The sequence below is a fragment of the Lygodium microphyllum genome, chromosome 6 (assembly GCF_053477565.2).
Source record: "Lygodium microphyllum isolate KBCC chromosome 6, Lygodium_microphyllum_v1.1.10, whole genome shotgun sequence".
Classification (NCBI taxonomy): domain Eukaryota; kingdom Viridiplantae; phylum Streptophyta; class Polypodiopsida; order Schizaeales; family Lygodiaceae; genus Lygodium; species Lygodium microphyllum.
Window position 1 is genome coordinate 63,550,344 of NC_141140.1, and position 72,089 is coordinate 63,622,432.

Sequence of the window (72,089 nt, forward strand, 5' to 3'; positions counted from 1 at the left end):
CTCTTCTGTCATGCCAAAAATTTATGAAAATTCTCCGACTGCCGTCTAGTGGATCTTTTAAGCACTTTTCAGGCATTGCCGCTTAAAATCGTACTGATTGCCATCGCCGTCTTTGATGAAGTCTATTTTTCCCCTGAAATTCGTAATTTTTGGCTATTTTTAAGCACTTCTCGACATTAAAAGTCATCTATCATTGGCGACCACAGGATAGGGTGACTCAGCCCGTCGAATCCCACGAATAGATCTACACATAAACAACAAAAAGGAGGATCAAGCTAATACAAAAAATACACAACACAACACAACACATCACAGCTCATATCCTACCCCCTGACAAAACCAAGGCATGAAATCCATGAGGAGTAGGCCCAGCATAATCTGATAGAAGGCCCAAAGGTAGTCACTAACCGATTGCTCCAACACGACCAAACTAAAAAGAACTATCAAAGAGGTCGCCCTAAGTGGTGGTCAGACCTACCTTCTTGACTAAGGACAACTCAACCAGGAGCTCCTACTAGGCGAGGACTCCTATAACCTGATCAAGAAATATTTTCTTTTGGCACAGGTTTTCTTCTTTTAGGCTTTCATTTTTCCATACTCGAGCATGTAAAAAGGAGGGAGCTGAGCATAGTGGCCAAGGAGAACAGGGCATCCGCCTCGGGTCCTATCTCGGTACCCAAAAACCTACCAAACCCTCGCGAGGTGACACTTAATCCTTTTCTAACGCTCACTTTTATTTTCGCTGCAACATTCTTTTATTTCTTTTTTTAATGGCAAGATGTCACCCCAAGGAAGGGTAAGGCATCGGCCCTGGGTCTAACTCGTCCCTAGGAACCTACCAGGCCTTTGCAAGGCAAAAAACAATAGCTCAAGAATTTTTCTTTCTTTCCTTTTCTATTTTTATAGGGGTTAAAACCCCTTTTTACACACCTTTGTATATATATACTTTCTTTGAGATGTTCAGGGATTTTCTTCTTTTTTCATCATCATTTTTCTCTAGCAAGCTTCTCTAACTGCCTCACAACTAAGCAAGAACTCCTAGAATGGCCGCCTAGCAGGTCAGTAGAACAGGGTCACTAGAACTCCCCTCTAAAATATGTCTTTCAATGCCTGACAATGCCTTGCAGGAGGCAAGGACTACTCAAACCTCCCCCAGACATACAAAACCTAAACCTGGGACTTCATGCCTAAAGTGTCGGTCCCCAATAAACAAAAGAAAGTAACCCTCACCCACACATATATCATTAATTTCTTAAGGGAAGAACTCGAAAAGGGGACGAAACCACGTGGAATGGCCACAAGAAGCTCCTTTGCAGTAACGCCTCCCTCCAGCGACTTTGTCAACTTGTATGGTGCAATCACTAAAACAACAAAGCATTAAACGTACCTGCACCAAATAGAGATAGGGCCCTCTTGGCCTAAAGAAATAGCACATTTCACTGCAAACTAACTGGCCCTCTTGGCCTAAAGAGATAGATTATTAAAACTTGAAAACAACTGGCCCTCTTAGCCTAAAGAAATCAAACATTAACTAGTTAAAGCTATTGGCCCTCTTGGCCTAATGAAACAAACAAACCAGCTCATAGAGATCCCTCCTTGGAAGAAGTCAAATATACGCAAATACGCTCCATTCCAAGGGGAAAAATAGGGCTCTTTGCCCTAGACTAAATGCATCAAAGTATGGCCCACACCTCTCGCATATGTAGCAAGAGGAGTACACATAACATGTCGGCAGATCAACCTATGGGTCCAAGATAGCAATGGTAGATGGGTCTCAGCTACTCTTTGCAGTACCCATAACAACCATCGCCTGCCATATAACACGTGGTGTCTGATAGCATCCCCCACAAGCGAGCAGGTCATGTCTCATCATCAATAACAACATTCGGACTAGTACCACAGTTGAAAAAGAGATCATCTTCATAAGCAAAATTAGCTAAGGAATCCGCAAATTGATTCTAATAATGTAGAATCAGCTGAAGAGATATGCTCTCAAATTCATGAAGTAGGGTTATAACAGTTCGACGATACATATGAAGGAGAGGATTCCGGACTGTATATGTCCCATTGAGTTGATTTAAAATTAGCTGGGAATCCCCTTTTATTAACAGCCGCCTAATACCACCTCTCTTAGCAATATTCAATCCCATAATTAGGGCTTTATACTCGGCCATGTTGTTAGTGAATCCTACCCCGAGGTAAGCAGCTAATTTCATTGTAACTCTACGTCGTGGATCTCAGATAACTACTCCAACACTTCCTTTTCTATTAGGGCCCCTGGACGCTCCATCAAAGTATAATGTATACGTCCATTTTGGGTTTACACAGCCAACCATCAAGAACTCCCTTATTCGTAATTATGATAGTCAAAGTTCAACATATTTAGAGGATGAAGTGATGGCTCTATTGCACCTTCTTCATTAAACTCAACAGGGATGCTTGTCAAGATTTGTAAACAGTGATGGCATAAAACTTTAATTTCCCACACAAAGGTACCGTCTTCTTGCTCAATCACTTTATATCCCTTGCTCCACCAGATAAGCCTCCCCTGATGATATCTTTGCTCGAGATATGGGTTCTCCAAATAAGGGATTAACCGCTCCATCAACCAATTTAAGCACTCTTGCAGGCCTCCAATTAGCCCTAGCATGGACCTGCAATGCATTTTTCCGCATTAGCATACTTAGAAATAATAAGATTTAATCTTATCAATATTAACCTTATTCTTAAATTCCACTCCTTGTAGATGAGCTAATAGAACTGTGGACTTATTTTTACCTATCCGAACTATCTTGTAAGGGCCATCCCATCAAGGTTCCAACTTTCCTGGAAATAGCTCCCTATGCGCATCATAATATAAAACTAACTGTCCCTTTTTAAAAGTATATTTCTTCGCTTTCAGATCATGCGACAGTTTCATCTGACGTTTAGCTACCTCCTGGTGCAACAAACTCTGGAATTTGAGCTCATCTAAGTGGGCTATAGTCGTAAACCACTCAAATAGAGCATCTTCATCACCCAAAGAATGATTGATTGTGAATCTTATGGTCAGCAACTCAATTTCTAAGGGTAAAACACACTCCTCCCCATAAACTATTTTGAATGGGGTGTGGCTAGTGGCTTGTTTAAACGTCATATTATATGCCCAAACCGCCACATATAATTTTGTATCCTAGTCCCGCTTCTTTTCGGAGACTATCTTGGATAGGATACCCACAAGCTACTTATTGGTACTTTCAACTTATCCATTTGCTTGCAGATTATAGGGGGTCATCTTGTTATGCTTGATTTTTCAAGCTTCGGTTAGACTTTTAATCACTTTATTTAAAAAGTGAGTTCCACGGTCCGATACTATTTCTTTTGGTGGACCAAATTGGCAGATGATTTTCTCAAGTAGGAAACTGGCAGTCTCTTTTCATTGCCCTACCTCGTCGCCCGTGCTTCTGACCATTTTGTAAAATAATCAATTGCTACTATAATGTATCTTTTCTAAGTAGTAGACGATGGGGTAATCAGTCCCACAAAATTGATGCCCCATTTCTCAAACGGAAGGGTAGCCATAATCGACGTAAGTGGACACTTCCTATTCTCTCGACTATCATGTCTTTGACATGTATCACATCTCTTGACATAGTCAAATGAATCCTAGAAGATGGACGGCCACCAATATCCAACTCTTAAAGCTTTCTATGCTGTTAACCGCCCAGCAAAGTGCCCTCTACAAGCAAAGTCATGGCACTCTTCCAAAATAAAGGGAACCTTGTTAGGCATCACACATCGGCGATAAATATCATCAACACCCTACCGATATAATGTTCCTGCGATCAAGGCAAATTTTAATGCCTGCAGTTTAATTTTCCTCTTCTCCGATTTTGATAAAGTAGCGCCAATCTCTCCCGTAGAAAGATAGTGCGTTATAGCAGCATATTAGGAGGGAATAGATGTCGTATCAATCTTGAACAAAGTCTCCATGTTACTTCCTTCAGCCACGACCTCTTTTGGTTCTCCAAAATCCACAAGACACTCTACAATGCCCTAAATCTTTGGCGGCTTGCTCTTAATCTCATAATCAAATTCCTACAAAGTGATTAACCACTTTGCTAAACGGTTAGGCGTCTGTAACTTATTCAACAACAATCGAAGCCCTTCCGCCTTCATATAAAAAACCACCCTCTCATAAAGAATGTAGTGCCTGAACTTTTTGGTCACAAATACCATTGCAAGGCACAACTTCTCCATATAGGTGTAGTTAATTTTCGATATGCCCAACTTTCGACTGGCAAAATCTATCGGATGGTACCACTTTTCCTCCCAAATTTGGGCCAAACAACACCTGATACTATACATAGTTGCTGCTGAAAATATATAGAATATTTCACCCCTTTTTGGTGCTTTTAAAACAGGTGCTTTGGCAAGCTCCTGCTTCACATTGTCAAAAGATACTTTGCAAGCATCACTCCATGAAAATTGACAATTAAAGGACAATAGGTTTGTTTGCGGCAACGTTCTTTCTGTGAAGGCATTGATAAACCTCTGATAATACCCTACTGATGACAGAAAGCTATGCACTACCTTTGGAGTATGTGGCAGACTCATGGCGACTATGACCTTGATCTTTTCAGGATCAGTCTCGCAATCCCTACGGAACTGACCACATGGCCTAACAAGAGCCCACAAGGGACTCCGAAGATGCACTTCCGTGGGTTAAGAGCTATGCAAAATTGTCTGCAATGCTCAAAACACTTGTGCAAAATGATCAACTGTCTATCCCTTACGGTGGCTACCCCCAGATCGTCAATGAATACTTTTAGCTCCTCTGAGGAGATGTCACCAAAGGTCTTGTCGGCTGTTCTTTGCCACAAAATAGGTGCATTACACAACCCAAATGTCATCACATGGTACGCAAAGGTACCAAAGACTATAATAAATGCCATTTTTAGCTTGTCTTGCTCAACAATCGCCATTTGGTTATACCCTGCAAAGTAGTCCATGAACGAATATATTTCCCTACACACTAGTTGATCCAAAATTTGGTCAATAAACGGCAGTGGGTAGTTATCTTTAACAGTCTACTTATTCAGCTCTGTAAAATCTACACAAAGACGGATTTGATTATTATTCTTCTTCCTGATCACAACTGGTGAGCACCATTCAGTATGTTGAATAGGGAAGATCAAACTTGCTTTCCGCAAACTCCTGTAGTTCCTCGTATAACCCGTCCCTTAATTCAAAAGGCATACACCTTACTTTTTGACGTACAGGGCGGGTACCTTCCTTTACAGGAATAGTATGCACAGCTAGACTGGAAAGAATACCCCAAAGTTCGTCATAGCTCCAAGCAAAGATATCGCGAAACTCTCGAATTAAGGACACATAATCCTCTCTTTCTTCCAAACTGAGCATGGACCCTAATTTAATTGGTCGCAAATAATTTAGCGTACCAAGATCTAGCTCAATAATGTTTGCATCTCTTATTCGATCATGAGGCTCTATCGGCTCATTCAAGGTTATCTAATAAATATCCTCTGTAATGGACCCTTCCTTAGATCCATCGCTCGATGACGTCTCACTACCAAATGGATCATCTACTGTTTCTAGTTCATTGGAGGATAGTGGAGCTCTCTCACTTTGAGAAGATTCAGAGTAAGCATCCACTATTACACGATGGGCACCTCGACCTAGAATCGCTCGACTAGCAGATATATCGACTTGATAGTCTGTCCGTAGAATCCATGGCCTGCCTAGCAAAATTTGATAGCTAGGACATCCTGCAAACCTTATCACCCTAAAGTCCAGATAGCATTCCATGCTCGCAACTGTAACATGGACCTTAGTAATGCAACCTTATGGTTGTCTTAGACTATCATCAGCCATCCTAAGAAGTGTGGAACCGTCTTTTTGGATCTCTAGACCTAACCTATCCATCAAGTCTGAACTTATGATATTGATAGAGGATCCAGTGTCCATGATAGCATGCTCCACTAATAATCCATCCACATATGCTGGAACCCTAGGGCAATTCTTTTTAGCATGATCAAGCCAATCTTCCCCCACTCTAACTATACCCAATGGTTCTATTATATACCTAATTTTCTTGAATTCCTTGCATACTCCTAGAGAAAGTTTAATCAATTGCAGGAGATTCACGTCTAGTTTGACTTCACAAAGGGAACTTGCTAGGTCAAAGTCGTGGTAATTAGCCAAAGTTCTCTTCTCGTGCCAAACCATTCTCTCCTTTGGTCTTTCAATCGGCTTTGGTGCCTCTTTTCTAGCCTTTACCTTCTTTCTTGGAAATCCTTTATCCTCCTCGGGATCTACCAACAGGTCTTAACGGTCCACCTTCCATATCAGGATTCAAGACTTGCTTTTCCCTAGCATCTTGTTTAGGGCTTCCCTCGACAAGTTTTACAATTCCCTTGTCACCCTCTTTAATATTTTGACCTCTTGTTACGACTCGTAGATTAGAAGTTTCAGCATCATTGACATGTACAACCTCAATAAGGCTGACTCCACTGCCATGAGGTAACTCCTCTACAACAGCCTTTCCTCTTTGCAGTATTTGCCTTAGTCCATCGTCTTACTGGAGATTATTCCCTTGTGTGTGATGGTTAACTGGACGTGGTTGTTTACTCCCTTGTTGGAGAGAACTAATCTTACTCCAAAAGGTAGCAGCTAAGTGGCCAGACTTCTCGCAAATATCACATTTGACATTCAGGCAATTCCTAGGGAAATGTTGGCCCCCACACCACTTACAACTAAATCTTGAGGGACCACCCTCTTCAGGGCGTTGGCTCCCTATCAAATTCTATTGCTTCTTAAGAAAATTGACATCCACAGCTATTTGTCGATACTATTCAGAGATCATATCGGTGTAGTGCTTTATCATGTCCTTAACTTCACCAAGGACATTAGAAGCACTCGACTCATAGCCGCTATCGTCAGTCTGTCATCCCATGGGCCTAACCACTTGATTAGGAATTGGCCGCTGACCAATTGGAACAACATTAAGATTCATTGTTTGGTTTCCACCACTGTTTAGCGAGGCCGCCTGACTAGCCATAGGCATAGTCATGCTAGGAGGAGCTGGTAACATAGGCAAATTCGACATAATACTCCCTCTGCCACTCGTATTTAACATGGGGTCCCCTTGACTCCCATTGGTCAAGGCCAAATTATTACCATTCCAATTTATCCTTGCTACATAAGCCGCTTGCAAGCGTGACTCTAGTCCTTCTGCTAGGGTAATGGTAGTGTCAGTATCAGCCAAAGCAGCACTACTCAGTTGCACCTGGATATTAAAATCCAATCCATGTAGGAAATATTGCAACTACACAGCCACCACTGGAATGGTAATATAAGCGTTAATTTTGCGAAGAACTTGCTTTAGTTTCTTGGCATATGCCTCGACATTCTCATTTGGCTCTTGGCATGTTACATTCAGAACATGCAACCAATATTGTCCACCCTTCTCAGGGGAAAACTCCCTACGGAAAGCCATAAAGAATTGGGCACTGCTAGTTATGGTTTCGGCTTCTAGACCGTGATACCACATTGCCGCTCCTCCTTTTAACGTCATGTTGAAGAACATCATTAGGTGTCCTTCGTCTTGGATTCGATAGTTGAACATGAGTGTTTAAAAATCCTTAATGTTTCTTCTTCTGCTAGCCCATGGAAAATGGGCAACGGTGCTCCTAATGCTGTTAAATCTGGTGTACCTACTAGAATTGCAATAGGTTGTGCCATGGCTACAACTGGATTGACAATAGGAGTTTGTGTAGGCAACACTACACCCCCACTTGTTGTGGGTTGATTAACTGGAAATAGGAAGTACCAAGACTTCCCCTTGCACTCAAAGAGCTACTCATAACACCTAGGTTACTAGAACCACTGTCAGTTATGCGTAATGGGTTGCTCCTTTGAGGAGAATACCATCTTACAATCTCCAACCGCTGACTAGCCCTCTCAGCACATTCTGCTTTTTATATTTCGGCTTGACGGTCCTTGTCAAAGGACATAAACCAACTATTTGGTCCCTAAAAACCCTAGATTGGAGAACCACCACTTGTTGGCGGCTCCTGGTAGATGCACCACTAATGGGACCTAAAATGGGTCGGCACTGGCTATGGCACTAGCTGGACCTCATGCATATGACAGACAACCCCACCACATGGCCTCGCGGGCTAGGAGCGTCTAAAACTCACTTTACACTAAATGATTATGACGATTTTGCATTTATATCGAATATGTAGTCCAATGTTCACCTTCCCTTCTCCTCAGAGGGAGATCCCATAACATATAGGCATAATGCCTCGTAATACACACATAGGGAAGCACCTCTCGGTTGATTGCCGGGGCTCCACTGTGACTCTCCTACACCTCTCAGGGATTGGTCCTAAAATGCGTTGCTAACACATATAACCTTCGCACAAACTCCACTCTTTTGTAATTCAGTGTTCTAGGAGATTTTGATTTGCCTCACAAAACTTTCCCCAACGGAAGCACCCATCTAATCGACGACTTAGGTTTCCTGTCCTCTCAGCGTTGATCAAAATTTATCAATCAATTGCAATTCATTCTAGGAGATACCACGTGACATGCTTAATGCAAGGTGTATGACGATTGTGCACAACCATTTTATGATTTAAAAAAACCAGCCATGTGAGTTGCGAAAAACAGCCCTTTCATAAATTTTAACTAAGCGTTATGTGTTGCGCTGCTTTAGGGACTAGCACTAGAACTTCCGTGCTACTAGTCGCCTATATTTAATTATGGAATGATCCCTAAATGCTATGCATAAAGAGGGAAATCAAAATTTGTATATTTTCAGTAATTAGATCGTCACACAAATTTCATCCCCCCCCTTACCGTTTAGGTGTTGCTACGTTGCATAGGTGTAAATGGTTGTTTTGTGTCATTTTCGTATGTAAAAAATAATAAACACGTACTATAACACAAAGAATGAGGCCAAAGTAAGGCTTGAACACATGCTTTAACCTCGCCAAACATTCACATGCATAAATCTTATTTTTTCATATTTTTTGAGCGCAAAAACCCCAATTTTCTCTATTTTTTAATATTTATTATTCATAAAAAATAAGTATTTTTTGATTTAATTGTATTGGCTTATTATTTGGACTGAAATTTAACATTTTCTCCGAGTTTATCCCACTTTCACTCCTTTTTCCCAACTCAAAATCAGAGAAAACCACTAATTTCCATTAAAAATGACATTTTGCGGGTTTTAAAGAGTTAATAACGGCTCTAACTCATTACCGGTTTTGCATTTTTGTAGTCACAGCACTCAAACATGATGCAAAAAAGATTCAAACAAACATTCATCACATATGAACAACATTTGGACCATGAAACAAAAAAAACAAGCCTATTTCTTCATAAAATTGGAGCATACCGTGTGTTTTACGTGTTGCATGTCTTTTAATAATTATTCCGGGTAGCCTACAGACTGATCAGCAACCATTTTTTAGGGCTGAACCTGTTTCCTCAGCCTCTTCTTCATCTTGAAGCAATCTGATCATAGCAAGACAAGCATCCTTCAGCCCCTCTTCTTCTTGATTTCTTGCATGCAAACCACCGCTTAGAGGAGAGAGATGGAGGAGAGAGATGGAGGAGAGAGAAAGACTAGATCTACATCTCCACAATCAGGCAGTCATTGGAGGAGTCGATTGGAGCAATGGAGAGCAAAGATAGGAAGAAGAACATGCCCAAGATTAGTTGGGGGGTTGTTCTTTGGCCCCATAATCCATCTCTCTCCCATTTCGATTCATGGCGCCCTCTTTCCTGCCTGTGTGAAAAAAAACCCTTTGGGCTCTCCTAAAGTCCTTTCCCACTTGGCATTTTGGCCTTTGGCCTTCTGGGCACTCCCTCTTCCATGTCTGGTAACGAAATCGTGGTCTGAAAAATCCTAGGCGTCCGTCTTTAAGTCCTCCACTGCTGGGCATCTCCCAGGGTCTCGTTTATCATGCCAAAAAATTTATGAAAATTCTCCAACCGCTGTCCAGTGGCTCTTTTAAGCACTTTTTGGGCATTTCCGCTTAAAATTGTACTGATTGCCACTTCCGCCTTCGACGAAGTCTATTTTTCCCTTGAAATTTGTAATTTTTGGCTATTGTTAAGCACTTCTCGACATCAAAAGTCATCTGTCATTAAAGGAACAACTGTAACAACTATTGGACAAAGAGTACATACGACCCAACAGTTCTCCTTGGGGAGTTCCAGTCTTGTTCCAAAAGAAGAAGGATGGTACACTTCGCCTTTGCATTGATTATAGAGGCGTGAACCAAGTAACCATCAATAATAAATACCTTATCCCAAGGATAGACGAGTTACTTGATCGATTACATGGAGCAAAAATCTTCTCCAAAATCGACTTGAGGTCAGCTACTACCAGATCTGCGTCAAAGAAGATATTTTTATTATTTCTTTGAAACTTTGATACATTTGATATTATAAGGCCTTTGGCCTTTAATTTTGAGTATTCCTACCCTTCACAAATGCATGCGCGTAACACTTTTGTGTATACCATTTATTTATGATGGTGGATGTGGATGTGGATGTGGCCCCCTCATATCTCTATCTCTTTTTGGTGATTTTGTAACAATGTACTTGAATCATTGCATCTCATCCATATCCTCACAATATCAAACTAGTTGATAGTGTATACTACATCAAAATTCGATAGCACATACTACATCAAAATTCTGATTATGCTCCCTTCCACTCTCTTCTAGCATGCTCATTGTTATGACGCTGCATGTCCAACACTCTGAACTAAGGGCGAAGTTTTTTTGCTAGGAATTTGAACTCATTAGTCAGTGTCATTAGGAATTTATTTTCCATTGTGTGTGTCTTTTTGTTTGCATTTTGCTAAGGTTGTTGCTGCATCTAGCCTAACTCTGAATAGGATTGATAAACATATTTACTATCATACGGATCTCAAGGCATCATAGTTATAATCCTAATGATTGTTTTTTGCACTAGCTATGCATAACTTTAAGAACCCGATGAACTAGTAGCTTGTGACATTAGCAAGACTTTAATGCAAGGTCAATTTGTGTACCATCGATGCATGTGTCATATAATCTTTCCCATGCATGCACCATCTATCTTTGCCAGCTGTAGGTAGGTGTAACAAACTAAATATAATAAGTGATAAGTCAATGGCCATGTGAGTATCATAATGACCACTAACGTGCTAAGTGTAGACGTGCGGACCCATCTAGCCAAGGGGTACATCATCAATGTCTGCACATGTTGAGCTTGCCATCTCAACAAAAGCAAGACGGATGCTTGTAGAAAGTAGGCTTTCTTGTTGGTGTCGTAGCTATTCACTAGGAAGATAAACACCCACACCAATGCTAAGGAGGTCCACCCTGCAAACCCGGGCCTTTGCCCAATAGGGAGTTACTCTTGAACCACTTTTGTCCCTTTCTCTCCCTTCTTTACCCAAGATTCCCCTTCCCTCTCCTCTATCTCTGATTCTCTCATTCACTGCCTCCCCCTCTCCTTCTCCTTCTCAAAATTTTGGTGAAAAAGGGGGGGAGGGGGGGGGGCAAAGAGGGATTAACTGTCTTCTGAAGGAAAAGGGGATGAAAACAAGTTATAATGGAGGGGGGGTGTTGGTTAAGGGAGGCAAAAGAGGAGGATTATACCCCTTATCAAGGGGGGGATTTTTGTAGGGAGGGGGAGGAGGGTATTACGGGGAGGGGTTGTGACACGATACCCCCTTCTTTTTCCTCCATTCAAATGGCCCGAATGGCCTTCCCACCATATAGTCGTTAGTTTAGTTTGGCTCCCTCCCTCATCTCGTAGTTCGACTTCTACTCCCCTCGTTGACATGTGCAATTGAACTCCCTCTCCCTCCGCCAGGCAGATAGCATCAATAGGGAGAGGTGACAGAATTTTTTTTGTTTTATTTTATTTAAAAAAATAAGGGCCTTTACGGCAATGGTGGCGAAAGATACGAGAAAGGGGTTGCCGTCATCACGGCGGCGGCGGCCTATTACATCCTTTCCCTCTTAACGAATCGAGATAAATTGGGGGTATTGTTGGTTGAGAATACTCTCATCAACCCATGTGGCATCTTCTTTTGGATAGTCCTTCCGCTGGATAAGGTACTCTTTAAGGGTTCTACACCTCAATCTCTTTTCCAAAATGTCTAGGATTCTATTTGGCTAGAGCTCAAGGACTCCTTGGCTTGGCATTACAACTTGTTGATCATTGAGTACATGGCTAGGATTGGATACATATTTCTTTAGCAGGCTAACATGGAATACATTGTGAACCTTTACATTCTTAGGGAGTTGGAGTTTGTAGACATTGGACCCTAGACACTTGAGGATCCTATAGGGTCTGCAATACCTTGGACTTAGTTTCTTGAACTCTCCCAGTGATAAGGAACCCTTCTTGGTTGGGTTGTATGCGAATAAAGACCATATCTCCTTCTTTGAAGAGTCACGCTTGTCTATTTAGATTCGCATAGGCTTTCTACCTATCCTTGGCAGCCTAATATCTTGTCTGATGACCTTGACCTGCTCATCCATCTCCTCAAGCATTTCTTTGGAAGCTTCTTCCCTCAAGGTAGGATCTAAAAAATTCAATGGAGTACGGCAATCATGCCCATACAATGCTTGAAAAGGTGTCATTCGAATGCTTTGTTGGTAAGAAGCATTATAGGCAAACTCTACCAATGGTAGATATTAGATCCATTTCTTGGGTTCACGATAGCAATATGCCCTAAGAATGTCTTCAATAGCTTGGTTGACTCTCTCCGTTTGGCCATCAATTTGAGGGTAATAGGATGTTGTACTGAAACACAGCTGAGTCCTAATGGCCTCGAATATCCCTCTCTAGAAATGAGATGTGAAGAGGGAATCACAATCATTAATGATCCTCCTAGGCAACCCATGGAGTCTGAATATCTCTTTAATGAATAATCTGACAATATCCAAAGCTTTATAGTTTGTCTTGACTGGAATGAGGTGTGCAACCTTCGTGAGCATGTATACTATGACCATAATTGAGTTGTATCCTCCTTGGATTGAAGATAATCCAACAACAAAGTCCATGCTGATAAATTCCCACTTCATTTGGGGAATGTCAAGAGGTTGCAACTTCCCAGGCATCTTGACATGTTCTGCTTTAATGCGCTGGCAAGACAAACATTCCGTGACATATTTGAGCACATCTCCCTTAAGCCTTTCCCAATGGTAGCTCTTGCTGACCGTGTTGAGGGTCTTGGCATATCCGGGATGGCCTAAAAAGGGGGAATCATATGCTTCCCAAAGTATTCTTTGTTTGAGTTTCCTACTTGAGGGTATGCACAATCTTGTCCTAAAGTAGACAATTCCCTCATTGATAGAAAATTCTTGATATTTGACCTTAAGTTTGGGGTTTTGGTCCTCTTTCAAAATCTCCTTCATCGTCTTCAGATTTCTAGGTCATGCCTAGCTTCCTCCTTTGCTAAATCAAGGATAGGGTTACTAGGCATTGATACCATAGTTTCCAATGAATCTGCCATCGAGGGTTCCTCCATAATAAGAGAGTTGAGGAATGCTTTGCGACTTAAGGCATTAGCGACTACATTCTCCTTGCCAGGTTGATACCTGATCTCAAAATCATATTCTTACAAAACCTCAATCCAATGTCGTTGCCTCATATTGAGGTCAGCTCTGGGTGAAGATCCATTTAAGGCTCTTGTGGTCCATGACCAGAGAGAATTTGTTGCCAAGAAGATAGTTTCACCAAAGCTTGAGAGCATGAATAACTGCTAATAGCTCCAGGTCATGGGTAGCATAATTCCTTTCATGGGTCTTTATCTTCCTCGAAGAATATGCTATAGGATGACCTCCTTGCATTAGTACATAGCCTAGTGCAAGTGAACTAGCATCCATGACAACTTAAAATTCCTTGCTCAAGTTAGGAAGCTTTAGAATCGGTGCTGTCTCTAGGCTATGCTTGAGCTGATCAAAACTTGATTGTTCATTGGGCGTCCATGCTATGGCAACCTGCTTCTTCAACAAATTTTTAAGGGGTGTTGCAATTAAGGTGTAGTCCTTAATGAAGATTTTGTACCAACTTGTTAATCCAAGAAAGCTACGTACTTCTTTAACAGAAGTTGGTGGAGGCCACTCTTGGACATCCTTGACCTTTCTAGGATCTACAGAGATTCCTTCATTTGACACAAAAAATCCAAGGTATTCAATCTACCTTTTGAGGAAGGCACACTTTTTCTTCTTAGCATAGAGCTTATGAGTTCTCATGGTCTCAAGGACGATGCGAACTTGGGATTCATGATCCTCCTCTTCCTTGGAATAAACCAAGGTTGTTAGAATATCAAGCTCGTTCATGTGTTGGTGCATAGATCGGATGCCGTATGCTTGCGTAGTGAATGCTGGAAGGTCCCCAAGAACAAAAGAACTCTACTTTTTGCACAAAACTCAAGGTAAAAAGCATGCACGACATGAACAAGAGACCAATTGGGTGCAATCTCCCCCCATGCCTTGTGTGAGCGCTCTATAAAGCATGTATTTTATGTATTAATCATCTTCAAGCTCAAATAATAGCCCAAATTACAAAATAGCAAGCTTTTGGCTTTTGAGTTTGCTTTAGCATAAAATAGAAATAAAGCTAATGGGCGGTGCCCAAAGAGTCAGGCGTACCCAATACAATGTCCAAGTACAAATAACATAATCGTGCGCCCATGCGCATACAAAATAATAAACAAATATCCAATGCCTCAATAAATAGACGCGACAAAATATAGACACCACACCTAAAGTATGCGCCCATCAAAATATAAGTGATAACTCGAATACTCGCTATCCTCGAATGCATCATCTTCAAGCTCAAATAATAGCCCAAATTACAAAATAGCAAGCTTTTGGCTTTTGAGTTTGCTTTAGCACAAAATAGAAATAAAGCTAATGGGCGGTGCCCAAAGAGTCAGGCGTACCCAATACAATGTCCAAGTACAAATAACATAATCGTGCGCCCATGCGCATACAAAATAATAAACAAATATCCAACACCTCAATAAACATGCGCGACAAAATATAGGCGACGTGCCTAAAGTATGCGCCCATCAAAATATAAGTGATAACTCAAATACTCACTATCCTCCAATGCTTTCCTCTGCTACTACTGTTATCTCTACACATCAACTGAAGCATTCACAATCGTTAGTAAAATAATACAATTAAACCGACAAAAGTGAATACCTAGCAGTCTTCAGCTACATAAATAAATCAACTGGTTAGAAATCAATCCTAACCTTAATTTATTACGAGTGCGCACTCTAAACTCATAAACGTTTATTAATTTAATATGCATTTTGCGGAATCACCTGCTATGGAATCACCCATGTACACACTAAGTTAATGAAACACCCGAAAAGGATAGGCGTTCCCATCAACTTCTCGCACAAAGAATCCACTTTGTGTATGAGCCTCGGTCATCAAAGTTTACGGAATCCACCGTAAAACCTCACGGAATCCACCGTGAAATATGCCTCCTGGCATCATGTATGTTTGACCGACATGAGATGGACATAGCTAGTCTGGCTAGATCAGTTAGGTACATTAAATAAGTCGGTTCTACTTCTAGTGTGAATGGTCTTTATGACCTTAGGTTGTATATGCACAAAGAGTGTGCTGAATGAATAATGAGAAGAATAGAGAGAGGAAGCATGTTGCTTCACTCCATGTTGCTCTCTTTCCTGCATCCATGAAATCTAACATGGTATCAGAGCCATGAATGGGCTCACTGGTGGAATGCACTCAAGAAGAAGACTTGAAGATTGACCTGAAGAGCTGGGAAAGGAAGAGGACTGACAGTCATTTTTCATCAATGGTCTCACAGAAGTATGTATTGTGGAGCATTGGAGTCTCATTGCTTGAAGCAGGAGCTGTGGCTTGCTGAGGAGTCTTCCAAGGATTGGTTGAGCACCAGTGAGTGCCTTATCATTATAATAATAAGCAAAATCTGTAGCAGCAAAGGTCAGGCTAGTCTGCGTGTTTGCGCTTGCTGTGGCTGAAGGCATATCCCACTGCAACACAAGGCATTTGCAGCTCCTCAGGTAATCTACAGCTTGCTTATACACCTTGGAAGGTGGTTGAAGGTCTTGGCATGCTATCACTTGGATGTATGCTCAGTTATGAGCTACAGATCTGATCTACAGATCTAACAGCAGTTCAGCTGCAAATAGTGGTAGGGCAGCTTGTATCTGAACTTAATTGGAGCTTGATGCTCTCTGATATGATTTATGGATCTCATTGGAGCCAAGGAGCACTCTGGAAGACATATGTATCAGTTCTCATGCCTTTGAGCTGAAATTTCTTGAAGGAAGTACTCAAATATGGAAGTGTAAACAGACTGGAAACCTGTCTCAAAATAGTGGGCAGCAAGCATTAGTTTCCATTGAAGCATTACATAACACTTGGCTGGCATTTATCATATGTATGACATGGGATATGTCTGCTGGAGGGTTATGGATTGGGTTGAGCATCAAGGGATCATGGAAGTTGAAGTCTAAGGCTGATGATTACTGTAGTGACATTGTCTCAGTGGTTGCAAGCAGTAAATGCAATCTATGAATTGGATTCATGAAGACAGGATGCCTATAGTTACCCGAATGCTCATGTATTGAACCTAACACTTCAAAGTGAATGTCTGACATGATTTGAGGCTGTTTTGGAGCTAGATTGACTTTGGTTTACTGAGAAGTTGCTAATTGCAATTTGTAAGCAGAAGGCTTGACACTTATACCTGCTATCTATGCACGGACTTGTGCCCCATTGGTTATGCTTGGATTGCTACATGTACTAGCAAATGTCTATGAAGGTTTGGGACATGTATGACATGTATATCACTCAGTTTTGGGCTTGAAATCACTGCTGGTCACTCACAAAATTACAATTTTCAGACTGCATATATGTACCCTTGCAGTGAGGTTGCAGAAGTTCAAACCAAAGTGAATATATAGTATTTGCACTGACTGCTTTACTCACAGGTTAAGCCACTTGGTTGTGAGCTGTTTTGGACTGTCCGTGGGCTGAAATACCCTGGTTTTTTTTATTGCAATTAATTGCAGAAAACTGTCATAAACAGTTCCGGGCTGAAGTTGAACTGTTAAGAAGATCTTGGTTTGCAGGTAGTCAGGCAAGGTCTACAACATGGCAAATGCTGATAGAACTGATAATCTAACCCAAATTGTGGGAGAAAAGCTTGATAGAAACAATTATGCAATATGGAAGTTCCGCATGGAGAACTTTTTGATAGGAAAAGGATATTGGGACTTAGTGACAAGTGTTGAGGCTGAACCTGAAGTTCCAGAAAGGAATCCTACAGCTGATCAAAGACGAGCGCATCGAGCTTGAACGGAAAGAGCTCGCAGGGTTTTACATTGGTTGTCATTATGTATCTCCAGCAGATGCATGGAATATATTGGTCAAATACTATGGCACAACTACAAGTGCAAGGAAGATACAACTGAAGCAGAAATTGAATAACATGGAGAGGAAGAACAGATCCATACAAGATTATGTCACAGAGGTTAAGACCATAGAAGATCAACTGGCATCTGTTGGTTCACAGGTTGAAGATGAGGATATGGTTGCAGTGACCTTAAATGGCTTGGGTCTGGAGTACAAGTCTTTTGACACTTCAGTGTCTGTGTAGGCTGAGATGCCTGACTTTAATGAGCTGGTTGCATTATTGATTCATGAAGAGGTGAAGCTTGGCTTAGCTACAGGATCAAGCAGTTCAAAGAATAAGGATGCAATTTTTTACTCGAATCAGCGTGGTCGTGGTAGGCATGGTAGAGGCTATGGATCTCGCAGAGGAGGCCAGCAGAATGCATCCTATAGTAATAGCAATCAGCAGTCATCATCAAATGCAAGAGGTGGTGGAAACTTTCGAGGCAGGGGGAGATCTAACTCCCGTAGCAGAGGCTCATGGCAGTAGCAGCATCAGTCAGACAATCCAAATAAAGATAAGGATTGTCACTACTGCGGAAAGTATGGGCATATTGTAAAGGACTGCTAGAAGAAGCAGGGAAACCAGAAGGGCAAGCAGCATGGACATTATGCTACGTCCAGTTAGGCAGATGACTCTGGTGATAGACTGTTTGCCATGCAGTATGTCAAAGATAAGGCTGCTAAAAAATCATCTGATGATGCAGTGTGGTACATTGACTCGGGGGTGTCGAATCACATGACCCCTCATGCTGATTGGTTCACGGATATGGTGGCTCAAAAGCATGGCTATGTATGCACAAGTGATGACATGTAGCATAGCATTGAGCATAAGAGCAAAGTGCCTCTTGTGGTCCATAATGGTAGAAAGAAAAATTTGCATGATGTATTGCATGTCCCTTCAATTACGAAGAACTTGTTATGTGTCAGTCAGATGACAGAGCAGAACTTGCAGGTTAGATTCAATAAGCATGGCTGCTTTATTGAAGAGTTTGGCAATGGCTGCAAGTTGATAGCTCGTGGTCACAGGAATGGCAGAATGTTTACTCTTGATGCTTCTTTGCCAGAGCTGAATTCAGCAATGTTTGCCCATGGTTCTGGCATTGTTAGGGATTTGGAAATATGGCACAAGAGAGTGGGGCATGTCAATTTGCAAAGGCTGCAAATTATGCAAAAGAAACAGCTGGTTACAGGTTTACCGAAGTTCCAATATTTAGATATTGGTCATGTATGCGAGGCTTGCCAGTTCGGTAAGCAGTCACAATTGCCATTTGTCAAGCATGTGTGACAGAGTACACGTCCATTGCAGTTAGTGCACTTTGATGTTTGGGGGCTAGCTCATAATGTATCTATGGGAGGTTCCAGATATTATGTATCCTTCATTGACGACTACAGTCGCTATACCTGGCTTTACATATTGAAAACAAAAGATGAGGTCTTTGCTGTTTTTCAGCAATTTAAAGCACAGGTTGAGAAGGAGTTTGAGTGCTACATCTCTTGCTTGAGATCTGATAGTGGTGGGGAGTATGTATCAAATGAATTTGATGATTTCTTGGCTGAAAATGGCATTCGTAGGCAGCTCACCTGCAGCTACACTCCGCAGCAAAACGGAGTAGCTGAAAGAAAGAATAGGGTTCTTATGGAAGCTGCTAGGGTTATGATGAATGAAAAGCATATGCCGCTTTAGTATTGGGCAGAGGCTGTTATGACAGCCGTATACATTTTGAATAGGACTCCCACTACATGTTTTCATGAGATGACATCGTTTGAGAAGTTGTATGGCTATAAGCCGGATGTAAGTCACATGAAAGTATTTGGCTGTCTTGCTTATGTGCATATTCCAGATGAGAAAAGGAAGAAGTTGGATGGATATTCGCAGGAGAAGAAGGCATACAAATGCTATGATCCCTCTACCAGGGAAACTTTGGTAAGCAGGGATGTTATCTTTGATGAGATGGGCTCTTGGTATGTATCACCAGTTGCAGTGCCAATGGAGATGCCTTCCACTCATGCCTCTACAATTGATTTACAGTAGAGCACTGCTATGACAGGACCTCGTAGTCAGACAGTATCCCCATGGATAGGGAGATTGAGGAGCTCGCCGTCCATTGACACCAGTATGTCAGTGAGGGGGAGACATGATGTCTTGGACAGCAAAGGAAAAGAGAAAGTTATTGAGGATGCATCTTGTATGATGACACCTAGCAGAATGACTTCTGGCTATGAGTCTGGTGATACTCTAGACAGCGAACTTGGTATTCCGACTGTCTATATGCCTGGCACAAGGTAGAGCAGGTATATTATGCATCATGAGAGAGGGGAATCGACTAGTGCACCACATCTTAGACGCTCACAGAGGGTCAGATACCCTGTTGACAGGTTGACATACAGTGGCTACTCTGCAAAGCATTATGCGTACATGACAAAAGTGATGGATGTCAAAGAACCAAGTACATATGCTGAAGCAGTGAAAGATGAGAATTGGTGTGTAGCCATGGATGAAGAAATGAATGCCTTGGGAAAAAATAAAACATGGGATCTAGTACCACTGCCTGAAGGGAAAAAGACCATTGGCTACAAATGGGTCTACAAAATCAAATGCAAGTCAGATGGCAGTGCGGAGAGATACAAAGCCAGGCTGGTCGCAAAGGGGTATGCCCAACAGTATGGACTTGATTATGAGGAAACATTCAGCCCTGTTGCCAAGATGGCAACCATATGCACTGTGATTGCCTTGGCTGCTGCTAAAGGCTGGAAATTGCAGCAGATGGACGTTAAGAATGCATTTCTTAACGGTGACCTAGCAGAGGATGTCTATATGGTTCAGTCGGAAGGGTATGTTCACCCTGATTTTCAGCATTATGTATGCAGGCTGAAAAAGGCATTGTACGGGCTGAAACAGTCTCCGAGAGCTTGGCATACTAGGATCAGTAACTACTTGCAGAGATTGGGTTTTGTTGTTGGCAGGGCTGATCATAGCCTATTTACAAAGAAGACTGACAGTGGTTTAGTAGTGCTGGTCATATATGTTGATGATTTGATAATCACTGGTGATGATGACTTGGGCATATAGCATGTAATGAAGATGCTGAAATCTGAATTTGACATGAAAGACTTGGGAGAACTGAAGTATTTCTTGGCATTGAGGTAGTTCCAGCTTATAATGGGTTATGGCTGATGCAGAAGCACTATGCCATAGAGATGCTAAAGAAGTATGGCATGGCTGAATGCAAACCACTGCATACACCTCTTGATCAGAATTCAAGCTAGATATGAACACTGGGGCTAAAGTAGAGGATGTGACTATGTACAGGCAGATGGTTGGCAGCTTGATTTACTTGACTATCACTAGGCCTGACTTGAGCTATGCTGTAGGGCTCATAAGCCAGTTTATGCAGAAGCCTAGAAAGCCGCACTTGGATGCAGCTAGACGCATTATGAGATATGTTAAATCTACTGTAGAGTATGGGCTGTTCTATGTCAGAGATAAGCCCTTGATATTAACTGGATACACGGATGCAGATTGGGCAGGTTGCTCATATGATCATAGATCTATGAGTGGATATGCATTTGGATTTGGTAGCGGCATGATTAGCTGGAGCAGCAAGAAGCAGCCTACAGTTTCTTTATCGAGTACTGAGGCAGAGTACAGGGGTGCTGCATTGGCAGCATGCGAGATTTCATGGCTGCTCAAGCTTATGGCTAATTTGGACATACAGGTAGATGCTCCAGTGAAGTTACTATTTGATAATCTGAGTAGTGTACTCATGGCTATGAATCCAGTCTATCATGCCAGGACGAAACACATAGAGGTACACTACCATTTCATCAGAGAGATGGTTCTTGCAGGACGAGTTGATCTTATGCATGTAAAGACAGATGAACAGGTAGCGGATATCTTTACCAAGTCCTTGGATCAAGATAAGTTCTGTGGTTTTAGACAGCTGCTTGGAGTACATATGTTGTCTTGAGCTTGAGGGGGAGTGTTAGAATATCAAGCTCATTCATGTGTGTTTGACAGGACATAGCTAGTCTGGCTAGATCAGTTAGGTACATTAAATAAGTCGGTTCTACTTCTAGTGTGAATGGTCTTTATGACCTTAGGTTGTATATGCACAAAGAGTGTGCTGAATGAATAATGAGAAGAATAGAGAGAGGAAGCATGTTGCTTCACTCCGTGTTGCTCTCTTTCCTGCATCCATGAAATCTAACAAAGGTATCATCAAAGAAGACAAGCGCAAAGTCGTCAAGATATGGTCTAAAAATGTATTGCATTAGCCTGTTAAAGGTGGCAGGGGCATTAGTCAATCCGAAAGTCATTATTGTGAATTCAAAATGACCATATCTTGTGTTGAATGCCGTCTTAGGAATATCTTGTTCTTTGACGTGGATCTAGTAGTAGCTGACCTTAAGTTGATTTTGGAGAAGATTTTTGCTCCCTATAATCAATCAAGTAACTTGTCTATCCTTGGGATAAGGTATTTATTCTTGATGGTTACTTGGTTCATGCCTCTATAATCAATGCAAAGGTGAAGTGTACCATCCTTCTTCTTTTGGAACAAGACTGGAACTCCCCAAGGAGAACTGTTGGGTCGTATGTACTCTTTGTCCAATAGTTGTTTGAGTTGTTCCTTTAACTCAATAGCTTCAAGAATGGACATCTTGTAGGGCCTTTTTGCGACTGGTGCAGCTCTTGGTGTTAGCTTAATCTCATGATCCACTACCCTAGGAGGTGGTAATTCTGTCGACTCTTCTGGTAACACATTCGCATACTCTTTTAGTCATGATGTTTCTTCATTGGTGTCCTCTACCTGTTCCGGTTTATTTAGCTTGATCAGGTAGATGGGTAATCCTTTTCTTATCCCATGAACTATTCACATCCTTAGGTAGCTAGATTTTTGGTTTACCTGATTCTCCCTGTGTTGTCACCTGCTCACCTTTAGAATTACGACAGGAGACTTATCCTTTTCCACAATGAATGTGAGCATCATTGGGGATTAGCCAATCCATCCCGAGTAGGCACTCATAGACTCCTAGACTCATTACCCTGAATTTAGCATATGTGGGCTCGTTTTCGAGTAGGATTTCCACCTTATCAGTTTGTCTAGTGCAAGTGATTTCTCACCCATTTGCTAGTTCAACAACCAGGGTAGGTGCAGCTACAATACCTTGGTAATTTGATGGTGTTTGGATTACTGAGAACTAGTGGTGTGGCCCCTTTTTGTGGAGAGCAGCATGAACAGATGCCCTCTCAATCTCATATTTCATGGACGGGTCTTCTTCTTCATTGATTCCCTTAGTGGAGATATTGGAAGTTTTTGCCCTTCCCATTGCTGCATGACCACGGCCATGGGTAGCTCTAACTTGGCCACTGAATTTTCCTTGGCGACGATCTCCACCAAGTTTGGGACATTCCCTTTTGAAGTGTCCAGGTTCATTACAATGGAAACATTGCATGCTTTGATTTCTTCTTTGAGTGGGAACAAAGTCACTGATTGTATTTGCCCTTGGCTTCTTCCGTTGGCCTTGACTTTGTCCTTGAGCCCTCTTGAATTGAGCTTTCAACATTCTTGGATTCTAGTCCTTATAAGACCATGGTCTATTATTCCCAGGACTTCTTGGGCAATAAGTCCCGCTCTTATCAATGTGTCTTGCAAATTCAAAGGATGCATTGATTCCAACCGAGTGTTCAATGGTGGGTTCAGCCCATCACAAAACTTTGAAACTTGTTGGGGAATGCTCATGGTCAGAGCATATTTTAGCAAGGAGACAAATCTTGAGTAGTACGCTTCCATTGAGAGGCCCAATTGTTTCAATTTTAAGAACTTGTTCATCTTCTAATTTCTATATGCAGGTGGCATGTATCTTCCCTGCACTACTTCCTTTAGCTTATCCCAAGTTATTGTGTTTTTAGAAACTACTTGGTCCTTACACCATTGCTTCCACTAGAGCCTAGCTTCTCTGGTAAGTTTGAGCTTGGCAACCATGGCCTGGTTCACAGGTGATGTTCCTACTACACTAAAGTAATCTTCCATGGATTCAACCCATACTTCGGCATCAACTTCAACAGTCTTTCCTTTCCCGTCCAATTCTGGTGGTTTAATCTGTTTGAGAAGAAACTTCTTCTCTTGTGCCTCTGCGGACACAAGACTCTGGTTCTGCGCTTGGGGTTGTATTTGGTTTTGGATTAAAACCTTTGTGTTAAGATAACATTTACATTTCTCTACATCTTGAATCAATGCACACAATTATTTTTCATCAATACTATACAACAATTTAAATGAACATAAAATTCTTATTTATTAATAAAGAAGCATAAGCCTTGAGTAGAATTATTCAGGAATAGATAGATATTGGTTGGGATAATTTACATTTTCAATAGATATATCAACACCAAGTTAATAATTCCCTATTGGATTCAGCTATAGGGATAGAATAGTAATATGGGTTGGGAGAATGGATTCTCAGGATGTGATAAGTAATGGGAAGTTCAGGAAGTCCCCGGTTCTTATAGCCATGACGTTCCTTTCGCCCCATTACTTTAGTTCTGTTCAATTGGCAAGACTTTGACCACCTCATCATCATAGATGTAGCGATTTTGTTCTACTTGCTAGGATTCAATATGTAGGAAGGAATTTACACAAGCCTCATGGAAGATGAATAACTTGATCATCTTCAAGTCTTCCAACCATTTTAGTCTCTTTAGGTTGTTTTGAAGATAGGCGAGTCCATTGGCATCTATATAGTGGTATCTTGTGCTCCAAGTCCAACACCTTTCCACATACAGCGATGAAGGATTGTAGAGTCGATCTAAAATTCCCATCATGTTTGATCGTCGGCGATAACTTGAAGAGTTCATAGCCATCTTGAACATGATGTGAAATATGAGGAACCTGATCCATGTCTCATAAGTCTGAAAGCGCCAACAATCCACAAGTGAGTGAAGAGAAAAAAAAGAATTATTTTCTAGTGAAAACATCTCTTCACTCTACCTTGTTTAATACTATTTGGATTGTTCTATTCATTGGTTCACTTTGATACCAACTATAACGTGCTTGTCTGTTGGCTACCCAAGCACGCTTTAGCAGTCCGTCAAGAAATGAATCCAAGCATCGCCGCCTGGCACTCCCATGGAATGTTCCAAGATTTGTCGCTTAGGGTTTCCCAAGTCCATCTCGCAATGGAATGTTCGCGGCTGAACCCACTAGGATTGACCTCAAATCTAGGTTCCTAGGGGTTAAGGTCTCCTGACCGCATTTTAGCATTGGGTCCTAGACACCCTACTTTACGCAAGGATACCCAAGCCAACGTAGATCCATGCCGCACTTGGTTCAAAGAGAATGGAAAATGAGAGGGATGCACCGCTCAACCTCTTTGCCCATAAAGGATAGTCCCATTTTGGTCCCCCTAAAATGGCATGAATCGAGTTCTAATCTAATATTACCTAAAGCTCATTTGTCTATAGAACCTTGTCAGAAGCCTCCCAGCTCTCTAGGACTACCCTTCTGTTGGACGGACTCGTCACGGGTTCCACTCACCCACTTCCCTCAATATGCATTCTTTAGTTACCTAATTAGGTCCTATCACATTTATGTGGGACATTTAAAAACAATTGTCTTAATTAAGCCTTTTAAGAAACAGGGTTCGTTTGCGTAACTTATGGCACTGACACAAAAAAAATCCAGACAAGTTCTTTTGGACGTAAACTTTATATTATCATCTTAACTCAAATAAAATTCTCATCCAAAAAGGACAGATTCTGCAATCCATGGGGATGCATCTTATTTCCTCTAGGTTTTCGCCCTTGCACTAGTAATAGGGCCTCGAGCATCTATCTCGAGTCGTGTAGATCATTTGAGTAGAACTTGGAGGCAAGGAATTTACAGCCAGAGCCCCCCTGGCATCCAAGAATCCTCCTACATTCAAACAGACCCATGAAGAGACCTCTCATGGCAGGTTCGATCCAAGTTTCCGTCACGGTTATTTGGAATCCCCTTGGCTAGGGTTGGTGGCCAGATGGGGGTAGCTTGGCCCGCCCTCCTTGAGTTCAACGTGATTCTATTTTCTGTTGTGAGCTTGGGTCATTCATTCCTTTCACAAACATTGAACCTAGATTTACAAGCACAAACAAACAATGAAGGCAAGTGCTCTTAGGACATCTGCTAAGGTGGAGTCCTTATCTTTGATGCTAATGTCACCTTTCTTGATCATTCTTGCCTCGGCATCATTTTCCACTTTTTTTTGGGGGATAGAGAATATTCTCTTCTTGACCTCACTACTAGGTATTAGGGTAGAGTAATTACACTATAGTTTTAAATGACGACTCCCCTGGGTTACTATCCTTTGGTCCTCCTATCTTGAGATCTTGGTCTAGGGTTTTGTTGGGTCAATTGGTAATCATCTTTTCCATCTTAGAACTCTATCTGGTTCTAAAAGTTCTCCCTAGGGTCTCCTCCCTTCAAGATAACAGGAACTTATATTTACTCCTCTTGCAAGTCAAGCATAAACTAAGTCTATTTACCATTCCAAAACAATTACGAGTATCAAATGTAGCTTGACGAATAGTCATTCTCTTTGTGTGTACTACATTCGAGCTTCCTTGTATTAGCTTTGGGATGTTTCATATTTTGAAAAATGATATACCTTAGCGTGTTTTGGATTCATCACAACTGGCTATTGGGTTTGAGACCAAAGAGCGTGTTGACTCCAAGTCAAAATATGGTCATAAGGACAATTCAATTTATTTGCGACTAAGGTCCTAGTTGGGTCAAGCTAAATCTTGGCTTCACTCATCGACCAGGACTTCATTTACCAAACTATTTCTTTCAAATCAGCTCAACACTTCACAAGCACACCTTTATCTACCATTTTAGATGCATATACCATTATGTGGTGCAATTGAGGCTATTCATGATTCCATGCAAGTCCCAATGCAAGTCTTCCCTAAGTTGTCAATGGGATGCAAGGTCCCTATTCATAGAAATCCCTTCTAGTACATTTATGCAACTCAAAAGGCATGACTTAATTTCTCAAATGCGAGTGTATATGCATTCATTGAAAATGCAAGTTAATTCTCTATGATGGTCTATGAAGTACAATTGACCTAGACGGAATATTTATGTACCTTGACAATCTATGCTACATATGTGCAAGTTAGATCCTATTACTTGACTTGTTTCTGCTATACCCGTAGGTACTCAATATATTTCTGACATCTCATGATTATTAAACCTATTTCGGCTACCTTTCAAAATATGAAAATTACCCAATGCGAGGCATGAGTTTTTTTCTAATAATTCCTATGCTTAAATGTTCGATTTCAGTTTTCTAAACATGGTAGCGATACCTGGTTTTAGAGAATTGAGTTAGCATTTCTGTGTAATAAACCGTTTGTGTTGATAATGGCATCTTTTCCCATCCCTTCTCCCATAGTTGCGGCTTTTCCAGTTACCTAGGAGAGCTTATGCTTTGGGGCCATTTTGGAGTTGGAAGTGACCTTCACTTCCTTCAAAGGACTCCTTGGTGCCGGAGTTCCCTCCGCTCGCCTTGTCTCTCACGATCTCTGGAGGTAGTCGATGGAGTGGCTATAGGACTTGTGGTGAGGAGAAGCAGTACTCGAGCGTTTGCCCAATAGGGAGTTATTCTTGAACCACTTCTCTCCCTCTCTCGCCCTTCTTTAACCAAGAATCCCCTTCCCTCTCCTCTATCTCTGATTCTCTCCTTCACTACCTCCCCCTCTCCTTCTCCTTCTCAAAATTTTGGTGAAAAAAGGGGGGGCGATGGAGGGGGGTGTTGGTTAAGGGAGGCGAAAGAAGAGGATTATCCCCCTTATCAAGGGGGGGGTTTGTAGGGAGGGGGAGGAGGGTATTATGGAGACGGGGTGTGACACGAGGTCCCCCTTCCTCTTCCTCTGTTTAGATGGCCCAAATGGCCTTTCCGCCATGCAGTCGTTAGTTTAGTTTGGCTCCCTCCCTCATCTCATAATTTGACTTCTCCTCCCCTCGTCAACAAGTGCAATTGAACTCCCTCTCCCTCCACCACCCAAATGGCATCGATAGGGAGAGGTGATGCAAAAAAAAAATCAGTTTATTTTATTTTTAAAAAACAAGGGCCTTTATGATAGCGGTGGTGGAAGATACGAGAAAGGGGGGGTGTCGTCATCACAACAGTGGCGGCCTATTACAATTGCCCTACTCTCTGCCATGAAATCTACGTCTATTAGTAGAGTAAAATGCCTATTCAAACTTTTTTTAACTTTGAGAAGAAGAGGAGTCAAGGACAAGGTTCTTCTCCTTAGTATTATTATAGAAATCAAGTCTGCAAAATCAGTTATATCACCCCTTTTATTCATAGATAACGTGAAGCTCTTGTATTAATCTCCAAGTCTATCTAAGCATGCACACATAATAATATCATCATCATCAACTATCACAATGATAGATCCAAGAGCTTTTATAATACTCTTGATCTTCAAGGCATAATCAATAATAGATAAGTTTTATCTTTTCACTTGGTATTTACCTTTGCCCTTCAGTGTAATTTCATTTCTCCTTTAATGTGATTCCAAATAACATTTGAAATTTTTTTCGAAATCCAAATATCTTTGTCCTTCAAGAAATTTGTCATTCTAAACTTTAATGTAGGATAATTGTTCTTATCAACTTTCCAACTAAGAATATGATTGAAGCTATTAGTCATTTTGACAAAACAAAAAACCTTGCAAAAATTGCAATCTATAAGTAAGTAGATACCAGGTACACCACAACTAAACACACAACCTTTTTCACTAATTGCATAACAATAAATACAATCTACACTCTATATGTAGATACCTTTTTTATATGTATCCCAGTAAATATATGAAACCTTACACATTCAAAATCTATAACTTGCGCACTTGTTAACAACCAATATAATCAAAACTATTCTATATCCTAAAATTATTGTCAGTAATACTTTCAAGTCTAGAACAAAGGCCAAAATGACCTTAGATTCCGAAAATCATAGCTTTGCTGGCTTCAAGAGCCTCCTACTCACCAAGTTTTGTTGCAATCAAAAAGTGTACCTCTGCCAAGCTCAGGAGCCTCTTATGGCTATAACCTAAGGTAAATTGAACAATGTAGAGGAGCTTCTTACCCATTGCTTACTTGCTTGATTTTTTGCTTCAACACCTTCATCTTAGCCTTCAATCGAGCTTCACATAGCCATAGAATGGCTTTGATACTACCAAGAAAATAAACAAGAGGGGAGAGAAGTGAAGCACCCAAGAGTGCACACACCAAAGCAATAGAGACTTGAGAATAGAGATATGGCTGAAAACTTCTCTTTGTTCTTTTATCTTCTTTTTTACAAAATAACTAAGTCTAAAACATGATAAAAGACTAATATGAAACTAGCACAATGTAATTACACATGGTTATTAATTGTGAAACCACCCGTTAGGAAAGAAGAGATGACACAATGAATGTGCCACAACCGAGGATGGACTAGGTAGGTATAGTTCAACTATAGAATCACTCGCATATCTTTATATCAGTCACCTAACATGCTAGTGAATAATATCATGCTACAATATCACCAAGGCACATAGTGGATATCAACTCATGTAGAACTTGACATATTAATAGTTATGCACTCCTCAATCGAATTCTTCACTTCCACTCTGATACCAATTGAAAAGATTTGAGATAGACACACAAGGAAAGGGAGATAGGCATAAGATATAGAGTCTCAATCCTTCTCAACCTCCATTCCTCTTATTTTTCCATTCCATTGTTATTCTAAAATGATATTCTCTAAAAGTGGATAGACTCATCTTTTGCCTTAAAGTCAATTTACTTATATTATTCCTTAGTTTAATGCATACATTGGCTATACCCATAAGCTAATATATATTTCTCAATATTGTGATGATAAGAAGGATGACCTTCATAGTGGCAAATTGTAGCAAGGAAATTATGCATCATCTTCAAGATAGAATGATGACAAAAATGAGTGTTTGTTTGTTATGTTGTATATGATAAATGCTTTTCAAGAAAGGAAGCATTTGATGATATAGTACTATGTTGATTCACATGAATTTAATGAAAGATGTAGGGAAAGAGAGAGATAGAGCTTGAGCTCTTGCAAGACATAACACACACAGATAGAATGCATACAATATAGGAAGCAGAAATCCTAGTCTCTATTATTATTATTATTATTATTATTATTTATTCACTTTATGAGTCCACAAAGAATAAGAGAGTAAAACATCTATAATATACAAGTAGTCCATAGTATGATTACACTAAGTAGAAAGATGGCTAGATAAATATCTTGTAACTTAGGTATTTGAACTAATCAAATATAAAATATCATTGGAATGATATGTCGATGTAGATACCAACCATGTCAGTAATATGAATGTGGACATGGTCATCCAAGAATGTAAGTGTCAACTCATGTTGACCTTGACATCTCAAGAATCCCCCTCAAGCTCACGCTCAACTATTCTAAGTATGCTTGAAAAATGTTGAAGCGTTTTTACTCCTAGGGCCTTGGTGAAAATATCTACAAGCTACTCCTCTTTGCTCACATATATGAGATCAATGTCACCTACGAAGACTTGCTCTCTAATGAAATGATAATGAATCTCAACGTTTTTAGCACATGCATGAAACATTGGGTTCCTAGTCAAGTATATATTGCTCATGCTATCACAATAGATAACAACTCTCCTATCTACCTCTATTTTCAAATCATCAAGTATCTTTCACATCCAATATACTTCACATGCTACCATAGTAGCACCCTTTTACTCTACCTCTATACTTAATAATACAAGAGTGGACTATTTCTTACTACTCCAAGTCACAGTCCCACTCCGAAAGGAAAATAGATAGCCACTAGTGGACTTCCTGTCACACACAATGCTTGCCTACTTTGTATAAATATAACCAAATGATTGTACTACTACATCAACCTAAAAAAAGTTACCATAATCCAATGTGGCCTTAAGGTATTGCAAGATATGTCTCACATTTTCCAAATGAGGCTTACAAGACACTAGCATATTGTAACATGTCCCCCTGTCCGCTTGTAGGACATGTCTTAGCAGCCCATCGGGAAGAGAGTCTAGAAAGCACCACCCGGAACTCCCAGGAGATGTCACGGGGTTTGCAATCTAGGTCTTCCCGAGTCACGAAGTGGAAGCATTCCAGCCGTTCCCACTTAGGACCGACCTGAATCAGGGTTTCCCTAATGGTCAAGTTCCTAGGAGGTAACTAGCGTCGAGCCTACTTTGCACAGAAACATCAGGGTCGAAGCAGATTTATACTGCACTTGGTTCAAGGAGAATGGGAAATGAGAGGGATGCGAAGCTCGACCTCTCTGCCCATAAGGCATAGCCTCATTCCGTTCCCCTAAAACAACAAAAATTGGGACTCTAGCCCTAATGACTCTAGGTCATTATTACCTCGCTCTCAAATCCTTTGAGAAAATTTCTCGACCAACCAGGAGCACCCTTCCGTAGGACGGACCCAGGGTCACATCCACCATACTTTCCTCATGTTGCTTTAGTTATCTAATTACCTACCACATTTGGTTTGACAAGCAAAAATAGCTTCCTTAATTAACCAATTAATCACTGGTTCCTTCACATAACTTAGGCACTGACATAGGAAAACAATGTCAAACAAGTTCCTTTTCAACATTTGATCTTTATTTATCAGTCTTTGGAATACATCATATAATCCGCTTGAAGGCTATTCTAGCAATCCTCAGGGATCGCTATTCCAAGTTTCGCCTGTAGACTAGTATGCGGGCCTCGAGATCCCATCTCGAGTCACGTCGGCCTCTTTGTAGGATCCGGAGGCAAGGGATTTATGGCCAGAGCCCCCACTGGCACTCAGGTGTCCTCCTGCTCCAAGCAGTATCCACGGAGAGACCTCTCGCGGCGGGTTCGATCCACGTACCTGGCGCGGTTAAACAACCCCCTTGGATAGGGTGAGGCAGACAGTCGGAGGTAACTGTATTGCCTCTCCCTCCAGGATTTCAACATGAAGCATTAGATGATTTTCCAATATTAGTTCCTTGAGCAAAAAAGTATAAAGAGTGCTCCTAAGTGTACAATCACGAGCATTCCAGTGGTCATTTGTACGACCAACTGCTAAGGTATGAATCCTTCTCTCTGAATACATCCAGCATTCGATCCGGGATCAATCGCGACTTGGCAAGATCCCAAGGGTTTTGTAAGCTGAGTTGCTTGTTTACCCTCTTTCCTTGGGTTAGGGTTTATACCTTGTTGACCCAAATTGTTTCCACCGTAGGTTTCCTTAATTTATAGACAATAAATGTTGGGCAACCTCGTTGCCCTAACTTGTTTGGACAATTGCATTCTTGGCAAATTCATAACTCCCCTAACTTGGTGAAATCAGCCCCAAGGAAGGGTGATGTATCAGGATGACTACTCATCCTCTAGAAAATTACACTTGTACTTAGAACTCGCCAAACTTGTTCTAAGGAGTGGCAATACTATTTTGTGATTTAGACACAAAACTATGCGACGTTGCAACTTGTTGCATGAGATAGATGTCAGCACCTAACTTGTGGGATTATTTCTTCCATCACACGGTATTCCTTGGTCAAGAATACCTTTGGTCAAGATGTAGGGTTTGGGAGTCCTCTTGAACCAATCCAACCCCTAACCCTACTAGGCCGATAACGCTTTGGCCCTATGGTTCCTAAATTCATACGGAAGTCTAGTATTTGGTCAATTGATCCTTAGGGTGAGAACCCGAGATCATTCTTGCATGAGTATTTAGATAACCCTAACATTTTCGAGAATGTGGGTAGGATCTTTGGGATCGGAAATATTAGGTTGGCATCCTAAGTGCGATAGTAGGCAGAATTTTAATGTAACTTAACCCTACCTAGCACTTTGAGGTGATCGTCATAAGCAATCTAATTGTACCTTTATGATTTTCATGTAAGCTACTCAACTATATGCGAATTACTTAGTTGATCCAACCAACCCACAATTTAAGATGATCTTTCTTTAAAGATACAAATACATTCTTCTAAATTTGCAAGTACTTTCCCCTAAAAGATGTAAGTAACTGGAAGATAGGTGAGATGCATCATTTCATGCGAGTATGCAAATTCAAACCATAGACCTCCTTCTTTTATGCAACTTAGAGATAATTCTTTTCCTTGCCCTAGACTATAATGATTGACATTCAGAGCTAACTTGTATAAACCCTACGTTGATGCAACAAAGTCAAGCTATAATATTTTTATTGAATATGCATTCAAACTTTGATAAAGAACTCCACACTTGAGCAAATGCCATGAGTCCATCATTGACTTATTACTTCCTTTAGCACTTAATCCAACCTTGAATGTAATTATCATCGCATGCGATTTGCAAAGTACATAAATTCTTTCCATGCATTGCAACTATTCAGGCATCATTTAATGGGTGTCTACAATTATTTTATACGTGAATCACAACTATGCATTATGTGTTATATGCCCTATCCTATACGCGATGCAACAAAGATGCATTTACACAATTCCATCTTTTTACTTATGCATCATGCATTCAGAATTTCATCTACCCTTAACCACGGAAGTGCAAGCAATTGCAAATACTTGACATGCAGCTAAATTTTTTAGATCGAACGAGCAAATAAATTTTCCAATGGGTTTAAACTTGCCTACAAGAATTAAACATGCCTAATGCATCCTTTTCATGCGAAATTAATTTTAGGAACATGGGCATTAAGAATCAAGGCGTTGTCGTATTGCTGCGCATTCGAGGTGTGTAAACCACCCAAAAGTCATGTGTGTGATTTGATACTTTGTACATACTTAGTTGTTATGTTTGCTCTTTCATTCTATGCCGAAGACGGAGAAGAATAAGGAATTTTGGTAGACTGGTAACTCGAGATGCAATCTCATGGGCTACACTTATTTCAAGATATGCCGATTATGGGCTTTGTGAGGATGTTTCCAATAACTACAAATGGATGAGGCTTATCAAGTATTTGACAGACTTTCAGAACAAGGGAACGAAGTCAGTTTGGTTTTGAATGCCATACATGTAGGTAAACTTAATGAAGTTGGGACATCATCCCTGTATCTGTTCCTCCCTACTTGTCATGGTGCGCCCCTAATTGGATGAAGAGGGAACTATGCAAGCTTGTGCTGTTTGGTTGGACTGTATTTGAGCCAGACTCCACCATTTCCAATGGGCTAGCTGGTAGTCCGAGGAAGATATAGAAGAAAACCTCACTTGTGACCCAATTGGTCATATCGTGGTTCTGCTGCTTCTTGTCAAAGTTCATTGGTATATGTTGTTGTGACTAAGAAATTGCTTTGATGCAAAGGATAATGATTTGATTAATGACTGGCACTTTGGTCACCATCTTGTGATGTAATGACAATCCAAAAAGATTGGTTTGGACCGTGCTCATATGATAGTGCTTGCTTTCTTTTATCCTTCAACCTATATTTCGGAGGAGGAACAGGGTCTAAAAAAGGAAGAAAAGCAAAAGGCTAATTTTGGGAGGGAAAAAGCAGATTCGAAAAAGATGAGAGATTGAATTGGGGAAAGAGGAAAGGAACGCGGAGGAATCAAGGAGGAAAATAGCTGGAGAGGAAGGGTGATCATCGAAAAGGTTTGCAATAGGACGGCATTAGTGACGAGGAGGAAGACGATACTCTGTGCAGAATAGGGAGAAGAAAACGACGAAAAAGCTAGGAAAAGCTCGGAAGGTAGACGGAGTGTGGAAGCCTTAAGTAGGACAGAGGAGGACGCGGATGGAGGAAATTGGGGGAAAATGAACTGGCTCGCTGATCATCAGAAGGAGGGAAGAGGAAAAATGCAAGATGAATGGATCTACGAGGATGGCATCAGTTGTGGAGGACGAGGCTTTAATGACAAAGCATCGACTAAGAAGGGGATTCGACGAAGTAGCTGAGAGGAGCAGTCTTTGATCTTGCAAAAAGGCCACTTTATGCAAAGCCAATCGGGCATCAGGAATGATCGCTTTGATGGAGCTCCGATACTACAGAAGGAGGGGAAAGGTTTCTCTATGATCGAAACAGTACCACAGAGAGCGAGCGAAACTGAAGTTACTGTGACAATTCATGACACGGAACTTCAGGGACAAGTAGGAAGACACTTTCCGCAGGATCAAAAATTTGTGAAGTGGCTATAGAAGGGTGCCGAATTCAATGCGTAAAGGAATAAGGTATTCGAAGATTGATATGCGAAGGAAAGATGGTACTCTGCGGTTCGACTAGGAGGAATAGGATAACGGAGAGGTCATCGACTGGATTTACAGGGCGAGTTCTGTGACTGTGAGGAGGAATAGTTTTGGACTTCAAGTTCGAAGGTACTCTGCTGCTTGAATGAGTGCTTTGGGGAGAGATGGCTGGAAAGAAGACCGAGTGCAGCTGAAGTAGATAAAGTCACGGAAGATGACACGAGGCAAAAAAGGGATGAAGCATCATATAAGAAGGTAAAAGATCGATTAAAGCTCTGAGTACAACTTCAGAGATCAAAACTTGAAGCGAATTGAAGAACAGAGCTCTCAGAAGTTTTTTTTTTAAATTCTCAAAATAAAAAATTGTGATTTGTTCCTGCCTGGAGGTCCTTTGGCTCTATCCGACCGACTTCGTCTTCGTCTTCTGCATCAATTCGAAGGAAATGCTAATGTAGAACTACCAGAGCTATACTCTGTTCATTGTGCCTAGATCAAGGAGGAAAAAAAAAACAACGTCATCCAACTGTGCCACCAGAATTTCTGATATGTCGGCAATAGAGGACATCGAGGAGGCTTAAGGTAACGAAGCGAAAGAAGAAACAATTGAAGATAAAGAAAGACTGATGATGAGGACTACGATGAGGTGTTAAAAAGAAGCTACGAGGAAGTCAAAGACACGGAAGGATTTTCTGAAGAATAACCAGGAGGGAAGCTTGTTTTTCAATATGCTAAGAAACGTGCCTTTGGTCCTAAGTGTGCCATAACCAGCAACGCATACAGGGAATTCCATATTTGTGGCCTACTGAGTACAGAGGCTCCCGTTTCAGTAAACACAGGAAGATGGTTAACAGAGCTTATGGTGTACACTTTCTGGAGATTTTGTTTTGCATCATTCCAATTGAGTCAATGATGAAGATGAATCACAGATTCACTCAGAGAAAATGTCAAGTGATCTTTTAAAGCGCTTATAGGAGGCAATAGAAGCTTTAATGTACAGTTGTTTTTGAATTTAGAGCAATATGCAAATGATTTTGCAAGACTTGGGGAACCATTAATCATCTTCTTAAGACATTTATTCTAACTCCAGAGGATTACAAAGTTGCAGAATGGGAAGAAGGCAGTCTGAAAGATCGTGAAAGGAGAGTTACACACCTGGGTAAACAGAAACTGTGTTGCTACTCTGAACTAACCATAAGTCTAATCAGCTGTAACAAGGGATCTACAAGAGTTTTTATAAAGACTTATTACTACAACTCAAGAGTCATCAAGTGAGAAATTTCAATAGCCTCACTCCTTAAACAATATCACTCTGACTCAAAACAAGCTACCTAAAAATCTGTGATCTTCACAGTTAGGTCCTATGCCAAGAACAGATTTGTGACTTCAAATTCCTTATAGTATTGGACATTATTATGATATGTACTAAAACTGTTTCCTAAACCTCTTGTATATACCTCTGAGGATCTTCTGTACTCGTCCTTTATTGCTGCTGTAACTATTCTGAAGAAATATAAATATGATTCTTTGTGGAGGCCGCCACTATTGACGATCTATCCTTCTATCCTGAAATTATTCAAAGTCCTCAGTGGTCGCGACTTGGCTTTCGAAAACCGTTCGACATCTTTGGTGAACCCGACGTGAAAGCGTCGCAAAAATTTCAGGATGGGAGATACTTCAGCCTCTATTTCAGCTTCCTCTACAATTCCAGCTGCGTCTACTTCAGCTCCATCTATGACTACTGCGTCAAGTACTTCAACGGAGGATCTAAAACAGATTTTGCAGAATATGTCCATGTATATGCAGCTCCAAAATCAACAAACACAATTGTATATGCAGCAGCAACAACAATTGCATCAACAGCAGTTGTCTCAGCAAAGGCAACTCTATTCGGAGCAGGAGAATGCAAATAGCGTGACTAAGGCTATTGAAGCAGTTGAGAGTGAGAAGAAGCTATTTGACGAGCGTAATGTTTCAGCATATTTGAAGACATATGAGATCAAGATGGGGTTTTTTGGAGTTCCTGCTGGACTTATGAGTAAGTACTTCCTTCGTCTTGTCACACCTGCTTTGAGGACAAAAGCGACTAATCTTTTTATTCAAAATACACATTGGCAAGATTTTAAGAAGGCTCTAAAAGAAGAATACTTCCTTGAGGACTTTGGTATGGCTACTCGGCGGTCATTCTGAGAGTGGGTCTACATGCCAAACAAGGGTCTTGCTGCTTCGGAGTTGATTCGAGAATTCGAAGAGAGGTATAGTCAGCTTGATGCTATTGAACAAAGAGCATTGGATGTTGAAAAAGTTGAGCTTTTTTTGCAAGCTGCAGATCCTGCTCTTCAAGAAGAATTGGGTGAGCTTCTTGAAGATCGTACGAAGCCTATGGGTCTTAAAACTGATTGGCAGGATGCTCAGGATGCAGTCTCGACTTTGACCAAGAGGAGGATATGGAAGACTCGCCTACAGAATGGTTCCATGACACCTACACCATTATCAGCTCCTATGCCTACTTCTATCCCTGTTATTTCTTCTCCTCCTCAGCCAGTTTCTTGGCCTATGCCAGTGCCTACTATTTCTACTCCACCTATTCCTCCAGTTCCATGACCGATGCCTACACCTTCTGCTCCAAAACCATCCGCTCCATCGGTGCCTACCTCTATTGATGACATAATCAAAGGCATCACAGATTTGACACTTGAGTCAGTCAAAGCAGAGTTAGTGGGAAAGTTGAAGGAGCAGTTTGCTTCAACTATGCCTACTACTTCTTCTAGTGCTCCTACTGCACCTAGGAGTGCTCCTAGTGCACCTAAGAGAGATCGGAGATGTATTTGGTGTGATAGTACGGAGCATCAGCATTGCAGGGATTGTGACTCTTTCCAGGATGCAAGGAGGCAGAATTTGGTATATTGGGGGCAAGATGGTAAGATTTGGTTGACTGAGACAGGAGCTCCACTTGCTACCAACTTTGGTAAAGGTGGAATGAAGAAGTTAGTGGAGGACATGGCTGCGCGTACTTCTTATGTGACAGCTAGAGGTGATGCTTCCGCATATGGAGTACAGATTGAGAAGGGATCAGAGACTCAGTCCGCACTATGGACTTATGCTATGGAGACTGCAAACAAGGGAAAAATTCAGCAAACTGTTTTGACTAGCGCAGGCTCTAGCATCAGATCAGAGACAGGTTGGGACTCGCCTGTTGACAGGTATTCTATTTATGCTTATTTGGCTAAATCTCATGGTGCAGATGTATTTGTTGAGGAGAAGCGTAAGAGGGATGAAGAAAATCCAAGTGCAGCTAAGAAGACTAGAGGGGGTGAGTTTGTTACTCCACCTATTGCAGAACCGTCTTCAAGATCAAGGCCAGATCGACAGATGGAGGATGCTCAAAAGAGAGAAAAGAGGCAAGAGCCTAGAGAGAGAAAGCAGCCAGGATTTAGATTGATGTCCGATATTGAGACATCTACAGACATGAAGAAAATCTTTAATGATAAGATACTTGGCAGTGAGGTGACTTTCACTATTTCTGAGATTTTGGGCATCTCAAAAAGAGAGTTTCAGGATCAGTTTCAGGAGGTCCTGAAGAGGAAAAGACATGCATTGGCTACCACTGATACACAGGGAGTTTTGATTGGGGAGTTGGATGAGGATGATGATGAGGTTATGGTTGATAATGCTTCTGTTCTTCCGCAGGTAGAGAAGAGGGTTCAGCCTATGCATTATGCTGAAATTGATGAGCCTGTCATGATACCGCGTAGTCACTTTTCGCGGAGTCATTGGGCTAGGGCAACTACAGAGACGATGGTAAAGATTGGAGAGAAACAGGTGCCTTATGTTGCATTGGTTGATCATGGTTCAGAGATTAATCTCATAGTTCGTGGAGTTTATGAGAGTAACAGATGGCCTATGGATGTAGAGCATGGGTAGCGTATGAGAGCCGCCAATAATACTGCAGGTGATTTATATGCTGCTTGCCCTAGTGTCAGGGTTTCTATTGGTGATGTAGAGGAGAATTTTCATTTCTTTGTGCACGATTCATGCTCTTATCCCATAATTCTTGGACAGCCATTCATTACAAAGATGCGCATGGAAACAAAGGTCATGGATGATGGATCTGCTTATGCACGGATTCGCAGTAAAGATGGTATGAGAGCAGTTCAGTTTATGACTGTATGTGTGAACCATGTTAGAAACAGGGATACTCTTAGAGATGCACCCTTAGCCACTGTGAGGGATTCGGGTTTTCATTAGGTACCGCCGTTTCGCGAGACGACGGTGGTACAGAGGAGAGGAGATTGGAGTTCTCGCCTCCTGGCAGCAGCAGTGTTTTCTCCTCCGGTTATGTTGGGATTTCAGCAAACAGTTCGATGAGTTATCAGAAGACTTCTAGGTTGCCTAGAGCTGCCAGGCAGTATTTATGCAGGAAGGAGAAAAATTTGAAAAATGCAGGAATTTTGGAGGATGATGAGCACATAGATGGTATGTATGACAGTGTGATTTGTGCAGATACGATGGCAAAGATGGGAGATATGCTGAAAACTAATATGCCGAATTGTCATGGTAATGTATTAGTGCAATCCCTGGACATGTTTCATGAAATTGCAGATTTTATGTCACAGATTGAGTCAGAGGCTGAGGTAATTCAGCAAAGAGTGTTGAGTGCTGAAGAAATTCAGCAAACAGAGTTTCCAGCAGCTGGTTATGATCAGCTTTCAGAGAGACAGAGGGCTGAAAATTTTCAGCCAACAGAGTTTATTGCTGAAATATTTCAGCATCCAGAGTTTGGGGCTGTTTCTATGCAGTCCATAGAGCAGAGGGCTGAGAATATTCAGCCATTGGAGTGCAGAACTGCTGATTTACAGCAAGGTTTATGTAATGCAGAAGAGCATAATGAAGCCAGGGTTGACACGAAATACAAAACTGTGGATAAGAAGGTGAAGCCGGTTGCTGTACCGCTTCCATCTGACAGTGATCAGCAAATAGAGAGGGCTGCTAAACAGCAAATTTTGAGGAATCCGGAGCATATTGGTCATAAATTTTCAGCAGAGACACTTGCTGAATTGAAAATTGGAAATGGTGATTTCTTGTTACCCATAGAGAAGCAATGCTTTCAGGAGATGCTTGAGCGTCATGGAAGGGGATTTGCTTTTGTCCCACATGAGATTGGATGTGTGAATCCTAATATTGTTGCTCCTATGGTCATTTTTACTATTCCTCATATCCCATGGAATCTTCGACCTATTCCAGTGCCTAAAGCACACTTGCCAAAGCTGATTGATTTATTGAATGAGAAAATCAGGATGGGAATACTTGAGCCTTCATCTGCACCATACTCAAACAGGTGGTTTACAGTTCCAAAGAAGAATGGTACTCTCCGATTTATTCAGGATATGCAGCCAGTGAACAGAGTTACTATCAGGAATGTTGGTATAGGTCCAGTTGTGGATGAGTTTGCAGAGGCATTTGCTGGACGTGCCATCTATTCTTTGGGTGATTTGTATTCAGGATATGATCAGTTTCAGCTGGCTTTGGAAAGCAGGGACATAACCACCATGAGAACTCCTATTGGGCTGGTCAGGATGTGTACCTTGCCTCAAGGTGCCACTAATTCTGTTGCGCATATGATGAATGCCATGCATAAGGTCCTTCGTGATTACATACCTCAGCTTACTATGCCTTTCTTGGATGATGTGCCCATTAAGGGGTGTGCAGAAGAAGAGAAGAATGAGAGCCTAAATGAGCAGGGATGCAGATACTTTGTGGCTGATCATATTTCAGCATGTGAGAAGATTTTGGCCAGGTTAGAAGAAGTGAACTTGACACTTTCAGGGAAAAAATCTGTTTTTGGAGTGAATGAGGTTGTCATTGTTGGGCATATGTGTGGATGTTATGGCAGGAAACCCTCACCTGATAAGGTGAATGCTATAGGCAAGATTGCAGAGTATTGTTCTACCACTTCTGAGGTACGGAGATTCATTGGTGCTTGTGTGTTTTATATGATTTGGATACCTCATTTTGCACACATAGCAGATTGTTTGTATCAGCTGCTTCGAAAGGGGCAGAAATTTTATTGGGATGAGAGTCACATTAGAGCCATGCGAAAATTGAAGAAGTTATTACAGAATGCTCCTACTCTCAGAAAAGCGGATTATAACTGTGATAGGCCTATTGTATTGACAGTTGACACTAGTCCAATTGGCATAGGTTGGGCTGTGGGTCAAGATGATGCAGATGGAAATAGGTATGCTATTCGGTTTGGGGCGAAAGTCCTAAACGAGAGACAGAGGAGATATCCGCAAATCAAGAGGGAGTTATTGGGGATTGTCATGGCTCTCAAATGTGACAAGGAGTACTTTATTGGAGCTTCAGTTGTGGTAGAGACAGATTGCTTGCCATTGATTGGTATGATCACGAGTTGCTCTACTCCAGATATAGCCATGTTGAGATGGATTGCATACATCAAGTCATTAAATTCGGAATTTAAACACATAGCAGGGAAAGATAATCCAGTGGCAGATATGTTGTCTAGAGCCAGATATGATGATGAGGAGACTCTACTTGCAGAAGAGGATGATGCATAAATTTCAGCCACTATGGTTGATCATGTTTGTCATGTCTATGATATTGTGGCTTTCATAGAAGAACTTTATGTTGGAGATTGGTTACAGATTGGCAGGTACCTTAGTACACTAAGCAAAAGAGATGAATGGATAGATGAAGAGTTCAAGAAGATCAGAAGGAAAGCCTATGGTTATTTTCTCAAGGATGGATTTCTTTGGAAGCATCCGAAGAAAAGAGGTGGATTACCTTTGCGGGTTGTCTGCGATAGAGAGACACAGTTACAGGTGATGAGGGAGTTTCATGAGAGTCCTTGGGCTGGTCATAGAGGAGTATGGGCTACTTATGAGAAAATCAAGGAGAAATATTGGTGGAAAGGCATGTATAGAGATGTTTCTCACTTTGTTGAGACTTGTAGAGACTGCCAGATGTATTCAGTAGTGCGTCATAGAGATGAGCTTCATCCGACCTATCCACTATGCATTCATTATAAGTGGGTAGTTGATTTGGTTACCATGCCTATGGGTCTATGGCAGATGAGATACATTGTTTTGGCTAGAGAGGATCTTACTAATCATGTTGAGGGCAGATCTTTGAGAACGAAGACCACTAGTGCAGTGTGTAAGTTCTTATTGGAGGAAATTTTCTGCAGGTATGGTTGTGTGGGTAAGATCACTGCGGATCATGGTGAATTGGATGCAGATGAAGCTAGGGAGTTTTTCTCTCAGCTAGGAATCAAATTGGCTCTAACCACAGCATACAATCCAGAGGGAAATGGAAAGAGTGAAAGAGGGCATCCGCCGATAGTGAAAGCATTAGCCAAAGCATGCAGAGGACGGATTGGAGAATGGCCGAGACTTCTACCATTTGCTTTGTGGGCTGATCATACGACTCATAGTGTTACCACAGGATATATGCCTGCAGAGTTGATGTATGGTCAGAAACCTGTTATGCCGATTGAGACTTGTGCTTTGACTTGGTCAGTTTTACCTTGGCAGGAGGATTTGACGAGAGAGGAGCTCTTAGCTCTTCGGATTCGACAGTTGGAGAGGAGACCTAAGGATATTCAGCTAGCTATTGACAGGTTGAAAGTTGCTAGACTAAGGAATAAGGACAAGTTTGATAGCAGGCATCGCTTACGGCCTAGAGCAATAGAAGAGGGAGATTAGGTATTGGTCTTTGATAGCAGCCTTGAAAATCAGCATACTGCACTTCGGAAGATGGTGAAAAGATGGTTTGGGCCGTATATAGTCAGACATGTCTTTGATAATGCAACATATGAGCTGACTGAATTGGATGGAACAGTGCTTAGAGTGCCTATTGCTGGAAAAAGAATCAAGATTTTCAAGAAAAGAGATGATGAGGATTATGCATTTGAAGAATTTTCAAGAGAAGAGCAATGACAAGAAACTCCAATGGAAGAGACAGATGATATGGCTGATAATCTTGTTGATCTATCGGAAATGCATAATGAAGAGATTGATTTGTTTGTGGATCTTGATGATAATGATCATGGGTAGTTGGCCCATCCGGAGGATGCGCAGGATTAGAGGGGGTGGATGTCGTATTGCTGCGCATTCGAGGTGTGTAAACCACCCAAAAGTCATGTGTGTGATTTGATACTTTGTACATACTTAGTTGTTATGTTTGCTCTTTCATTCTATGCCGAAGACGGAGAAGAATAAGGAATTTTGGTAGATTGGTAACTCGAGATGCAATCTCATGGGCTACACTTATTTCAAGATATGCCGATTATGGGCTTTGTGAGGATGTTTCCAATAACTACAAATGGATGAGGCTTATCAAGTATTTGACAGACTTTCAGAACAAGGGAACGAAGTCAGTTTGGTTTTGAATGCCATACATGTAGGTAAACTTAATGAAGTTGGGACATCATCCCTGTATCTGTTCCTCCCTACTTGTCATGGTGCGCCCCTAATTGGATGAAGAGGGAACTATGCAAGCTTGTGCTGTTTGGTTGGACTGTATTTGAGCCAGACTCCACCATTTCCAATGGGCTAGCTGGTAGTCCGAGGAAGATATAGAAGAAAACCTCACTTGCGACCCAATTGGTCATATCGTGGTTCTGCTGCTTCTTGTCAAAGTTCATTGGTATATGTTGTTGTGACTAAGAAATTGCTTTGATGCAAAGGATAATGATTTGATTAATGACTGGCACTTTGGTCACCATCTTGTGATGTAATGACAATCCAAAAAGATTGGTTTGGACCGTGCTCATATGACAGTGCTTGCTTTCTTTTATCCTTCAACCTATATTTCGGAGGAGGAACAGGGTCTAAAAAAGGAAGAAAAGCAAAAGGCTAATTTTGGGAGGGAAAAAGCAGATTCGAAAAAGATGAGAGATTGAATTGGGGAAAGAGGAAAGGAACGCGGAGGAATCAAGGAGGAAAATAGCTGGAGAGGAAGGGTGATCATCGAAAAGGTCTGCAATAGGACGGCATTAGTGACGAGGAGGAAGACGATACTCTGCGCAGAATAGGGAGAAGAAAACGACGAAAAAGCTAGGAAAAGCTCGGAAGGTAGACGGAGTGTGGAAGCCTTAAGTAGGACAGAGGAGGACGCCGATGGAGGAAATTGGGGGAAAATGAACTGGCTCGCTGATCATCAGAAGGAGGGAAGAGGAAAAATGCAAGATGAATGGATCTACGAGGACGGGATCAGCTGTGGAGGACGAGGCTTTAATGACAAAGCATCGACTACAGAAGGGGATTCGACGAAGTAGCTGAGAGGAGTAGTCTTTGATCTTGCAAAAAGGCCACTTTATGCAAAGCCAATCGGGCATCAGGAATGATCGCTTTGATGGAGCTCCGATACTACAGAAGGAGGGGAAAGGTTTCTCTATGATCGAAACAGTACCACAGAGAGCGAGCGAAACTGAAGTTACTGTGACAATTCATGACACGGAACTTCAGGGACAAGTAGGAAGACACTTTCCGCAGGATCAAAAATTTGTGAAGTGGCTATAGAAGGGTGCCGAATTCAATGCGTAAAGGAATAAGGTATTCGAAGATTGATATGCGAAGGAAAGATGGTACTCTGCGGTTCGACTAGGAGGAATAGGATAACGGAGAGGTCATCGACTGGATTTACAGGGCGAGTTCTGTGACTGTGAGGAGGAATAGTTTTGGACTTCAAGTTCGAAGGTACTCTGCTGCTTGAATGAGTGCTTTGGGGAGAGATGGCTGGAAAGAAGACCGAGTGCAGCTGAAGTAGATAAAGTCACGGAAGATGACACGAGGCGAAAAAGGGATGAAGCATCATATAAGAAGGTAAAAGATCGATTAAAGCTCTGAGTACAACTTCAGAGATCAAAACTTGAAGCGAATTGAAGAACAGAGCTCTCAGAAGTTTTTTTTTTAAATTCTCAAAATAAAAAATTGTGATCTGTTCCTGCCTGGAGGTCCTTTGGCTCTATCCGACCGACTTCGTCTTCGTCTTCTGCATCAATTCGAAGGAAATGCTGATGTAGAACTACCAGAGCTATACTCTGTTCATTGTGCCTAGAGCAAGGAGGAAAAAAAAAACAACATCATCCAACTGTGCCACCAGAATTTCTGATATGTCGGCAATAGAGGACATCGAGGAGGCTTAAGGTAACGAAGCGAAAGAAGAAACGATTGAAGATAAAGAAAGACTGATGATGAGGACTACGATGAGGTGTTAAAAATAAGCTACGAGGAAGTCAAAGACACGGAAGGATTTTCTGAAGAATAACCAGGAGGGAAGCTTGTTTTTCAATATGCTAAGAAACGTGCCTTTGGTCCTAAGTGTGCCATAACCAGCAACGCATACAGGGAATTCCATATTTGTGGCCTGCTGAGTACAGAGGCTCCCGTTTCAGTAAACACAGGAAGATGGTTAACAGAGCTTATGGTGTACACTTTCTGGAGATTTTGTTTTGCATCATGCCAATTGAGTCAATGATGAAGATGAATCACAGATTCACTCAGAGAAAATGTCAAGTGATCTTTTAAAGCGCTTATAGGAGGCAATAGAAGCTTTAATGTACAGTTGTTTTTGAATTTAGAGCAATATGCAAATGATTTTGCAAGACTTGGGGAACCATTAATCATCTTCTTAAGACATTTATTCTAACTCCAGAGGATTACAAAGTTGCAGAATGGGAAGAAGGCAGTCTGAAAGATCGTGAAAGGAGAGTTACACACCTGGGTAAACAGAAACTGTGTTGCTACTCTGAACTAACCATAAGTCTAATTAGCTGTAACAAGGGATCTACAAGAGTTTTTATAAAGACTTATTACTACAACTCAAGAGTCATCAAGTGAGAAATTTCAATAGCCTCACTCCTTAAACAATATCACTCTGACTCAAAACAAGCTACCTAAAAATCTGTGATCTTCACAATTAGGTCCTATGCCAAGAACAGATTTGTGACTTCAAATTCCTTATAGTATTGGACATTATTATGATTTGTACTAAAACTGTTTCCTAAACCTCTTGTATATACCTCTGAGGATCTTCTGTACTCGTCCTTTATTGCTGCTATAACTATTCTGAAGAAATATAAATATGATTCTTTGTGGAGGCCGCCACTATTGACGATCTATCCTTCTATCCTGAAATTATTCAAAGTCCTTAGTGGTCGCGACTTGGCTTTCGAAAACCCTTCGACAGCGTTGTCCACTCGCGTACTCCGGGTGGAGGCTCCCGCATGTGCTCCTCTCACCTTTTGCTTAGGAGCCATTGGCGCAGTGGACTTAGACTCCGCGAACTCTCCTTGCCCTTTTTCCGATTTCCAAAACTGCCTACTAGGCCAAGATTTCTCCCCCCTGCGCAGAAACTGGCCTTACAAGACACGGTTTTTAAAAAGCTGGGGAAGGCATGGGAGAATAGGGCCTATGGAAGCCTTAATAGAAGCTTCTAATTAGAAGCTTCCAAGATTCTATCACAGGAAAATGATGTGGAGGTGGGGAGATGATTGGGAGGATGAAGACGATGAAGATGATTGATAGTGATGATGATGATGATGATGATGGTGATGAGGGTGATGGCGGCAGCAACGTGGTGGCAGCACGGCAGTTCCTGGCGGCGTGGCAGCGTGGTGGGCAACACGATCTCCACGGCCGGTAGCAGCAGCACGGTCCAATCTCCTCCTCTCCACAAGCTTGGGGAGGGGGAGGTCATATATAGTGTGGAAAGGGGGGGGTAGCCACACAAGTGGCGGGTGGCATGTTCCCCTCCCCATGCTCCTCCACCACTCAAGCTCCTTCTCATACTCATACTCATACTCATACTCCCTCTCCCTGCCATGCAATGGCTGAAGGGGAGGGAGTTAATAAAAAATTTTACAAAAATTATCCATTATAATTTTCCCCTTGAGGGGTGTTGTGTCAATAAGATAGGACATCCAAGCCACCAAAGATAGACAAAAGGCTTACACGGACTTGAAACGGCAAGACAGATCCTTCGTTGAAGGTGATATGGTCTTCATTCGCGTACGTCCAAAGAAGAGTTCCCTATCCTTGGGTAAATGCAAAAAAGCTAAGTTCAAGGTATTGTGGACCCTACAAGATTCTCAAGTGCCTAGGGCCTAATGCTTACAGATTACAACTCCTTGAAAACCTAAAAGTTCATAATGTATTCCATATCAGTCTATTGAAAAAGTATGTGCCTAACCCTAGTCATGTGCTTGATGATCAACAAGTTGTAATGCCTAGCCAAGGAGTCCTTGAGCTACAGCCTGACAGGATCTTAGATGTTAGGGAGAGGCATTTGAGATCCAAGACCTTGAGAGAATACCTCATCCAGTGGAAAGATTACCCGGAAGAGGATGCCACTTGGATGGATGAAAGTACTCTCAACCAACAATACCCCTAGTTCTTCTCGAGATGAGGACATCTCGATTCCTCTAAGGGGGAGAGAATGTTATATTTCTGCTACGAAATATTCAAGATCATAAATCTCACGCAAAATAGGTTCAAAGTAATCTCCCGCAATGGAAAAACCTTGGGCTAAGTGCTCCCTCCATGTAGATCAATAAACACCAACCCCGCATCGTGTATGGAGAGCCGTGGCTCAAAAGTTGTAGTTCCACACGTGAGCCTCGACAAAGATGAATAGCTTCACGATCTTTAAGTCCTCCATCCACTTGATTCTCTTCAAGTTGGTCTGAAGGTATGCAAGTCGGTGGGCAACTATGTAATAAATTCCTAATTCACCCATCCATCTCCGTTCCACATACCGGGGTGAAGGATTGTAGATGCGGTCTAGGATATTCATCATACCTAGCCTCCGTCGATAATCCAAAGCATGCATTGCAGTCATAAACATAACCTGGAACACCAAGAATTTGTTCCATGCTTCGCGACTCTGTAGGCCAGCATCTGTAAGTAAGTAAGAAAATGTTCTTAACGACAACATTGCTCTACTTCCCCTCATTAAGTTCCCTTGTAAATATTAGATTCTGTTGGTTCGCTCTGATACCAATTGTAATGTGTCCCTTGTCCGCTTATAGGACATGTCTTAGTAGCCCATTGAAAAGAGAGTCCAAAAAGCACCCCGCGACACTCCCAAGGGATGTTACGGGGTTTGTGATCTAGCTCTTTCCGAGTCTGCCATGAAGCAGAAGCATTCTGGCCGTTCCCACTTAGGACCGACCTGAATTAGGGTTTTCCTAATGGTCAAGTTCCTAGGAGGTAACTCGCTTCGAGCCCCAGACAAACTACTTTGCGCAGAAACGTCAGGGTGGAAGTGGATTTATATTGCACTTGGTTCAAGAAGAATGGGAAACGAGAGGGATGCAAATCTCGACCTCTCTGCCAGTGAGGCATAGTCTCATTCCGTTCCCCTAAAACAACACAAATCGAGACTCTAGCCCTAATGACTCTAGGTCATTGTTACCTCGCTATCAAATCCTTTGAGAAAAGTTCCCGGCCAATCGGGACCACCCTTCTATAGGACGGACCCAGGGTCACATCCATTGCACTTTCCTTAGGTTGCTTTAGTTATCTAATTACCTACCACATTTAGTTTGACAAGCAAAAATAGCTTCCTTAATTAACCAATTAATCACTGGTTCCTTCACGTAACTTAGGCATTGACATAGGAAAACAATGTCAAACAAGTTCCTTTTCAACATTTGATCTTTATTTATCATTCTTTGGAATAGATCATATAATCCGCTCGAAGGCTATTCTAGCAATCCTCACGGATCACTGTTCCAAGTTCCGCCTGTAGACTAGTATACGGGCCTCACGATCCCATCTCGAGTCACGTCAGCCTCTTGTGCAAGATCCGAAGGCAAGGGATTTATGGCCAGAGCCCCCACTGGCACCCAGGCATCCTCCTGCTCCAAGCAGTACCCACGGAGAGACCTCTCATGGTGGGTTCGGTCCACGTACCGGTGCGGCTAACAACCCCCTTAGATAGGGTGAGACAGACAATTGGAGGTAACTGTACTGCCTCTCCCTCCAGGCTTTCAACCTGAAGTATTAGTTGATTTTCTAGTATTAGTTCCTTGAGCAAAGAAGTACAAACACTATAATCACGAGCATTCCAGTGGTCGTTTGTACGGCCAACTGCTAAGGTGTGAATCCTTCTCTCTGAATACATCCAGCATTCGATCCGGGATCAATCGTGACTTGGCAAGATCCCAAGGGTTTCGTAAGCTGAGTTGCTTGTTTAACCTCTTTCCTTGGGTTAGGGTTTATACCCTGTTGATCCAAATTGTTTCCACCTTAGGTTTCCTTAAATTATAGACAATAAACATTGGGCAACCTCGTTGCCCTATCTTGTTTGGAAAATTTCCTTCTTGGCAAATTCGTAACTCCCCTAACTTGGCAAAATCAAAAAATTAGACTTGTACTTAGAACTCGCCAAACTTGTTCTAAGGAGTGGCAATACTATTTTGTGATTTGGACACAAAACTATGCGACATTGCAACTTGTTGCATGAGATAGGTGTCAGCACCTAACTTGTGGGATTATTTCTTCCATCACATGGTATTTCTTGGTCAAGAATACATTTGGTCAAGATGTAGGGTTTGGGAGTCCTCTTGACCCAATCCAACCCCTAACCCTACTAGGCCGATAACACTTTGGCCCTAGGGTTCCTAAATTCATACGGAAGTCTAGTATTTGGTCAATTGATCCTTACGGTGAGAACCCGAGATCATTCTTGCATGAGTGTTTAGATAACCCTAACATTTTCAAGAATGTGGGTAGGATCTTTGGGATCGGAAATATTAGGTTGGCATCCTAAGTGCGATACTAGGCAGAATTTTAACGTAACTTAACCCTACCTAGCACTTTGAGGTGATCGTCATAAGCAATCTAATCGTACCTTTATGATTTTCATGTAAGCTACCCAACTATATGCAGATTACTTAGTTGATCCAACCAACCCACAATTTAAGATGATCTTTCTTTAAAGATGCAAATACATTCTTCTAAATTTGCAAGTACTTTCCCCTAAAAGATGTAAGTAACTGGAAGATAGGTGAGATGCATCATTCCATGCGAGTGTGCAACTTCAAAACATAGACGTCCTGCTTTTATGCAACTTAGAGATCATTCTTTTCCTTGCCCTATACTATAATGATTGACATTCAGAGCTAACTCGTATAAACCCTACGTTGATGCAACAAATTCAAGCTTTAATATTTTTATTGAAGATGCATTCAAACTTTGATAAAGAACCCCAGGCTTGAGCGAATGCCATGAGTCCATCATTGACTTAATCCTCCCTTTAGCACTTAACCCAACCTAGAATGTAATTATCATCGCATGCGATTCGCAAAGTACATAAATCCTTTCCATTCATTGCAGCTATTCGGCCACCATTTAATGGGCATCTACGGTTATTTTATACGTGAATCACAACTATGCATTATGTGTTATATGCCTTGTCCTATGCGTGATGCAACAAAGATGCCTTTGCATAATTTCGTCTTTTTACTTATGCATCATGCATTCAGAATTTCATCTACCCTTAACCACGGAAGTGCCAGCAACTGAAAATACTTGACATGCAGCTAAATTTTGTAGATCGAACGAGCAAATAAATTTTCCAATGGGTTTAAACTTTCCGATAAGAATTAAACATGCCTAATGCATCCTTTTCATGTAGAATTAATTTTAGGAACCTGGGCATTAAGAATTGGGGCATTGTCTACTCGCATACTCGGGGTGGAGGCTCCCACATGTGCTCATCTTGCCTTTTGCTTAGGAGCCATTGGCGCAGTGGAGTTCCCAAACTCTCCTTGCCCTTTTTTCAATTTCGAAAACTGCCTACTAGGCCAAGATTTCTCCCCCCGCGCAGAAACTAACCTTACAAGACACGGTTTTTAAAAAGCTGGGGAAGGCATGGGAGAACAGGGCCTATGGAAGCCTTAATAGAAGCTTCTAATTAGAAGCTTCCAAGCTTCACCGGGAAATGACGTGGAGGTGGGGAGATGATTGGGAGGGTGACGACGATGAAGATGATTGATAGTGATGATGATGATGGTGATGATGATGATGATGATGATGGTGATGAGGGCGATGGCGGCAGCAGTGTGGTAGTAGCACGACAGTTCCTGACAGCGTGATAGCGTGGCGGGCAATGGCAGCACGGTCCAATCTCCTCCTCTCCTCAAGCTTGGGGAGGGGGAGGTCATATATAGTGTGGAAGGGGGGGGTTAGCCACACAAGTGGCAGGTGGCATGTTCCCCTCCCCATGCTCCTCCACCACTCAAGCTCCTTCTCATACTCATACTCCCTCTCCCCGCCATGCAACGGCTGAAGGGGAGGGAGTTAATAAAAAAATTTGCAAAAATTATCCATTATCCTTTTTCCCTTGGAGGGGTGTTCCCGCGTGGAACTACGACTTTTGAGCCACGGCTCTCCATACACGACACGGGGCTAGTGTTTTTTGATGTACAAGGAGGGAGCACTTAGCCCAAGGTTTTTCCATTGTGGGAGATTACTTTGAACCTATTTTGCGCGAGATTTATGATCTTGAATATTTCGTAGTAGAAATATTACACATATATTGACTCTTTAAGCCAACTATGTAGTTACAATGTAGCATGGTAATAGTATTAAAGATCAAACTTACCACCATCTTCTTGTACATTATGGGATCCTCCAATATCTCACACATATGAGTACTTAATTTTGCATTCTGTAATTGTAGTGAGATTAGCTTACAACCATACTATGCAAGCTTTTCATAGCCAGCATACATAATCATGCTCTCATAACCATGTGGTTACTCCATGTACACTTCTTGCAATTCACCATGAAAGAATGCATTATTTATATCCATTTGACACAAAACCCAATCTTTTGCTGCAACCACTACAATGATAGTTCTAAAAGTTGCTATCTTTACCACTTAAGAAAATATCTCCGCCTCCAAAAGCCTGTACATAACCTTTGGAAATATCAAATGTAGCCATTTTAGATTTCTCCCAATGCACATGAACAATAACTTCTTCAAAACAAGTGGAATCATGTGATTTTATAACCTTTTCCATATATGCATTGTGGCAAGCAATATAACCATCATATATCAACATGTTTACAGGATACCTTACTCTTGTTGACCTCCACACTCGTTGTGGAGTACTCTGTGATTCTTTTGCATTAGCCTTGGTTTTCCTTAAACTAGACATACAAACAACTAGAATATCAAACTCCTCATCCATACTTTGATATGAGCCATCTGACTCACTATCTACATAAGAATAGCTTATAGAAACATTTGACATACCAAGTGACTCAACCGCCTTTTTTTCTCCCTTGTGATATACATTTTCTACACTTTTAGGAGTGCTATTTGTACACAACCTACTATTCTATAGTTTCTTAATAGAACTACTAGAAGAGGAATCTTTTAGCCTACTCAATGTTTGTTATTGTGAATCCACATTTTTTGCAATCACCTTTTATTTTTATCATCTACAACAAACTATTTTTCAGTAATAAATCAACTACTCATCTCATCACACACAATATCTCTACTCACCTATAACCTGCCTATAACTAAAATGTAACACTTGTAACCCTTTTTCTCAAGGGAATAGCCACATATACACACTTATCAACTTTTAGATCCATCTTTTCTCTAAGCTCATCAAGAACATGTATATATGCAATACATCGAAATACCTCAACATGTGACAAATCTAGTTTCTTACTAGTAACCTTCTCCTTTGGTGTCACATCATGTGCTTTAGCACATGGAGTCATATTCCTAGTATACAAAATTGTAGAGATAAATTCAATCCAATACTAATGAGGCATGTTGTTTTTAGCTCTTAAGGTTTGTACAATTTTAGTGATGTGCATGCTCTTCATTTCAGTAAAACCATTTTATTCTATAGTGTAGCTCCATGTGAGCTGTCTCTTAATTCCATGCTATTTTAGAAAATTATTGAATTCATTGGAAATGTACTTTTCCTCTCCATGTTGCCTTAAGCAGTTAATCTATACACATGTTTGTTTCTCAACCAAATTTTTAAAATCTTGAAAGTGAGAGAACACCTCCATGTTGCCTTAAGCAGTTAATCTATACACTTGTTTGTTTCTCAACCAAATTTTTAAAATCTTGAAAGTGAGAGAACACCTCACTTTTCTCCTTCATGAAGTATACCATACTGTTCTTATATAATTATCAATGAAGGGTACATAATACTTACATTGAGATATTAATGCATTATGCACATTAAGTAAATGCATGCTTGCATGTTTATAATGAGGAAATACATGCCTTGTCAATTTTCCAAATTAGCATGTTTCACATACTTTTTGCGTATCAATCACTTTGAGCTTAGGGAAGTCCATGACAAATTCATGTGATTGCATGTTTTTCAATCTCTTCACATGTACATGGTCGATACATTTATGCCAAGTATCAATATCAGCCACAACTCTTACACCTTGTGCACACATAAGAGTCTTCAGCTTGGGTGCATTTACATCCAAGGTAAATATCCTTCCCACATGCTTGTCTTTTGCAACTAGTTTACTTCTATTCTTGAAATCTTCTATATAGTAGCCATTATGATTGAACTTTACTTATAATCCTTGCTCAACCATTTTCTAGCTTTTTGTGATGTTTGGCACGTGCAATACTCTTCCATCTACATAAACAATGTGACACTCCCAATGTGAGCAATAGGATGTGCTATATTGTCACCTATGTTCACAAAAGTAGATTTTTCTTCGAGAGTCCACCTTATAGAACATGTAAGATACCATGTGAGTTCAAAATAAAGGGCATCATATTTAGTAAAATTTACAAAATTATATTTACAAAATGGGTTTGTTAATTACAATTTTGAAAAATCCATAAGTTTAGTAAAGTAAAAAGGATCATTTTAAGACATTATAACATGTAAAGAAAGGGTATTTCTTAATGTCCTTTGAACACAAGTTATATAAATGATTTCTTTCAAGTGGACCCCTAGGAGATTTTTCATTTCTCTAAACCATTATTTATGAGACATTATATGGTTAAAGGCACTTGAATCCACATATCATACAAGCTCACAACTTCTTACTTGAATGCCTCTTTAATATCATGAAAAGAGAGAGAGAGAGAGAGAGAGAGAGAGAGAAAGATACAAAGATAGATAAATAGATAGAGACAAAGAAATCTTGAGCTCTTGTAAGATACAAAACACATAGAGAGTGTAATGAAGCAAATTATCAACATGAGAGTTGAAGCCTACTCCAAATATAAGCCTTATAAATACTTGCGCCAAGAGAGAGAGAGATGGTTTAGTATAAAAAGGAAAAAGTGCTAATGTAGCATATTACTTTTTGTCACTATCACTAATTTTCCAAATCTTCTTGTCTTTCATCTTCTTGTACTTGGTTTGTAGTTCATGGCTACATTGTGCTATGGTAATAGAAGATGTTCCGTGGCATGGCCATGCTTGGATCTTAGTTTAGTATATTTCTTGTTATGTCTAGCTTAGAATATTTTGGTTTCTTGTTCATCTCCATTGTTAGATTAGTTTTTCTTTACATTGGTATCAGAACATTAGTTTAGATTCTTGTCAAGAGTCATTTTCTTGTACTTGATCCAGTTTCATATACTAGGGAGTGGAAACTGCAGTTAGTAGGTTTGAGTTACATAACTTAGTTTCTTCATAACTGGGGTTATATTTGAAGGTCTGTTACAGATAGTGATAAAGATGGTGATTCTTGGCATTACCCTGTGGAAAATGGTGGGCTCCAACCAATTTGGCAACTCATGACCAAGTTTTGGACCAGGGTTACATGACTTAGTATGGGTTAAACTTGAGTTGCTTTTCAAGAACAAGGGTTTCTTGCCTTTCGTTTCAAGCTGGGCTCAAGAATCCATGGCCAAAGACTAGATTAATCTCCTTCCCATGCTCTCCATAATGCCCATGGACTCCATATTTTTGTTCTTTATCTCTTCAGCTTCATGTAGAGTAGTGATTTGGTATACTTAGCCTTCTTCTTTCCCTCTACATATCGTGGAATGCAGCAACATGAACTATGCTTGATCAAGGAAATTTGCCATATCTTCAAAAAAATGAGCTCTATTGCTCAAGGAACCCATGCTTGAGGCTTCTAATCTCTCTGGCACAACTGGCCTTCTTCAATCTTGGGCCTCAATCTTGGGCACATCTTATTTTCTTGGAATTTTCTCTCTCCCATGAAACCCTATACTTGACAGTTTTGGACAACAACAAAGAATCTCAGATTTCTTGAAGCAAATGGATCCTCGATGGCAAATCACTCCTGAAGCTTGCTTATACACATGGCTTCAATCTGTTGTCAACATTGAAGCAACATTGAAGAATCTTGGCATATATTCCTTACCTATTCCCATTTCATTTTTCAGCCCAATTCCATACAAGTTTTTGCATATCATGAAATGGCAATCAAATTCCTTTCAATACATGCATTTCATCCTATCTTCTTGGCCTAGCCTTGATCTGCCATCTATATAACCAGAGGAAAATTGGATGCCATGTGAGTTGGTAGGACAAAAGAGAGGTGTCCCTCCCCTACTGATGATGACCTTGAAGGGGAGCACAACCTGGCTTGAGAGGGAAATTTGCACATCCCTCAAGTCTTGGACCCCATGCATTTAAAGTTTTGGTGCAGGTAGCACTTCAAAGGCACGATAATTTATTATATAGGATGATGTAATTGTCATTGGTTTAATAATATAATGGAAAATGCATGGCAACCATTGAATAAGGCAAATGTATGAAAAGATAATGCAATGCAATTGGAAAATTGGGATAGAGCTATGCTGAGCAAGATGTACGCTACTTGTGGCATTTGTAATTTGGATGAGCAATAAAGAGTTGGAACATGGTATGCAAAAAAGGTTCCATTGATTGGATCCTTATCTTGTAGTATACAATGGGATTATTCAATCCTTTGGTTTCTTACAGAGGTCATTTTTAGTTTTGTAGTTGTGTGGAGTTCCTTTGCAGGTCTACATAGTTGGTACATGCATGAAATTGACAGTACAAGTCATTAAATGACCAAAACAGAGCATTCATAGGTTGAAAGAAATTCTAGACAGCTATAGTAAATTACCTACAAAATTTTCTATACTCAATCGTTTTCAATAGTTGATAGCTCATTTGAAAGGGGACATCCTAAGCTTTATATAGAGGCTAAAAGTTAGTCATTTGGATCACCAGAGCTCAAGATATTTGAGTTTTTTCTTCTGTTGTATATCTAGGATAGGGCATCACCTATGGCTAAAAATAAAATAAAGGACCCCATTATGGATACCATTAGTGAAGTTTTAAGGGAGTATCAACTGGGTAAAGAGTCTGAAGCTTCATATGAGGCTATTTACCATGAGAACCATGATAATAAGGAGCTAGAGATTAGGTCAACACATGTTGCAGTAAACAAACAAGTGAATGGGGTTGGCACTACTCATGTCTCTATAGATTCAAATAGTTTTCAACAACTCTCCAATGACATAAAGGACATGAATTCGGGCATTGACAAGCTTGTGGGTCTCTTGAGTGAGAGGATATTACCTTCAGATATTCCAAATGCTCTAAGTCCTCCCATTGTTCAAGAGCAGCCAAAGACCACAGCTCCCAAGGTTGTTGGACATTATGAAGTTGGAGAGCAATCAAGAGCTCAGCCCTCTCATTTTCATCCTCAATTTCAGCCCCTTAATCAACCCAAGACCTACACTAGCCATCATGGATAGGATTTGGAAGATAAGACTCATGCTAACTTAATGTAACGTGCCCGCCCCTCAAATCTCAGGACACGTCTTAGCAGCCCATCAAGAGATCAATCTAGAAGGTGCCACCCGAACTCCCAAGGAATGACACGGGGTTTGCCAACTAGGGTCTCTCAAGTCTTCCCCCACAACGGAACTTATCTAGCCGTTCCCACTAGGATCGACCTAAAGTCCGAGTTCCTAGCAGTCGAGTCTTCCTATCAGCCTTCTAGCATTGGTCTACAGCCGCTCCACTTTGTGTAGATACAACTGGACCCAAGCAGACTCATACCACACTTGGTTCAAAGAGAATGGAAAACGAGAGGGATGCATCGCTCGACCTCTCCACACGTAGGGCATAGTCCCATTCCGGTCCCCTAAAACGGTATGAATCAGGATTCTAACCAACATTGTCCAAGGCCATTGCCCGTCCTATCCTAACATTACTCGTTTACATTTCCTTTTGAGGAAAGCTCTCGGCTAATCGAGACCACCTTTCTGTAGGATAGATCCATTGGTCACATCCACCACGCTTCTCTCGGGGGTTGTTTTAGTTATCTAATTACCTACCACGTTATGTTTGACACATAAAAGTATCTTCCTTAATTAACCCATTAGTCATAGGTTCCTTTACATAATTTAGGGCACTGACATGAAGACAAGATAAAACAAGATCAAACACTTCCTTGACTTATCTTAAGATTAATGTTTGCCTCCTGCCCATACAGGAGAATTAAGTGTTCCTTTCTGCCTTCGCAGAAAAATCCTTTCGTCTCCCAACAATAAAACCCAAAGGTTTATCCTCCCAAGATTCCACCTTGTAACTAGTATTAAGGCCTCGAGATCCCATCTCGAGTCACGTAGAACACTTGTGTAGGGCCCAGAGGCATTGGGATTTATGGCTAGAGCCCCCACTGGCACCCAAGCGTCCTCTTGCTCCAAGTAATTTCCACGGAGAGACCTCTTGCCCAGTGGGTTCGGTCCACATTCCCGGTGCGGATTCATAACCCCCTTGGTTAGGGTTTGGCAGCTCACAAGGGGTAGCTAGCACCATCCTTCCTTAATTATTCCTTTAGGGAATCAATCATAGCTGAAGCATCCAGCTTACAAACAATAACTAAGGAAAACATCCCTTTCATTTCCAATCAAGAAAATATCATTTTCTACATCAAGCAATCACTTTTCTTTTAAACCACTTGTCCTTAGTAGGATCTCCTCTTACCAAGGCAACCAGCCAATTTCACTTAGCAATATCCTTTTCAAGACAACCAAGCATAAGCCTTGATCAACATTCCATTTGGAGTCAGGTTACTAGCCTAGCTTAAACTAGGAGGGTATCCACTTCCAACAATCCAAGACAAGATCATTAAGAATAACTCACAGCACGTGTGTTTAATCACTCAACTTCGTTTGAATATCTCTTTCCCTTGGGTTTTATCCTAGGGTTCCAAGTTGTGAACCCTCGATTCTTTGCATGTCTTTTAACATACTTAGTAATCTTCAAAACACAATATATTGTAAGACTTTGTCATACATTCTTTCCATCCTCTCTTAGTGCGATGCTATGCACAATTTTCTAATCAAACTTATCTCGCATGCACATGGTGTGTTTAATATATTAGTACAGCCTAAACAATCTTTAACTCTCTTCATATCTGGCAATGAGTACTTGTTCCTAAAGTGTAGGGTCCCATGTGACTTGAGTATATAAAATTTTAAACTCAATTCACTTATCACCTCTATGCTCTGACTTAGGTAAAAGATAATCATATAATGCATAAAAATCTTTCCTTGTCAGCGATCCATGAAAGTCTAAAAGCCTGTTAGTATTCTAAATGCAATTTTACCCTAATATTTCATGCGGTCTTTGAACGTAAACATTGGCTATCATAGGATAAGACAACCTATTTGTGGTATGCAAGATCAAGACCTATCTTCCACGTGGAATGCAAGATAGATAAAAAGTCCTCTATGCTTCTATACAGTTGCATCCTATGGATGGAAACTAACATTTCATGTATTTATTTTAATCACAAAAGTAAACCATGAATTATAGCTAACAAATCATGTACTAAACTAAGTGAAAGTCTATCATTTTATTTGACATATTTTGAAAACCTTATCATTTCATGTGGCGGAATGAAATCAATAGTTCTTCCTTAGGCCAAGGAGAACTTGATTCCACGAGACAGGGTCTGGAGTTGTGCTAATTCCCGCGTTGGATATACCCAATGCTCCATTAATGGCCACAATTCCAATGGCTCCAACTACACCATGAATTCCATCTATACTTGTCCCTTGAGCAACTATGGTGGCTCCCGTGGTCTTCGCTCCTTCTTTGCGCTTGGGGGCCATGGTAAGTAGCTAGCCAAAAACTCTGACCTTCTCCCTTTATTTCTACCTATTTGTTTTTCTTAACATTTCTCTCTCAGTCTATATTCACCCTATTTATCTCCCCTAGACTCTCCTTCTCTTCCTTCTCTTCTCCTCCTCTTCTCTCTCTTCTCTCACCCTTCTTCTTCTCCTTCTCTTCCTTCTCCTTCTTCTTCTTCCTCTTATTCTCCTTCTCTTCTCTCACTCTTCTTCCCTTCTCTTCCTTCTCTTCTCCTCCTCTTCTCTCTCTTCTCTCTCACCCTTCTTCTTCTCCTTCTCTCCTTCTCCTTCTGTCACTCTTCTTCCCTTCTCTTCCTTCTCTTCTCCTCCTCTTCTCTCTCTCCCTTCCTCCTTCTCTTCCTTCTCTTCTCCTCCTCTTCTCTCTCTTCTCTCTCTCACTTCCTCCTCTTCCTTCTCTTCTCCTCCCCTTCTCTCCCTTCTCTCTAACCCTTCTTCTTCTCCTTCTCCTTCTTCCTCTTCTTCTTCTCCTTCTTCTTCTTCTTCTCTCTCCCTCTCCCTCTCTTCCTCCCTTCGATCCTTCACACTGGTCAGGGGGGATTCGTTTCAGTCGATGGAAAAAAAGGGGGTGCTGACGTCATGGGGGGCAGGGGGTGGCGCCTGTTGATAACCCGATTGGGGGAGGAAGAAATTCTAACAACCGGGGGGGAGCTTCTTTCTACCGACGGGGGAGGAGGGCTCAGACAGTCTGCCGTAAACGCAGAGGGGGGGATTCGCTTTGCAGTGACAGGGGGGGCACTACTATGCCAGTCGAAGGAGGCCGCCAACCTGCAACAGAGGGGGGGAGGGGAAGGTTTATAGGTGGAGGGGGGAGGTGGCATGGCGGTGCCACCCGCCACCTGGGGGGCTGCATGCCCCCTATCCTCCACACATCATACACTCACACACACACTCTCTCTCTCCCCGCCATGCACACGGCAGGGGGAGAGAGAGGGTGAGATAAAAAAATTTGTCAAAAATTAAAGGGGGGTGAGTTCCTATGGGGGGCCACGGGGACGTTACACTTAAGGCTTGATGATGACACACATGGATGCCATCATTTTTATAAGTCTTTTTATGGACAACAATCTACTATCCCTAAATCTACACATGAAGAGAAAGTTGAAGAACAAAAGTCTTATCATGGTCAAGCAAGTGGTGGTAATAGTTTTCATGGGTAGCACCATTACAATGCACATGGTCATGTAAATTCAGCTCCAAATTCTTTTGGATAGCAACATCAAGTCAACAATAATCATGCAAATAATCAGCCTTCTAAACAAGATCCTCATTCAAATCAATTTTGGCCTCATCAAATAAATGGACAACAACCATCAATGAATGTTACAACAAATATAAACTCTCAAATGTATGGACATCGAGTCTATGGACAGCCTCATGTTGTTGGCAACTCTTTCTTTCCACCACAAGGACAATTTAATCAGCCAAATGGGTTTGTTCATACTCATGGATAGCAACAATCATATGTTCATGGAACATGGAGTAATGATGTTCAAAAGCAAAATTCTTTTGGTCCAAACTTCAATGGACAGCAACACAATAATGGCCAATCTCATCAATATGAGAGGGAATACAAGGAGAAAATAACCATTTCTAATTTCAAGGGTGAAAATCCATCCCCTATCGAATTAGAAGAGTGGTTTGACAAGCTTGAGATGTATTTCTCTTTGTATCGTAGATTGGAGAATTCCAAGATCAAATTTGTAGCCCTACATTTGGAGGGATATTCACACACTTGGTGACAGTACATGTCAAGGATTGGCAATGAATTCTTGACATGCGATGCATTAAAAAGGGCAATGATTTTGTGTCTCCTATTGAAAAGGAGAAGTTAGAGAAGAAATAGTGTGCTCTTCAGCAAAGGGGATTATCGGTTAGAGATTATTCTCACCAATTCCTTAACCTCTCCATGTATGTGGATGGAGTATCTGGCAATGCCAAGTTGAATAAGTATATATTCGGGCTTGAATCTTCTCTATCTTTGAAAGTGGGAGCTATGAAACCATCCTCTTTACAAGCTGCCATACAATTGGCTAAAAGGTATGGTAAAAAATACAAGAGTTTTAAGCAAAGAATAGAGCAACATCTTTAATGAAACCAGTCTACTAGAACAACTACAAATTATGGGCAAACAAACTAAATTTCAGCAAGGAGGGAAGCCAACAAATACCTACAATAAGATTCCTACATTTCCTTGTGTTTATGGATCAAAATAGGCGAGTAATTTTAGATGTAATGCTCAAAATAGATCAGATGGAAAGTGGACTAAAAAAGGTGGCAAAAACTCAACTCCTATGGTGCAAGGGAAGCATGTGTCTAATGACAAGTTGAAGGATTTGTACGTGAAAGGTCTATGCTTCAAATGTGGGGAGAAATGGTCTCTCGACCACAAGACAAAATGCAAAGCCGAGAATGCCAAAGTGAGCATGATCTTTGAAGAGGAATTGGATGTTGAGGAATATGAAGGCAATCTGTCTTAGCTTAAGTGCTTACCTACTCTTGAGCAGACACATGACCATGATGATGATTTCCATGAAGAATTTTATGACCCTATGGATGGTTTTCTATTTGACCCAGGTGGTTACTACATGGATGATCCTTGGGAAATTTTGGATTCATTGAAGTTTTGTTCTATCTCATGTGATACATGGAATGGTTCAAAGGGAACAATACATTACACTTTAAAGGCTACATTAATGGAAGAATTACTTATATTCTTATCAACACCAGGAGTATACATAGCTCTGTTAATACATAGTCTCTTGATGGGCTGAAGTTGTACTGTAATATATCAAATGCTGAATGAACCTCCTATTAAGGTTAAATGGGAAATTTTATTGTTTATTGTCCCGTCAGCGACGGTCATGCTGGAGGGGGAGAAGGGAATAGAAGGGCCAGCAAGCTCCTCTTCACTGGAGCTTGCTCAGCCTCACGGCCATGCGCGCTAACATGAAGGAGAGGGAGGATCCCCCCTCCCTTCCCATTTAAACCAAGCGATGAGGTGTTTGAAGGGGGAAGTGAAAGGGTCGCCATGCTGAAACTGTGAGGGGGAGGACGAAGGAATAACGGCCGCCATGCCATATGCTGAGTGTGAGAGGGGAAGGCCTTGAGAGAGGGGAGGATGACTGAGAGCTACTGCAGTAGCGTAATCAGGCCGCAGCCATGGAGTCGCCCCACCGCTGAGGACATATGCCAGCATTGAGGCTGGCCGCCGATTGTACTCTCCTCCCTTAGAACACGTAGAAGCACCTAGAAGCTTCTAAAAAGGAGCTTCTTAAGCCCCTTTCTCCTTGGCTTTATTACCCCCATTCCCCCCCCCTCCCCCCCCCCGTGTTTTACACTTTTTAAGCCTCTATTTCCCCCCAAAAGATCTAAGGCCCTCAAAGGTCTTATTACCCCCCCCTTGGTTTTAACCCCTATAAGCCCCCTTTCTCTCGGGCCTTGGAACCCACCCCCCCTTCGTATTTTATAAATCCTTAAGCCCCCTTTTTCTTGGAACCACACCCCCCGTGTGTTAACCCTTAAACCCTTTCCTTGGGCATCCTGAAACCACACCCCCCCGTGTTAATCCCTTAAACCCCTATCCCTTGGCTTTGGAACCACCCCTCTTTCCCTGCTTGTTTAAACCTTCCCTAGCCCCTCCCGTTGTGGCGTATTGAAACCCCTTTCCTCCAAGTTTGACCTAAGGGTCCTTCGACCTTACTTATAACCTTTACAGTTACTATTTTCCCTTGGAGTTCCCTCGCACGTTGTTCTTTTCCACACCTTTCTATTCCCTGTTCATGAGAGGTCATTAAGCCTTCCCCATGGCTTCAATGGGTCTTAGTCGTGAAAGATTCTGAAACACTCCCTTCCGAAATCCCTACTTCAAGGAGGGAGCCTTTTAAAACTACTTTCGACGGACAGAGCAAGGGAGCGATGGTGGAATTCCAAAGAGGAGTTGTAAAGCTGCTTCCACGTCTGAAAAACTGTCATTGCGATGCCTCCTAAGAAAGTCCAAGGAGCAGTCGCGGGAGGGTCGTCTCCCAGCATCCATGTGGATATCTCACCCCAAACCCAGGTTTTCCTTCCTAATTTTTATTTGTTATTGTTGTAATTCAATCATGCAAGGTTAATTATTAGAAATATGATATATTTTCATCCTAGTTGTTCACGACGAAGGAACTTAGTCATCAATACTTTTTAATGAAACATGCAAATTAAGAAAGTATAAATGCATTTCTAGCAAATAGCTTATGCATTGAAATGAATTATAAGACGATTATTATCCATTAAAATAGTATACTTCGGTTAAGCCTAAAAGTATAAACTGCATCTTGCACTATTAACCCATATTGCAATGAATCATCATGGAAAGTGCAAAGCATGAAACAATTCTTATGATGCATAAACTCTATGAAATTATCCGATGTCAACTGCATAAATTAGCAAGAAAAAGGTTGCTTATTTAGCATGAATTTTGTTCACAAAGAAAAGGGAAGATTAGTTGAAATTAGCCTAACCTATGCCTAACCTCAAACCGATAAGTTAGGGTTTAAAAAATCAATTTATGCATAGTCAACGAATCATGTGGAAATAATCTCGAAATTATCTTCTAGAGTTAACCAAATTGGCATAAACCTAAAACACCTAAGTCATGGAGTACTCGTTCGGAATAAGTTAAATTCCAAGAAATGCCTATACCTTAAATACTTGCCCACATTCACTGAATGCAAGGACAGTGAAAATGTAATTGGAAAGTGAGCTAGGGTTTGTCCCTAAGAATCTTACAAGATGAAACTTGGAAACCCTAGGTCTAATGACGTCAGCCTAGTAACCTGAAACAGATTATTTCGTGACTCCATTGTCTCATAGTTTGATGTGCCACTCATGCAGCAAGTGTGGGGTCATATAATCTTGTGATTGGATCACAAGAGAATGGTCAAATTCTCGCAGTAAGGTTGGCGGATCCTTACACAAGTTATCTTGCAAGAGGATGAATACTTTAGTATCCTTCTTGAGTAAGGAAGATTAATTGGAAACTAAAGTCCAGCCGATAAACTGAAATAACCAATGAACTTAAGGTTTGACCAAGTTGGGTTAATAGGGTACGCCCTAACCCAAGATATAAAGGATCTTGCCAAGATGCAAGTCATCCCGGATCGAGTGCTGGAGGCATTCGAAAGGAAGGATTCATTCCTTAGCAGTTTGCCAACAAAAAACGATCAATGGAAATGTTTGTGCTTGCTACAGATTTTAAAGCACTGTTTGGCTTTGTTTGATCAATGAATGAAAAGATAAATGGATATCTATACTTCAAGTTGAAGTCCTAAAGGGAGAGGCAGCTTTAGTTACCCCCAACTGCCTATCTGACCCTAACCAAGGGGGTTGTTAACCGTGCCGGGCAAGTGGACCAAACCCCCCATGAGAGGTCTCTCTGTTGAGTGCTACTTGGAGCAGGAGGACACTTGGGTGCCAGGGGGGCCTCTGGCCGTAAATCCCTCGCCTTCCGGGCCCTGCACAAGGGGCTAACGTGACTCGGGATTAGATCTTGAGGCCCGCATACTAGTCTACTGGCGAAAACTTGAAATAGTGATCCTTGTGGATTGTTGGATAGCCTTCGGGTGGATTGTGGATAAGCCTACGGGCTGGACTCTTTGTATTTCGAAGATAAATATGATAACCTGTTAATAAGGAACTTGTCTGATATTTTTTTTCTATGTCAAGTGATAAAATCACGTGAAGGAACCAGTGCCTAACTGGTTAATTAAAGAAGCTGGTTGTTACATATCCAACTAATGTGTTAGATAATTAAATAACTAAAACAACCCGAGAAAAGTGCGGAGGATAGGCCATAGGCCATCCTACAGATGGTGGGTCCTGGTTGGCCGGGAACTTTTCTCAAATCACGATGGACAGCAGGAGGATTGTCAAAGAACAGAACAACAAAAGCGTTGACCTAGAGTTATGATTGAACCCGATTTACACTGTTTTAGGGGAACGGAATGGGACTATGCCTTATGGCAGAGAGGTTGAGCTTTGCCTCCCTCTCGTTTCCCATTCTCCTTGAACCAAGTGCAACGTAAATCCGCTTCGGACCGGGCGTTTCTACGTAAAGTAGTTCGCTTGGGTCCGACGCTAGTTGCTGTTAGGAAATGACCAATAAGGAAAACCCTAACTCAGGTCGATCTGAAGTGGGAACGGCCGAAATACTTCCGCTACGTAGTAGACGCGGAAAGCCCTAGAACGCAAACCCCGTAACATTCCATGGGAGTGCCAAGCGGAGCTTTTTTAGACATCCTTTCCGATGGACTGCTAAGATGTGTCCTGGAAGATACAAGTGGACACGTTACAGTTGGTATTAGAGCCGGTATTAGAGCCGATCAACATCGGAATTGTTTTTATGAAGCCTTAATAAGTTGAAGTAAAGAAAATGTTGTTGTCCAAACATTTCCGTACCTTCAATGTTGTATTGCAGAATTACGAAGTGTGGAACAAGTTCTTGGTATTTCGAGTCATGTTTATGACTGCAATGCATTCTCTGCATTATCGACAAAGGGTTGAGATGATGAACATCCTAGAGCAGATCTATAATCCATCACCTTTGTACATGAAACAAAGATGGACGGGTGCTTCAGGAATCTACTATATAGCCGCCCACCGGTTTGCTTATCTACAAACCAACCTAAAGAGGATCAAGTGGGTGGAAGACCTGAAAGTTGTGAAGCTGTTCATTTTTGTGGAAGCTCACATAAACTCAGCTTTACATATTCAAGGTTGGAGGGTTGAGATGAAATCATATGTATATGAGGAAGTAACCCGTGTAATCCCCGCCGACAGGATTAAAGTCTTGGGCTACCATGAGAAGAATGGATTCCAACAGAAATGATATCTTGAACTTCCAATGATTTATCGATTCGTGAAGATCCATGACCCAAAACCATACTATTATTCAGTTCTTGTAGATAAATGTAATACAACATTGTTCTCCCCAAACTAAATGTAACAGTTGGCTTATCATCGCAAGAAATGTTGTATTTCGAAAGGGCTATGCCCATATAAATACAAATAAGATTTCATTTTATCAATGTCTGATTGTGCATGAGAATTGATAAAAAGTTAAGTAGCTACATTGCTTACGTAATAGCAAAATTGAAGATGTAATCAATAACGATTATCGTATAACAACGTTAAGAAACCTTTATCCAGGAAAAACCCCAGGTATAGGTTTCTAATTTGCCTTCTACATTAAGTACTACTGTAATCCAGGAGAAGAAGTTCCTTCTCAAGCAGATTAAGCCACCCGAGTTTGACGGGAGAGGTAGGTCCATCCAAGTAGATGCTGAAATTTGGATTGAATCCATGGAGGATTACTTCAAAGCAGCCGGTACTGCACTCGCCAATCAGGCTATGCTCACCAAGCTAAAGCTCACCGGCGAAGCCAGGCTTTGGTGGAAGCAATGGTGCAGGGATCAAGGGATCACGGAGGGATCCGTCACCTGGGAGAAGCTGAAGAAAGCCGTGCAAGGAAGATACCTACCACATGCATATCGCACGTAGAAAATGAATGACTTCTACGAGCTAAAACAGCTAGGACTCACTCTTGATGCATACTATTCCAAATTTGTCTCACTTCTTAAGTATGCACCGCAGATAGACATGATACAACAGGTGTCCAAATTTTGTGCTGGTTTAAATCCACAGTAAATACCCGTCTCGAATCTATGTATCCATTAGATCTTCAGGACGCACTCATTTGAGCGGCATCTATAATTCAGGAGGTACAGGCTAGACCAAGGGGTAACAAAACTTGGTCTTATAGTGACCTGAATAGAGGAGCATTCACACCTTAGATAAAGAGAGTTCAAGGTCATAATCAGGGACAAAGAAAGAAAGCAAAGACTAACAACGTCAACAACTTTGTTCCTACTCAAAGTAATGGCCGAAACCTCCGTTGTTTCCACTACCATGAGCCCAGTCACTTCAAGAGGCAATGTCCCGAGCTTGGTGGAGAACATCGCCAAGCGTCTTTCCAAGGAATAGACCGTGGTCAAGGAGATACTACCCGAGGCAAAGGAAGAACCGCCTGCATTGCCAATAGGCAAATGTGCAAAGAAGGAGAAGAAGAAGATCCGACCATGGAAGCAGAGTTTGAAAGGGCGACAATCTATACCGCTCAACACAAGAAAATGCCCGAATTGCCAGTTCTCGGTGATTCAGACACCTTGGGACTATCAAGGTAAAATTTTCAAGACCTTGATTGATTGTGGTAGTACACATTCCTTTATCTCACCAGCTTTTGCAAAAAGATTAGAAATAGCCACAGTAGAAGCACCTACCTTGCTTCTAGAATTGGCAAATGGTCGTGAGGTTACTTATACCAGGCAAACTGCTAAGGTGGAATTCTTTCTGGGAGGAAAGAAGACTTCGGTCAAATTCAGAGTCATGAATTTAGGTATCCATGAGTGTCTACTCGGAATGGATTGGCTTAAGCATAATGACGCCCACATTCATTGTGGAAAGGGTCAAGTTTCCTTTCGAAACTCTGAAAGGGAATTAGTCACAACTCAAGGTGAGGCAAGAGTTCCAAGAATCCAATTAGCCAAAGTATCTCGGATCATAAAAGGAGTCAGAAAAGGATTACCTGTTTACTTGATCAAACTCAACAAGTTAGATCAGAAGCAAGAGTCTAATGAAGGACCTCCTTGGCTAAAGGAATACACGGACGTATTCCCTGAAGAGTTGACAGAACTCCCGCCTCAAAGAGAAGTGGATCATGAGATTAGGTTACTACCAGGAGCTACGCCAATTGCAAAAAGACCTTATAGAATGTCCATACCAGAAGCAATTGAGCTGAAGGAACAACTCAAGAAACTACTAGATCAGGGCTACATCTGGCCTAGTAGTTCACCGTGGGGAGCTCCAATACTATTCCAGAAAAAGAAAGATGGGACACTTCGACTATGTATTGATTATCGAGGATTGAATCAATCAACGGTCAAGAACAAGTACCCTATTCCTAGAATAGATGAGCTTCTTGATCGTCTTTAAGGTGCAAAGATCTTCTCTAAGATTGATCTCAGGTTAGGTTATTATTACATAAGGATCAAGGAAGAAGATATCCCCAAGACGGCCTTCAATACAAGATATGGGCACTTTGAGTTCCTAGTTATGTCATTCGGACTTACGAATGCACCTCCCTCTTTCAACAGGTTAATGCAGGATATCTTTAGGCCATATCTTGATGATTTCATGCTTGTCTTCTTCGATGAAACTTTAGTCTATTCCAAATAGCTAGAAGGCCATGAAACCCAACTCTCGATTGTCCTTGAGACAATGAGGTCACATAAGCTGTAGGCTAAAATGAAGAAGTGTGCATTCTTCAACCATTAGATTGAATATTTGGGATTCATAGTATCAGCAAAAGGAATCTTAGTGGACCCAGCCAAGGTCAGAGATGTGCTTGAATGGCCAATACCAACCTCTGTCAAAGAAATACACAGCTTTCTTGGATTCACAGGATGGTATAGGGTCATCATCAAAGATTATGCTTTGATTGCAGCACCTTTACTAAAGAAGCAAACAACCATTGCATGGTCCACTCCCAAACAAAATAGCTTCAACAGATTGAAGCAAAGTTTGGTACTAGCACCTATCCTAAAATTTCGAGACCTCAATAAAGAGTTTGAGGTAGTAACTGATGCTAGCATACTTGCCTTGGGATGTGTACTTATGCAGGAAGGTCATGCAGTAGCATACTCTTCAAGGAAATTGAAGAGTCGTGAAAAGAATTATGCTATGAATGATTAGGAATTGCTAGCTGTCATCCATGCTCTAAAGCTTTGGAGACACTACTTGTTGGGTAACAAGTTTACTCTAGTAACTGACCATAAGAGTCTCAAATGGATCTTTACCCAGAATGAGCTCAACATGAGGCAACGTCGGTGGATTGAAGTGTTCGAGGAGTATGACTTTGAAATCAAGTACCAACCAGGAAAAGAGAATTTAGTTGCCGATGCACTCAGTCAGGCATTCCTTAATTCTCTAATCTTGCAGAACCCATCAACAGCCAGATCTCTAGCTACAAAAGTATCTATGCCAAACAACCCCATACTTGAGTTAGCTAGAGAGGATGCATGCCATGATCCGGCCTACCAAACAATGCTAAGGGGGATCTCTATCAAGGATCTGAATCAAAAGTTGCATGCTAAGTATCATGAATTTTCTATCAATAATGGACTTGTCTACTATAGAACGAGGCTGTGTATACCAGCAAGCCAGTCACTTAGCAGAAGATATTGTGGGAAGCTCATGATTCCCCTTTCACAGGACATCCTGGCTATGCCAAGACTCTCAATGCAGTTAGGAAGAGCTACCATTAGGAGAGGCTTAAAGGTGACGTTCTCAAATATGTCACCAAGTGTTTGTCTTGTCAACGTATCAAAGCCGAACATGTCAAGATGCCAGGGAAACTGCAATCGCTTGACATCCCCCAAATGAAATGGGAATTCATCAGTATGGATTTTGTTGTAGGACTACCCCAAGTTTAGGGAGGATACAACTCCATCATGGTTGTGGTTGATATGCTTACTAAGGTTGCACACCTTATTCCAGTAAAGACAAACTATAAAGCCTCAGACATTGCAAGATTGTTTATTAAGGAAATATTCAAGCTACATGGGTTACCCAGAAGAATCATTAGTGATCATGATTCTCTCTTCACATCACACTTCTGGAGAGCTATCTTTGAAGCTATTGGGACTCAACTTTTCTTTAGCACTGCTTACCATCCCCAAACGGATGGCCAAACAGAGCAAGTAAATCAAGTCATGGAGGATATGCTAAGGGCATACTGCTATCATGAGTTGAAGAGGTGGATTTAATATTTTCCTTTGATTGAATTTGCCTACAATGCTTCTTACTAGAAAAGCATTCAGATGACCCCTTTCCAAGCATTGTATGGTCATGACTATCGAAGTCCCCTAAACTTTTCAGATCCAACCTTAAGGGTTGAAGCTTCAAGGCAGATGTTGGAAGAGATGGATGACCAAATAAAGTCAATAAGATAGGACATCCAAGCAACCAAGGATAGACAGAAGGCATACGCGGATTTGAAGTGTCAAGATAGAGTCTTCGAAGAAGGAGACATGGTCTTCATTTGCGTACGCCTAAAGAAGAATTCCCTATCCTTAGGAGATTACAAGAAGCTAAGTCCAAGGTATTGCGGACCGTACAAGATTCTCAAATGCCTAGGACCTAATGCTTACAGATTGCAACTCCCTGAGAACCTAAAGGTTCACAATGTATTCCATATCAGCCTATTGAAGAAATATGTACCCAATCCTAACCATTCTCCCTCCCCTCCCCTATTTAAACTGTGAGGGCGGCCAGAGATGGGGACGACGGAGAGGGACGGCTGAACGCTGCATTAATGCTTAAGGGGAGGACTGCGCCTGAGTCGCTTGGGAGAGGGGAGGACTGCACCTGAGCCACTAGAGAGAGAGTGCTGCGTCTATCACAAAGAAGGAGGAGGGGCTGCCATTATCAGTGTTGCCACTGCTGCTGCAGAGAGGGAGGGAGGTCAAGCTAGTCGTCGCTAGTCCGCCCTGGGGGTGTCATGAGCTGCCACGCCAGCAGCCGGCACCGTTCAGGCTCCCGTCCACCTGATCACACCGCCTGAACCTGCGCCAGCTGGCCACAAAGCCCGTTAGCTATACCTTCTTCCCCCCTCCCATGTGGCGTTGAAGCTTCAGAAGCTTTCTGGGGGGGAAGCTTCCAAGGGGCCTCATAAGCCCCCTTTTCCCCCTTAGCCCTTCCTTTGGTCTTGAAACCCCTCCCCCCCCCCCCCGTGTTTAAACATTCCTTAGCCCCCTTCCTTGTGGCATATTGAAACCCCCCTTAAAATTCCTCTTTAAGGCTTCCTTAGGGTTTTTTTTCCCCCCCTCAAAAAGCTTGACCTTAAGGGTCCTTTGCCTCCCCGCGATTATAAATCCCCCCTAAGGGCCCCCTTAGCCTTTTTCTTTCCCCATGCTAAATACCCCTTGGAGCTTTGTTTTTTCCCCCCACTCGTAAAAGAAAAAAAGATTGTTGAGGGTCTTTTGACACCTCCCTCTCCCACCTAAAAGCCCTCATAAGGGATTCCACACGTTTTATTCCGCGTTTGTGCGAGTCTTTACAAGGCCATTAAGCCCTTCCCATGGCTTTAATGGGTCTTATCCGCAAAAGATTTTGAAACACCCCTGCTTTTGAAATCCCTACTTCAAGGAGGGAGCCTTCTAAAACTACTTTCGACGGACGGTGCAAGTTATTGCAAAAAAGGGAGCGATAGTGGAATTCCAAAGAGGAGTTGTAAAGCTACTTCCACGACGGAAAGACTACAATTGCGATGCCTCCTAAGAAAGTCCAAGGCGCAGCCACAGGAGGGTCCTCTCCGGCATCCATGTGTATATCTCAACCCAAGCGCAGGTTTCCTTTCTAATTTTTATTGTTGTAATTCAATCATGCAAGGTTAATTGTTGGAAATAGGATATATTTTTGTCCTAAATGCTCAAGGAGGAACTTAGTCATTAATACTTTCAATAAAACATGCAAAATAAAGAAAGCATAAATGCATTTCTAGCAAATAGCTTTATGCATTGAAATGAATTAAAAATTAGATTGTTGTCCATTAAAATAGTATACTTCGTTTAATCCTAGAAGTATAAGCTGCATATCGCACTATTAACCCATATCCTCTTCACAATGAATCATCATCGAAAGTGCAAGGCATGAAATGATTCTTACAATGCATAACTCTAGGAAATTATCACTTGTCAACTATATAAATTATCAAGAAAAAGGTTGCTTGTCTAGCATAAATTTTGTTCGCAAAGTTATAGGAAGGTTAGTTGGAATTCAACCTGACCTCAAATCGATAAGTTAGAGTTGAAAAATCAATTTACGCATAGACAACAAGTCGTGTGAATAATGATAACGTAATTATCTTCTAGAGTTAAACAAATTGGCATAAACCTAAAACACCTAAGCCACGGAGTACTCATTTAGAATGAGTTAAAATCCAAGAAATTCACTGGGAAATTAATACGTGATCTAATCGTACATATTGCTAAAACTAAAACTCCTATACCTTAAATACTTGCCCACAATCACTAAATATAGGGACAATGAAATGTAATTGCAAAGTGAACTAGGATTTGTCCCTCAAAATCTTTCGAGATGGAAC